This window comes from Phyllobates terribilis, unplaced genomic scaffold (assembly GCF_046119375.1).
Source record: "Phyllobates terribilis strain yellow unplaced genomic scaffold, ASM4611937v1 Scaffold_9__5_contigs__length_417890890, whole genome shotgun sequence".
Classification (NCBI taxonomy): domain Eukaryota; kingdom Metazoa; phylum Chordata; class Amphibia; order Anura; family Dendrobatidae; genus Phyllobates; species Phyllobates terribilis.
Window position 1 is genome coordinate 391,453,813 of NW_027362769.1, and position 72,089 is coordinate 391,525,901.

General features: G+C 48.2%; 1 protein-coding gene and 1 pseudogene across 1 annotated transcript; both read left to right on the top strand.

The window, feature by feature from the left end:
- The first annotated feature begins 1,961 nt into the window (after positions 1–1,961).
- On the top strand, positions 1,962–41,540 carry LOC141161425 (uncharacterized; annotated as a pseudogene).
- Positions 41,541–65,759: 24,219 nt separating this feature from the next.
- LOC141161237 (E3 ubiquitin/ISG15 ligase TRIM25-like) lies at positions 65,760–67,495 on the top strand. The gene has a single exon (XM_073646016.1). The coding sequence runs from the start codon at positions 65,799–65,801 to the stop codon at positions 67,365–67,367; it is 1,569 nt and encodes a 522-aa protein (XP_073502117.1). The 5' UTR covers positions 65,760–65,798; the 3' UTR covers positions 67,368–67,495.
- Positions 67,496–72,089: the final 4,594 nt, after the last annotated feature.

The following is a 72,089-nucleotide window of genomic DNA, read 5'->3' on the forward strand; positions in this document are numbered from 1 at the left end:
GTGGGGGTGTTCATGACGCGCCCCTGGGCCTGTGTCGCGCTGCGTTGCGCACGCGGGAGCTTACCCGGAGCCGGATCTCTTGAGGGTTGTAGTCTCGTGGCGGTGATCCGGTCCTTGCCCAGGGAGTCAGACTAAGTGGCGCTGTATTAGCGGTAGATGTTGGACGACTACGCCACCCGTTGAGTACAGCTAAGGAGCTGCTGCTGCAGGGCAGACCGCTGAGGCCGGTGGTAGGATTGTGCAGCGTGATAGTATAACCCCCAACGGGAGGGGTATGGCCTCAGGGCAGCCGACGTGGATGATGGGGGTAGCAGGAACCACTCGGAGACGGTACGGTGTAGTTCAGGGTCTTTACTGGTGACAACGATAGACCCTCCCGGAGTACTGGCTAGCGATTGGGGCCTGGTCAGTCCTTGAGCAGATGGGATCTCCCCTGGCCAGGCGGAGTTGTAGGCCTCCCAAACTAACGATACTCTTCTGGCTACCTTGCTAGAGGCGGGTATAAGTAGCCCACGTCCCTGAGTGTACCGTGTGGTGCTCACCCGTATGGCCGGTGACTTGGGGCCTTCTAGTAGCTTCCGCTCCACGACGGCGGTGCTGGTCCCACGCGTGTGACCGTGCCTTCGGGTTTCTGGGCCAGAGGACCTGCAATCCCCTGCCGGTCGGTATCTGCTGCTGGATAGGAGTTAGTCCCCACAGCCTCGGACTCCGGGTCCGGTGATAACTTCTCAGTCAGGGCGAGCTCTGCAGCTGCCAGCCCCTGACTCCTTGTAGCACTGCTCCCACAGAGCTCCTGATGTTCTTTTCCTATATCTGCTTCTCTGTCTCTACTTCTTCTCTACTCCTGGCATGGCCCAGGAGCTGGGCCCAGCCGGAGCCACAGCTCCCTGTCAGCCCTCCTGGCTGAACTCTCCCTCTCAACTCTCTAACCCTGCCTCAGCCCTAGGTTTATATAGGGGAAGTCCTTCCCCTCCCAGGACTGGGCAGGAGGTGTGGCATGCATAGGATTCCTGACCAAGAGACCTCCCACCTGCTCTCAGACATAACATTGCATTACTGTGGAAACCAGACCCCTGGGGTGCCACATTCACATGTCGGTATTTTTTGTGGACCGTTATGATTTTGATCCAAATCACAGATCACAATTACCCATGCAAGTTTTTGGGTCTGTAAAAATCTCGGACCACACACGAATGGCACTAGTATAATTAACCTTGTAAAGCCAGGTTCGTACGTTCAGTATTTGGTCAGTATTTTACATCAGTATCTGTAAGCCAAAACCAGGAGTGGGTGAGAAATGCAGAAGTGGTGACGTGTTTCTATTCTGCCTTTTCTCTGATTGTTTATCTCCTGATTTTGTCTTAGAAATACTGATGTACTATACTGAAGGTGTGAACGTGGGTTAATAGATAGTAGAAGCTTTGCAATTTAATTACGAAATTTATTTTTTCATATATGAAAATCACTTCTGAAACCTGATGGTAAAACTGACACTGACCGAACACTGATGAAAATTGGATAGAAAATACTATGAACAACGGTCCATGTTTTCACGTCCGATAAATATCAGTGACGTATGAATGACGCTTAAGAATGAGTCCATCATCAACCAAATACAGCGCTCGTCTGCCGGGCTCTGATTGTTTATATCAGCCTGATAGGAAGAGGTGGAGATGAATTTTGCTTTGCCCCACTCAATATTTGAAAGTGTCTCCTGTTTCTATGCGCTAAACTTTCATGGGTTCTCTGCTTACGTCTCCTATCAGGTCCTGGTTGAGGGTCCTCTTTATAATATGACCAGGTGGAGTCACTACAACTCCTAATCCTACACCAGATCCTCATGGCTGATCAGTAAGTGCTTTCTCCCAAAGTGTTAGTCAGAAGTGAGCACAACCATGGAGGCGTGGGGGTTAATTATTTTCCAAAAAGCTCCGCCCTTCTTATAAGGGAACTTTTCACTTTCGGTTCCTGCTCTTTCCCGCTACAATGGCGTCTGCTGAGCTGAGGGACGAGCTGAACTGCTCCATCTGCCTGAGCCTCTATACAGATCCCGTATCCCTGAGATGTGGACACAACTTCTGCCGCTCGTGTATTGTGAGTGTGCTGGATGCCCAGGAGGCGGCTGGAGGGTATTCCTGTCCTGACTGCAGAGCAGAATATCCGGAGCGTCCGGCCCTGGAGAAGAACCGGAAGCTGAGGAACATAGTGGAGTGTTTCTCATCTACTCAGCCTGATATGGAGAAGACCAGAATCTTCTGTACTTACTGTACAAAGGCTCCTGTACCGGCTGTGAAATCCTGTCTACATTGTGAGACCTCTCTATGTGATGACCACCTGACAGCCCACAATAAGACATTAGATCATATATTAACAGAACCCACCACTTTATTTGGGAACAAAAAATGTTCCCTCCACAAGAAGGTTCTGGAGTATTACTGCCCGCAGGACGCGGCTTGTCTGTGTGCGTCTTGTTGTCTGGTTGGTGAACACCGAGGACACCAGGTGGAGCTTCTAGATGAGGCTTCTGAGAAGAAGAAAAAGAAACTGATGGACTATTGACGCGCCCCCTGGGCCATATTCTTTAGGGGGAATATCCGGAGCCGGATCAGATGGGAGTTGTAGTCTTCCGAGTGGCTGTGACCCGGTCCGTGCCCAGGGTGTCAAACTCAGTTGTATGTGGCAGTCCTACAGATGTTAATAAGTTCTTAATGTCGACTACGCCACCCGTTGTATTGCGGTCACTATGGCCGCCGCTGCAGCAGGGTCCGCTGAGGCTGATGGTGTAGGTGCAGCTTGTGATGGTATAACCCCCAACGGGTGGGGTATAGCCTCAGGGGGTCAGGTGCAGAGGATGGGGGTTGTGGTGGTGCAGCATAGATGTTAAAGGAAGACTGAGTCGGGTTATGCAGTTTAGGGTATTTACTCACTGCTGATGTTCCGGTCACTCCAGCTTCAAGTGACCTCCCGAGCCGTGCTGCATCCACCAGGTCCTGGATCCAGCCAACCCCCAAGCAAGTCCGGAGCGTGACCCTGAGCTCTCCTTCTGTCCTTTCTCTGGCCGTCCCCACTATTGATCCACCCAGGTCCAGCTCCCTCGGGCCTTCTGTTGGGAGACCCTTGGCCTTGGGTTCCCTGACCCTCCACGTGGTATGCCTTCGTGGTGGATGTGGTGGGTGGCCGTGGCAGACGCTGCCCACGGCCTCCGGTCTCTGGCTGGGGTGTGTTTTTGCCCCCACCAGCTTGGGTTCCGGTACCCTGATGCCGGCTCTTCACCCGTGGATTAGATTTGGGGTCTTAGAGTCCTCTTCTGTTTCCCCCTCTGGGTCTCTCTTTCTTTCTCCTCTCTCTCTCTCTGGGGCTGCTCTGCTCCTCTGCTTCTTACTCCTCTGCAAAGGCTGACAGACTGACCTGCCTGCAAAGACTGACTGACTCTGTTCTTTGATGGTGCCCACCTTATATACACCCTCTATGTGTGAGCTCAGGTGACCAGCACCCAATGAGCTCCTATCTTTACCCAGGCTGCTCCCCCTATCTGCCCCTACACTACTTGGGATGTACCACCCCCCTCCCACTCCAGCCAGGAACAGACTCGGTCGTACCTGCACATTTCTAAGTGGGAGTACCGTCGGCCTGCTCCTCGGAAATGGGATGTATGTAGTGCATGCAGCCTACCGAGCTCAGTTCCACACTCCATCCTTACCCGGGAGTGGAATATCACACCTCTGGGTTGAGGTGCAATACCCCTGTAGCAGCCGAATCCTCAGGGTGCTACATTCCCCCCTGGTAAATCACAGCACGTCCTCGGGCTGTAAGACATAAATAACACCAAAACATACAAATTTTTGCATAAACATATAAAACATATAAAAACATTATATATATATAAAACATTCTCGTCGCCTCTGGCTCCTCCTCCGGTCACTGTGCAACGTGTGACCGGGTAAAGTGCGACAGTCTCTCTGGAAAACTGGTTTTCCTATAAAACCGGTAGGGGGCGCTTTAGGACGCGCAACTATATACAGGGATTATGGCCGCTCTCAGTCCTCGGCCAGGTATTGGGGAGGAATGACCGCTCTCAGTCCTCGGTCAGTGGGATTATGGGAAAAACGGGTAAACAGTTCACACATGCTGGTCCCAACGGGGACTATATTAGCAACAACAGTTTCAGTTTCAGTTTCAGTTTACTGTGCCCCGACGGGCAACTATATACAGCTTCTGCTTCGCTGTCCTTAGCGACGGCGTCCTCCTGCTCTTGCTTTATGGTTACCTTTGGCTCTAGTTTCAGACCCGTCCGGGTCCTCTTGCTCTTCCTCCTCACACCGCAGCTCTTCCTCCGTCAGGCGATGCACATGGAGGGCGTAGGGACCTTTGGCACACTTGTGCCGGGTGAAGGTGACCTCGTCCCCGATGTAAAGGTCACGACCTCTGTGTCCCTCCGGTAGGTGGGACTCAACGTCTCTTCTGGTTACGAAGACGTCGCCTAGGGTGTGGTGGTCTCGGATGAAGCCCCACCCATGCTGCAGGTTAAACTTTATCACAGTCCCGGTGGTGCGGGGACTATGCGCTGCACGGGGGTCTCTCCTGGCCCTGCTCTTCTGCTCCGCGCTCTTTACTTGAGCTAGCTGTTCCCGGACCCGCCTCTCTCTCCGCTCCCTCTCGAAGTCCTCGAGCTGTTGGCGGCAGCACTCAGCACGCTCCGCTGCAGCTGCCCGAGTCTCTTGAGTGAATCCCATAAGATCTTCTCCGGTGGGGTCCCACTCAAACTGTGCTTCCGCTAGCGGGGGCGAGATCCTCTTTACGGGCTTTGGAGCCGGGATCAGGGGTTCATCCAGGGGTCTCTCTCTCCGGAGTCGGGGATGGTGGAACTCCGGTGGCCATATAAATGGCTGCCCATCCGGGCACGTATGCTGGGCGTACAGGTCCTCTCCCAGATGCGGCACTCTTGGTCTTATGGGCGCGGTGGTGTTAGCGCCCGGGTTGCCCGGGCCTTGCGGCCAGGCCTGGGGTATCTGGAAGGTGAAGGGCACCGTAAGGACGGCGGCGCCCTGGGCTACTTGGCCCTGCGACCATGCCGGGGGCTCCGCGGAGGTAGGGGGCGCTGTTGGTATTGCGGCGCCCGGGGGTACTAGGCCTTGCGACCAGGCTGGTGGTACTTCCTGCTTGGTCACGCTCGGGGTCGAGGCGTGTGACGTCACAGGGGTCGCGGCTCCCGTTTGCGGCCTAGTCTGCGGCGGTGACGTTGCAGCGACGGGCACGGCAGGATAGACTTCGGGCTCTGCGACGGGGAGCTGGGGCAGGTACGCGGTTTCCCGGTCTAGGGTATAGACGTCCCCTTTACCTGCCTCCACTCGTTCGGCTCCCTTCTCGGCGCCGTCTCCGGCCTTCAGTCCTCCCGCGCCATCCTCAGAGGCGGTCTGTCTCCTCGTCTCGGGTGGCGTGCTCCGCTGACAGGTCTCGGTCTGCTGGGCCATCTCACGGCTCCACTCCGCCAACGTCTCTCGCTGCACCCGGGCCATCCTCCTTGCGAGGCCCTCCAGAGCGGTCTGTGCACACTCCCGGTCTCGGGGGAGCTGTGCTAGGACCTCCACTAGTCCTAGTGGGGTCGTTGTTTCCAGCAGGCTCCTGACCAACGGGTCGGTGCTGCTCTGCTCTCCTACAGTCGTCTCCAGCAGGCTCCTGGCCAGCGGGCCGGTGCTGCTCTGCTCTCCCTCCTCTGTTTCTAGCAGGCTCCTGGCCAACGGGCCGGTGCTGCTCTGCTTTCTCGCCATCTCCGGGTAAGCTCCTCCGATATTCTTCTCCAGGCTTCTTGCCTCCGGGTGCGCTCGCTCCAGACTGCTCCAGGCGGCACCCATCTTTGTTCTCTCCTTTCGTCTCCTCCCCTCTCGAGGGCGGTCCCGGGGCCACTTGGTGACTGTCAGCTCCAGGGGCTGTTCTTTCACGCTGACAGACACCTCTAGCATCACAGTCTCTGTTGGTGGGGGCGGTTTCCACTTTTGGCGCCATTTTCGGTCCTGGCCGACGATGGGAGGTGGCCTCTCACCACCCTCTGGCACGCCCATAATGGCGTCCGCTCTTCCAAGGCGGGAAACCTTTGGAAATGGCGGGAATCGCTTCCCAGTGGCGGGAAACTCTGCAGATGGCGGGAAAACGCTGTTAATGGCGGACAACCGGCGGGAATCGATCTGTGACGGAGTCCGATGGCGGGGACCCTCCGGAACCGGCGGGAGACTTCTTTTTGAGGTAAACTCATTCTTTTCTTCAGGCACGCAGTACCCGGTTGTTGTGGGCACGTAATCCTGCCGACTACGCCAAAGTTGACGCGCCCCCTGGGCCATATTCTTTAGGGGGAATATCCGGAGCCGGATCAGATGGGAGTTGTAGTCTTCCGAGTGGCTGTGACCCGGTCCGTGCCCAGGGTGTCAAACTCAGTTGTATGTGGCAGTCCTACAGATGTTAATAAGTTTTTAATGTCGACTACGCCACCCGTTGTATTGCGGTCACTATGGCCGCCGCTGCAGCAGGGTCCGCTGAGGCTGATGGTGTAGGTGCAGCTTGTGATGGTATAACCCCCAACGGGTGGGGTATAGCCTCAGGGGGTCAGGTGCAGAGGATGGGGGTTGTGGTGGTGCAGCATAGATGTTAAAGGAAGACTGAGTCGGGTTATGCAGTTTAGGGTATTTACTCACTGCTGATGTTCCGGTCACTCCAGCTTCAAGTGACCTCCCGAGCCGTGCTGCATCCACCAGGTCCTGGATCCAGCCAACCCCCAAGCAAGTCCGGAGCGTGACCCTGAGCTCTCCTTCTGTCCTTTCTCTGGCCGTCCCCACTATTGATCCACCCAGGTCCAGCTCCCTCGGGCCTTCTGTTGGGAGACCCTTGGCCTTGGGTTCCCTGACCCTCCACGTGGTATGCCTTCGTGGTGGATGTGGTGGGTGGCCGTGGCAGACGCTGCCCACGGCCTCCGGTCTCTGGCTGGGGTGTGTTTTTGCCCCCACCAGCTTGGGTTCCGGTACCCTGATGCCGGCTCTTCACCCGTGGATTAGATTTGGGGTCTTAGAGTCCTCTTCTGTTTCCCCCTCTGGGTCTCTCTTTCTTTCTCCTCTCTCTCTCTCTGGGGCTGCTCTGCTCCTCTGCTTCTTACTCCTCTGCAAAGGCTGACAGACTGACCTGCCTGCAAAGACTGACTGACTCTGTTCTTTGATGGTGCCCACCTTATATACACCCTCTATGTGTGAGCTCAGGTGACCAGCACCCAATGAGCTCCTATCTTTACCCAGGCTGCTCCCCCTATCTGCCCCTACACTACTTGGGATGTATCACCCCCCTCCCACTCCAGCCAGGAACAGACTCGGTCGTACCTGCACATTTCTAAGTGGGAGTACCGTCGGCCTGCTCCTCGGAAATGGGATGTATGTAGTGCATGCAGCCTACCGAGCTCAGTTCCACACTCCATCCTTACCCGGGAGTGGAATATCACACCTCTGGGTTGAGGTGCAATACCCCTGTAGCAGCCGAATCCTCAGGGTGCTACACTATCACAATGAACTATATCCCCAAAAAGCAGAAATTCAGACAAGAGTCCAGAATCTACAGGATCATAAGAGGAAGATCCAGGAGAAAGCCTCAGAAAAGAAGAAGAATATCGGTAAGAGATTTATGGACATTAAGAAGCAACTGGAAATTGCAGAAAATAAAGCGCTGAGCGAGGTCTCCAGGCAGGAGGAGAAGATTGTGTCCCAGATATCTCATCTAATTCAGAAGCTGGAAATACAGGAGGACGAGCTGTCCAGGAAAATACGTCACATGGAGGAGATGTCTGGTGTCACCGACCCAATAAGACTCTTACAAGAAAGTGACATTACAGTGTGTAGTCATGGAGGTGATGAGGACACAGGGGGAGATGGTGGAGAGGTCAGTTCTGAGGAGGATCTGGATGAGGTTCTCATCTCACTGACCTTACACCGATCTATGAGGGATATTGTCACCAATGTAACATCAGGGGTCCATGTTTCTGACATATTGCTGGATGTGGACACTGCTCATAGATGGGTGAAGATATCAGAAGATCTGAAAACAGCAAAAAGATCAGAAAAGGAACACAATAGATGAAAATCACCAAGCAGATTTCAGACTTACTCCGAGGTGTTAAGCAGATGTGGCCTCTCTTGTGGACAACATTATTGGGAGGTAGAGTGGGACCAAATAGGTATGTGTGCCATTGGAATGTCCTATCCCAGTATAGAAAAGAAAGGACTACAGTCTGATATTGGACTTAATGCTAAATCTTGGTGTCTGTCCATGTACGAAGGTGTATATGAATTATTTCACAACTCATTCATTTCAACCCTCAGTGCAAAGCCAACATGTCCGACACTTGGAGTCTTCTTAGACTATGAGGCCGGGCGTCTGTCCTTCTATGAGCTGTGTGACCCCATCAGACACTTACACACCTTCACCGCCTCCTTCACTGAACCCCTACATGTTATCCTCTATGTGGATGATGGAGCCTCTGTTACAATAAGAAGCTGAGGCCGATGTCGTCCACATCACATTATAATTACATTATTTCTTGTCTCATGGACACATCTGTATATAGTGAGTTATCAGCAGGACCCTCTAATAATACAATGTATATGGTGATTTTTATGAGGGATGTTTTTCTTCTGGGTCTTTTTGTGTTCTTTGTAGATCAGAAGAAGACTCAATAATTGAGATGAAATATTAATGGGTGAATTGTCCTGAAACTCATAATTGTTGTTTAGTAAAGGGTTAATCCTATGTGATAAAGTGCTGGTATATAGCTGGGATATGTCATCATTCTCTGACTCCCCCGATGCAGGAGCTGCAGTACGGCCGCAGTGGATGGGGGGCACATCAGGGGGTCCGGAGCGCCGCTGTGCGGGGTAACAGGGAGGGGACGCAGCAATAAATCAGCTCTGTGTCCCCTTCATTCTCAGGGGCTGTGGGGTCCGCACCAATCAGAAAGTGGTGACATATATTAGCGACAGTATATGTAATCTCCCTGATGTCTACAGCATCTATAGAGGACTCAGGTGATGTGTGATCAGTTTCTCTATGTTAATATTGATCAGAAAGAACGCCAGGACTGTGTAGGATAATGGGAGTTGTAGCCTCCATTGTGTATTTTCAATCAGATCTCAGTAATGGTACATTAAATGATATAAAGATCTACTTTTCTGTAATTGATTTCTCTCCATCATGACTATGTGATATTTTCACATTTTACATTGCTTCCAGCCCATGGGTAGCACTGAATATTCATTCTCCTTAACAGCCGACACACAGTGTAGCCGCGCTGCGGCTCCTGCTGCTGTCGGGCGATCGCGTGTGCCCGCTATTAAAGGGCATAAATATTCACCCCTCTCCACGCCCATGGCAGTGACGCTATGCTCGGCTCACATGGCGAGATCAGTGCGAGCAGACAGGATGCAGCGCTGAAGGAGAGAGAAGGAAGGTGAGTAGGAGTGTTTATTTTTTTTTATGGGCAGCGTGATGGGGATTAGGGGGGTCATGCATACCAGGATAAGGATGAGGGGGCCATGCATACCAGGATAAGGATGAGGATGCCATGCATACCAGGATAAGGATGAGAGGGCCATGCATACCAGGATAAGGATGAGAGGGCCATGCATACCAGGATAAGGATTAGAGGGCCATGCATACCAGGATAAGGATGAGGGATGCCATGCATACCAGGATAGAGATGAGGGGTGCCATGCATACCAGGATGGGGATTGCTGTGCTATGCATACCAGGATAGGGATGAGGGGGGCCATGCATACCAGGATGGGGTTTGCTGTGCCATGCATACCAGGATAGGGATGAGGGGTGCCATGCATACCAGGATTGGGGATGAGGGGTGCCATGCATACGAGGATAAGGATGAGGGGTGCCATGCATACCAGGATAAGGATGAGGGGTGCCATGCTTACCAGGATAAGGATGAGGGGTGCCATGCTTACCAGGATAAGGATGAGGGGTGCCTTGCATACCAGGATAAGGATTAGATGTGCCATGCTTACCAGGATGGAGATTGCTGTGCCATGCATACTAGGATAACGATGAGGGGTGCCATGCATACCAGAATGGAGGGGTGCCATGCATATCATGATGGAGGAGTGCCATGCATACCAGGATGGGGATTGGGGCCACGTATAATAGGAAGGGGGTATATATACCAAAATGGGGGATATTAACAGAATTGGGGGACATTACCCCTATACCAGTGTCAGCTGCAGACCCCCTCCCCCTTAACAGTGCATCGTGACCACATTTGTTGCTTACATTTTTTTTCTATTTTCCTCCTCTAAAACCTAGGTGCGTCTTATGGTCCGATGCGCTTTATAGTCCAAAAAATACGGTAATTTGAATCAACACTTTAATCAATAGATCTTGTAATAATAATAATTTCCACAATTGAATGTGTTTAAATAAAATGTTCCTGTGCTGAGATAATCTTATAAATGTGCCCCTGCCGTGTACTGTGTAATGGCCGTGTTTGACCGTACAGGGACATGGTCTCATCATACCACATCTCCTGGGCAGGGGAGGAAGAAAAAGAGTATGCAGACAGGACAGCAGGGGATCACAGCTGATTCTTTCTTTGAAGTAAAACATTGCTTAAAAACAGGCAGTGAAATGTTTTACTCACAAAAAGAATCAGCTCTGCTCCCATCCTGTAATGTCTGTATACTCTTTTCCTTTCCCCCCTGCCCAGGAGATGTGGTATGATCAGACCATGTTCCTGTACGGTCAGACACATTACACAGTACACAGTAGGGGCACATTTATGAGATTATCTCAGCACAGGAAAAAAATTTTAACACATCCAATTATGGAAATTATTATTATTCCAAGATCTATTAATTAAAATGTACTTTGTTCGTGGGAAAACCCCCTTTAATGTGAACACATTGATGACAAAAATCAAAGGAGGGACACTCTGATGGAACAATCATGGGGCATATGACCAAGAAATAATAGCAATGGAGAAAGAATAGAAAGAAGTGTCATAAAATAAAATTTATCTAATTTTATTTCAAATAGATAATTTATTATTCCGTCACCAAAAGTTAATGTGACCGTTGAGCCCCACAGTATTGAAGTTATGCAGCGTTAAACTATGTTCACATGTTATTATTATTATAGCGCCATTTATTTCATGGCGCTTTACATGTGATAGGGATATACATAACAAAAGCATTTACATAATCTTAACAAAACGAGTCAGCGACTGGTACAGGAGGAGAGAGGACCCTGCCCGCGAGGGCTCACAGTCTACAGGGGATGGGTGAGGATACAGTAGGTGAGGGTAGAGCTGGTCGTGCAGCAATGTCGTTGAGCAGTGGTTACTGCAGGTTATAGGCTTGTCGGAAGAGGTAAGTCTTCAGGTTTCTTTTGAAGGTTTCCGTGGTAGGCGAGAGTCTGATATGTTGGGGTAGAGAGTTCCAGAGTAGGGGTGATATATTGGAGAAATCTTGTATGCGATTGTGGGAAGAGGAGATAAGAGGGGAGTAGAGAAGGAGATCTTGATAGGATCTCGTTGCGTGCAGGTAAGTACCGGAAAACTAGGTCACATTTGTATGGAGGAGACAGGTTGTGGATTGCTTTGCATGCCAGGGTTAGAGTTTTGAACTGGAGTCTCTGGGCAATGGGGAGCCAGTGAAGGGATTGACAGAGGGGAGAGGCTGGGGAATAGCGGGGGGAGACAGGTGGATTAGTCGGGCAGCAGAGTTTACGATAGATTGGAGGGGCACGAGAATGTTGGAAGAGAGGCCACAGAGCAGGAGGTTGCAGTAGTCGAGGCGGGAGATGATGAGGGCATGCACTAGTGTATTTGCAGAGTCTATGCTGAGGAATGCGTGGATGCGGGAGATGCTTTTGAGTTGGAGTCAGCAGGAAGTGGAAAGGGCTTGGATATGTCGAAAGAGGACATCGGTAAACCAGGGGAGGAGTCCTGAGGAGATAATTTGCATATTCCCACTGCATTTTGGGGTAAGTGAAGAGTCTCCGCGAGCTCAAAGAACACTGGATTTTGGCTGTTGGAGCTGAAAAGAGGACATCGGTAAACCGCGCGCCTTCCGGCGCGCGCATTTTGAAGCTTTTTTTTAAGCTTTTTTCACTGTTTTCAGAACATTAACAATAAGAACATGGAAGAGTCCAGGAGCCATTTGGTGAGCTGCATATCCTGCTACATGTTCACAGACTTGCCAGTGGAAAAGCCAAACTTCACATGCCAGAAATGCAAGTTTGTGTCCCTGTTGGAGGAAAAGTTGCGAAATCTAGAAGAGAGGTTAACTACCTTGAAAATCATTAAGGAAGGTGAAGAGTTCTTAGACAGAGCAGAATTATCTCTTCATGATTCAGAAAGAGAAGAAATTCGAACTGCACCTGACGAAACAGAGGAATGGAAGCATGTGACCCACAGAAGCAGGAGGATCGAGCGGCAGTCAGCACCCATACTGCTCAGGAACCAGTACCAGGCTCTCACGCAGGAGAACCAGGAAGAAATACAGCAAAATAAGACTTTGCCAGCAATGAATAACCTTGTAAGCCCTCAGAATCCTCCTGGATGGAGAAAGAAGAATGTTGTGAAGAAAAAACGGAGAGTGGTGGTCATGGGGGATTCCCTGTTAAGAGGAACAGAGGCCGCTATCTGCAGACCAGACATAACCTCAAGAGAAATGTGCTGTCTTCCAGGAGCAAAAATTAAAGATGTGTCTGACAGGATATCAAGACTCTTCAGACCTACAGATCACTACCCATTCCTGCTAATACATGTGGGGACAAATGACACCGCAAGAAAGGACCTGGAAACCATCTGCAGTGACTTTGAAGACTTAGGCAAGAAAGTGAAAGAATTGGGAGCGCAGGTGGTCTTCTCATCCATCCTCCCAGTGGATGGCCATGGAACAATGAGGTGGAATAAGATTCTACAGGTGAACAACTGGCTACGTCGATGGTGCCGTCAACAAGGATTTGGATTTCTGGATCACGGAATGAATTACCTATACGATGGACTACTTGCTAGAGATGGGGTGCACCTTACGAAGACTGAAAAACATGTATTTGGAAGTCGCCTTGCTACACTCATCAGGAGAGCTTTAAACTAGAACAATGTGGGAAGGGAAACAAAAGGCCAGAAAAAGCCATACAGCTGACAAATACTATTGAGATCTCTGCTACTGGAAGTGGAAAGGAAGAACAAAGACAAAACAATTTAAATAATAAAAATATGGGAGGAAGAGAAACCAATCACAAACTAAAATGTTTTTATACAAATGCACAAAGCATGGGCAACAAACAAGGAGAATTGGAACTACTAATGCAGGAAAAGGAATATGATGTCATTGGAATCACTGAAACTTGGTGGGACGATACACATGAAAAGGCTAAAAGGATACAACTTATTTGCAAGAAACAGACTTGATAAACGAGGAGGAGGTGTTGCATTGTATGTTAGAAAAGCGTATATCTGCACAGAGATTGAAGCTTCAGAGACTGGGAGTTCTGTGGAAACTGTTTGGGTAAGAATACAAGGAGAGAACAACGGAAAGGACACCATTGTAGGCATTTACTACAGGCCACCTGGGCAAGCTGAAGATATGGATGAACTCTTTATGTATCAAATGACCAAGTTCTCCAAAAAATATGACGTAGTGGTCATGGGAGATTTAAACTATCCAGACATTTGTTGGGAATCTCTCTCAAGTAAAACTAACAGGTCAAGCAAATTCTTATCCTCTCTTGCTGACAACTTTATCTTCCAAAAGGTAGGGGAGAAAACAAGGGGATCTGCTACTTTGGATCTAATCCTTATAAACAGGGAGGAAATGGTTGAGGAGTAGTGTTGAGCGATACCTTCCGATATCGGGAAATATCGGATCGGATTGGATCGGACCGATACCGAAAAAGTATCGGATATCGCCGATTCCGATACCGGAAACCAATGCAAGTCAATGGGACATAAATATCGGAATTAAAATAAACCCTTTCTTTCCTTGTAGGTTATTTCTACATGAAGGAAAACAACTAAGAATAATGTAGAATGTATTGGGGGAGGTGGGGGAGACAATAAAGGCATAGAGGTTTAGCCCAGTCAAATGGAATAGCAGGAATTAATATTTTTTTATTATGTTCTGAGTTACGGAAATATTAACTATGTTAAGTATTTTTATATTTTGTCAGATATTTATGTTTCACTACTTCCATGCTCTTCACCTTCTTTTTTACTTCTCCCACACTTTCTCCTTCATCATCCTCAGCATCTTTTTCATCCACTTCTTCTTCACCTTCTTCTTCTTCACCTTCTTCGTATTATTCTTTTTTTTACATTCTTCATATTCTACTTCTTCATCTTCTTCATATTCTTCTTCTTCATCATATTCTTATTTGTGACAGGCATTCCTGTAGTTGTTATCTATAAAAGGTTGGACATTACACCTTTCGTTCTGCCCGTCACAAAAGATTTACAACAGGATTTGTCCGCGTTCAGTTTGGCCTGCAGCAGCAGGTCTTTTCCAGGGGCACCACGAGGAGGAACGGACTCACCCCCATACACTGCTTAGTCATCTTCTGCTTATAATTTAGATATTATCTTTTGCTCTGATTTTTAGTCTTATGCTTAATGTTCTTCCGCTTTTTGTTCTGCAGCTTCTTGTATTTCTGCTTCTTGGTTTTCTGTCTCTTGTTTTTCTGTATCTTGGTGCTTGTCTTCTCTTCTTTGTCTTCTTGGTCAACTTCTTCAGGGTCATCTTCTTGGTCTTCTTCGGGGTGGTCTTCAGGGTCGTCGTCTTCGGGGGTCCTCGTCTTCGGGGTCCTCGTCTTCTTCGGGTTGGTCTTCTGGGTCCTCGTCTTCGGGGTCCTCGTCTTCTTCGGGGTGGTCTTCAGGGTCCTCGTCTTCTTCGGGGTGGTCTTCAGGGTCCTCGTCTTCTTCGGGGTGGTCTTCAGGGTCCTCGTCTTCAGGGTCATTGTCTTCGGGGTCCTCGTCTTCTTAGGGTTGGTCTTCAGGGTCCTCGTCTTCAGGGTCCTCGTCAGGGAGATCCAGAGTGATTACCAAGAACCATTTCAAAAAGCTTGAACTTGGAAATGTAGCAGAAGGTACAAGAAAGCTGAGGAACTACCGAGGACCAGCTGACGGTACTGGAACCCGGATGGATAGCAGAAGGTACAAGAGCCAATGGAACTACCGAGGACCAGCTGATGTTACTGGAACTCGGTTACTAAGCAGGAGGTACCTGTGCCAGAAAGCACTACCAAGGACCAGCAGACGTTGGTGGAACTTGGATACCGAGAAGGAGGCACCTAATCCAAAGGCACTGCCGAGAACCAGCTGACGGTACTGGAACCCGGATGGGTAGCAGAAGGTACAAGAGCCAATGGAACTACCGAGGACCAGCTGATGTTACTGGAACCCGGATGGGTAGCAGAAGGTACAAGAGCCAATGGAACTACCGAGGACCAGCTGATGTTACTGGAACTCGGTTACTAAGCAGGAGGTACCTGTGCCAGAAAGCACTACCAAGGACCAGCAGACGTTGGTGGAACTTGGATACCGAGAAGGAGGCACCTAATCCAAAGGCACTGCCGAGAACCAGCTGACGGTACTGGAACCCGGATGGGTAGCAGAAGGTACCCATGTAAAAAAAAAGTTCAAGGCCGCGAGCCGGCCGCAGTTACCAAAACCCACAGTCCTACAGAGGGTGCTTGTCCTATTGGCACTATGGAACCAGCCTTCATTGCCAGATCCCGCAGCCCACATAGGAGTCACCTAAACTGCAGGCACCATAGAGTCGGCTAACCCGACCGCAACACGACAGGACAACGCATTGGAGGCAAAGTGACGTTGACACTACCCGGAAACAGCTGGCGTGCTGGAACCAGGCTGGGCAGGAGGGAGTACCCGTGCCAAAGACACTGCCGAGAACCAGCTGACGGTACTGGAACCCGGATGGGTAGCAGAAGATACAAGAGCAAATGGAACTACCGAGGACCAGCTGACGGTACTGGAACCCGGATGGGTAGCAGAAGGTACAAGAGCCAATGGAACTACCGAGGACCAGCTGATGTTACTGGAACTCGGTTACTAAGCAGGAGGTACCTGTGCCAGAAAGCACTGCCAAGGACCAGCAGACGTTGGTGGAACTTGGATACCGAGAAGGAGGCACCTAATCCAAAGGCACTGCCGAGAACCAGCTGACGGTACTGGAACCCGGATGGGTAGCAGAAGATACAAGAGCAAATGGAACTACCGAGGACCAGCTGACGGTACTGGAACCCGGATGGGTAGCAGAAGGTACAAGAGCCAATGGAACTACCGAGGACCAGCTGATGTTACTGGAACTCGGTTACTAAGCAGGAGGTACCTGTGCCAGAAAGCACTACCAAGGACCAGCAGACGTTGGTGGAACTTGGATACCGAGAAGGAGGCACCTAATCCAAAGGCACTGCCGAGAACCAGCTGACGGTACTGGAACCCGGATGGGTAGCAGAAGGTACCCATGTAAAAAAAAAGTTCAAGGCCGCGAGCCGGCCGCAGTTACCAAAACCCACAGTCCTACAGAGGGTGCTTGTCCTATTGGCACTATGGAACCAGCCTTCATTGCCAGATCCCGCAGCCCACATAGGAGTCACCTAAACTGCAGGCACCATAGAGTCGGCTAACCCGACCGCAACACGACAGGACAACGCATTGGAGGCAAAGTGACGTTGACACTACCCGGAAACAGCTGGCGTGCTGGAACCAGGCTGGGCAGGAGGGAGTACCCGTGCCAAAGACACTGCCGAGAACCAGCTGACGGTACTGGAACCCGGATGGGTAGCAGAAGATACAAGAGCAAATGGAACTACCGAGGACCAGCTGACGGTACTGGAACCCGGATGGGTAGCAGAAGGTACAAGAGCCAATGGAACTACCGAGGACCAGCTGATGTTACTGGAACTCGGTTACTAAGCAGGAGGTACCTGTGCCAGAAAGCACTGCCAAGGACCAGCAGACGTTGGTGGAACTTGGATACCGAGAAGGAGGCACCTAATCCAAAGGCACTGCCGAGAACCAGCTGACGGTACTGGAACCCGGATGGGTAGCAGAAGATACAAGAGCAAATGGAACTACCGAGGACCAGCTGACGGTACTGGAACCCGGATGGGTAGCAGAAGGTACAAGAGCCAATGGAACTACCGAGGACCAGCTGATGTTACTGGAACTCGGTTACTAAGCAGGAGGTACCTGTGCCAGAAAGCACTACCAAGGACCAGCAGACGTTGGTGGAACTTGGATACCGAGAAGGAGGCACCTAATCCAAAGGCACTGCCGAGAACCAGCTGACGGTACTGGAACCCGGATGGGTAGCAGAAGGTACCCATGTAAAAAAAAAGTTCAAGGCCGCGAGCCGGCCGCAGTTACCAAAACCCACAGTCCTACAGAGGGTGCTTGTCCTATTGGCACTATGGAACCAGCCTTCATTGCCAGATCCCGCAGCCCACATAGGAGTCACCTAAACTGCAGGCACCATAGAGTCGGCTAACCCGACCGCAACACGACAGGACAACGCATTGGAGGCAAAGTGACGTTGACACTACCCGGAAACAGCTGGCGTGCTGGAACCAGGCTGGGCAGGAGGGAGTACCCGTGCCAAAGACACTGCCGAGAACCAGCTGACGGTACTGGAACCCGGATGGGTAGCAGAAGGTACAAGAGCCAATGGAACTGCCGAGAACCAGCTGGCGGTGCTGGAGCCCAGGGTAAATACTAAAAACAGAAGAGCCAGAGGTGTATTTGGAGGAGGTTTTAAATCCGTACTACAGTGGATGTGGACAAAGCAGGAGAATTTGCCGGACACACAGCTGGGGATCAGCTGACGTTACTGAATCCCAATAACACTGGAGCAAGCGTTGACTGTGCAGACGGCACTTCTGAGCAGCAACTAGCGGTATTGGAGCCCAGGGTAAATACTAAAAACGGAGGAGCCAGAGGTGTAATTGGAGCAAGTTTTAAATAAGTAGCACAGTGAATATGGACAGAGCAGGAGAAATTGCCGTGAACACAGCAGGGGAACAGCTGACGTTACCGAACCCCAATAACACCGCAGCAAGTGTTGACTGTGCAGACGGCACTTCCGAGCGCCAACTGGCGGTGCTGGAGCCCAGGGATAAGAATGAAAACAGAGGAGCCAGAGGTGTAATTGGAGCAACTTTAAAATCTGTAGTAGTGAGAATGTGGACAGAGCAGGAGAAATTGCCGTCCGCACAGCAGGGGAACAGCTGACGTTACTGAACCCCAATAACATGGTAGCAAGTGTTGACTGTGCAGACAGCACTTCCGAGCGCCAACTGGCGGTGCTGGAGCCCAGGGATAAGAATGAAAACAGAGGAGCCAGAGGTGTAATTCGAGCAACTTTAAAATGTGTAGTACAGTGGATGTGGACAAAGCAGGAGAAATTGCCGTCCGCACAGCAGGAGAACAGCTGACGTTACTGAACCCCAATAACACGGCAGCAAGTGTTGACTGTGCAGACGGCACTTCCGAGCGCCAACTGGCGGTGCTGGAGCCCAGGGATAAGAATGAAAACAGAGGAGCCAGAGGAGTAATTGGAGCAACTTTAAAATGTGTAGTACAGTGGATGTGGACAAATCAGGAGAAATTGCCGTCCGCACAGCAGGAGAACAGCTGACGTTACTGAACCCCAATAACACGGCAGCAAGTGTTGACTGTGCAGACGGCACTTCCGAGCGCCAACTGGCGGTGTTGGAGCTCAGGGATTACAGTTCAGGTGGTAGAAACATGAACAGAACAGGAGACCTGGATACTGTTGCCAACCAATTATTTATTCTGGAAGAGGACTGGCAAATTCATGAGAGATCCAGGCCTTGTTCATTTTGAGAAAAGTAAGCCGGTCAACGTTATCGGAGGATAGTCGCATGCGACGGTCTGTTAGTACACCACCTGCGGCACTAAAGACGCGTTCCGATAATACACTAGCAGCAGGGCAAGCTAGCACCTCCAGTGCATACTGACTAAGCTCTGGCCATGTATCCAGCTTACAGACCCAAAACTTGAAGGGAGAAGAGCCGTCTGGGAGTACACTAAGAGGGCAAGACATGTAGTCTGTCACCATCTGACGGAAACGTTGCCTCCTGCTGACTGGAGCTGTCTGTGATGGTGTAGACATTTGTGGCGGCGGGGACACAAAACTTTGCCACATTTCGGCCATACTGGTCTTGCCTTGTGCTGAGGCGCTGCTTCTGCTCCCTCTTTGTGCAGAGCTTCCTCCACTGCCTCGACGCACTGAGCTGCTTTGTAAAGCACTAGCAGCACTGCTCTCGGTTGGAATGGAGAACATGATGGAATGCACCAGTGCGTCTTGGTACTCCCGCATTTTACGCTCCCGGTTCAATGGTGTTATGAGGCTTTGTAAGTTGTCCCGGTAGCGAGGATCTAGGAGGGTGGACACCCAATAATCAGCCGTGTTGAGAATGTGGGCGATGCGGCGGTCGTTTCTGAGGCACTGCAGCATGAAATCAACCATGTGCTGCAGACTGCCAACTGGCCAAGAAACGCTGTCCCCTGCTTGAGGCGTGATCTCTGCCTGCTCTGCATCACCCCACCCTCGCTCTAGATACTGACTACTAGAGCATTGTGTACCTCCCTCCTCTGGACAGATGTCTTCCTCATCCATTGACTCCTCCTCATCCTCCTCACAAAGTGTCCCCTGCCTAGGCCTTTGTGAGGAACCACGTTGCGCAGACTGTAGAGAAGCAGATGGCATTTGTGACTCCTCATCCTCCACCTCTTCCAAAACCTCGTCCCTTAGTGCTTGCAGTGTTTTTTCAAGCAGGCAGATAAGGGGGATAGTCATGCTGACTAGTGCATCATCTGCACTCGCCATCCGCGTGGAATAATCGAAGGCACGCAAAACGTGGCAAATGTCCTTCATAGAGGCCCACTCAGTGGTGGTGAAGTGTGAACGGCGCGCACTGCGACTTGTTTGCGCCTGCTGCAGCTGGTACTCCATTACTGCTGCCTGCTGCTCACACAACCTCTCCAACATATGTAACGTTGAATTCCACCTGGTGGGTAGGTCACATATGATGCGATGTTCCGGAAGACATAATCGGCGCTGCAGAGCTGCAATGCGTGATCTTGCATTGCTGGAACGCCGCAAGTGAGCGCACTCTATGCGGACCTTGTGAAGCAGTGCATCAAGATCCGGATAGTCCCTCAAAAAACTCTGCACGACCAAGTTGAGCACATGTGCCAGACATGGGATGTGAGTGAGGTTGCCTAGGCCCAGAGCTGCCACCAGATTTCGGCCATTGTCACACACTACCATGCCTGGCTGGAGATTCGCTGGCACAAACCACACGTCACTCTGCTGCTTGATGGCATTCCAGAGCTCCTGCGCTGTGTGGCTTCGATTCCCCAAAGAAATTAATTTTAATACGGCCTGTTGACGTTTGGCCACGGCTGTGCTCATATCGGTCATCATAACAGGTAACCGTTCACGGGTCGATGTGGAGGTAGACCGTGACGGCTCCTGCAGCGCTGATTCAGAGGAACTGGAGTATGAGGAGGAGTCAATGTGTACAGACTGGATTCCTGCAATCCTTGGAGTTGGCAGAACACGTACAGCGCCACTCTCAAGATCTGTACCCGGCTCCACAACATTTACCCAATGGGCAGTGAGGGAAAGGTATCGTCCCTGTCCATGCTTACTGGTCCACGCATCAGTGGTCAGGTGGACCTTGCTACTGACGGCGTTTTGTAGCGCATGTTTAATTTTTCCCTCCACATGATGTTGCAGGGCAGGGACAGCTTGCCTGCTGAAATAAAAGCGGCTGGGCACGTTGTATTTTGGGACTGCCAATGCCATAAAGTTACGGAATGTGTCAGTCTCCACCAGCCTGAATGATAGCATTTCAAGGGCCAGTAGTTTAGCAATGCCAGCATTCAGAGCCTGTGCTCGGGGGTGGTTTGCCGAGTATGGGCGCCTTTTCTCCCATGCCTGTGCTAACGATGGCTGTAGACTGGCCTGGGAGTGTGAGGATGACTGGGAAAGTGGTGCTGTGGGTGGAATTACACTGTGTCTCTGTACAACAGTGCCAGAGATTCTTCCATGGCGATCCTGTGAGGAAGCCGAACCAGCTGTGTGTGAGCTGGAGGAAGAGGCTACAACACGAGCTGAAGAGGTGGTAGGTGGCGCTGTAGGTTGGCCTAGGTCTTCAGTGTGTTTGTGTAACTCCACCACGTGCTTGGTCCGCACATGTTTCCACATATTTGTGGTATTGAGGTTGCTGACACTTTTCCCTCTTTTCACCTTCTGATTACACAGCTTGCATTTGACAAAGCAAATGTCATCTGCAACTGTGTCAAAAAAGGACCAGGCACTGCAAGTCTTGGGAGCGCCCGCTTTGGATTTTGGAAGAGCCATGCTCCTAATGGGTGCCGAAGTGGAGGCTACAGGCAACCAAGTCTGCCCCCTCCCTCTCCCTCCTTTTTGGGCCGTTCGGGGAATCTCTTCCTCAGAGCTGCTCCCACCACCTTCCTGTCCCTCACGCCATGATGGGTCAAGGACCTCATCATCTACACCACCCTCTTCAAACAACTGCTTCTCCTGGGTAGTCTCGACAGCACAGTACGCACCAGAAAGTGGCACCTGAGTCTCACCATCAGATGCGTACTGAGGTGTGCTGCTGACCATAGGCACTGGCCCACCCGCCTCTTCAGATTCAGAGAGACAAAACGGTTGCGCATCACTGCATACTACCTCTTCTTCAAATTCTCGAATTCTGCTTGGCTGGCCCCCTCTTTCCAAGCCAAGAGATTCAGAGAACAGAAGTAGAGATGGCTCCTGTCCAGGGCTCTCTGACTGCCTGGGCAATTTGGCAGGTGGTGAAGAGACAGATGGGTGCTCTTCAGTGCTCAGGACCTGAGAGGATCTGGAACTAATTGAAGTCGATGCGTTAGCTGCCATCCATCCGACAACGGCTTCAATTTGGTCCTCGCGCAGCAGTGGGGTACGGCTAGCTCCTACAAAGCTGCGCATAAAGGACTGTTCCCTGGTAAAACTGGGGGATGCTGAGTCACTGGTGCCCGCAGCAGGCACAGAATCCCCACGTCCTCTCCCTGCAGGCACAGAATCCTCACGTCCTCTCCCTGCAGAAACTCCACGCCCACGCCCACGACCACGACCACATGCCTTACTCCCTGCCTTCTTCATCTTGGTAGACTGATAAAGATAGGCAGAAAAGTACTAAGGGCTTAGTGTGCTTATTCCTGAACAGCTGCTAACAGGTATAAGAAACACTAATTTTATAAAGTGTGGACTAGACTTTAATATGAGCTAATGTGGCCTACACAACTGTAAAGTGGAGTGTTTGGTGAACTTTATTTAGGTTTTTTTTGTCACAAAAAGACACTGGATGTGCCTAAAGATGTAATAACGATAGTATCACAAACTTTTTGTAGCTATTACAATGTAGGAAGGTAACCTACAATGCAATAGATGAGGCTGCAAAAAATAGGCTAATACTAATCTGGCTGGGGCTGCAGGGCCCAATGCTGCAGAAAGGCTCCTCTATCTACTCCTATATAGTGTGTTTGGAATCAATTTAGCTGAATATGGATGGAACCACCACACTAATAGGAGATATCAGGAAAAATTATGAATTGGCAATAAAGGACAATGTATGAGGCAGTGACACACACTGAGTGCACTACAACCAGACGGGGTTGAAGCACACACTACAGGGTGAGCTGCACTCACACACCAGACCTTGCAGACAGCGGTGAACAGTACAGATGCAGAGCACTGTGCACTAGTGCTGCAAGACGGAAAAAAAATTCTCTATCTACTCCTATATAGTGTGTTTGGAACCAATTTAGCTGAATACAGATGGAACCACCACACTAATAGGAGATATCAGGAAAAATTATGAATTGGCAATAAAGGACAATGTATGAGGCAGTGACACACACTGAGTGCACTACAACCAGACGGGGTTGAAGCACACACTACAGGGTGAGCTGCACTCACACACCAGACCTTGCAGACAGCGGTGAACAGTACAGATGCAGAGCACTGTGCACTAGTGCTGCAAGACGGAAAAAAATTTCTCTATCTACTCCTATATAGTGTGTTTGGAACCAATTTAGCTGAATACAGATGGAACCACCACACTAATAGGAGATATCAGGAAAAATTATGAATTGGCAATAAAGGACAATGTATGAGGCAGTGACACACACTGAGTGCACTACAACCAGACGGGGTTGAAGCACACACTACAGGGTGAGCTGCACTCACACACCAGACCTTGCAGACAGCGGTGAACAGTACAGATGCAGAGCACTGTGCACTAGTGCTGCAAGACGGAAAAAAATGTCTCTATCTACTCCTATATAGTGTGTTTGGAACCAATTTAGCTGAATACAGATGGAACCACCACACTAATAGGAGATATCAGGAAAAATTATGAATTGGCAAAAAAGGACAATGTATGAGGCAGTGACACACACTGAGTGCACTACAACCAGACTTGGCTGAAGCACACACTACAGGGTGAGCTGCACTCACACACACAGACCTTGCAGATAGCGGTGAACAGCACAGGGAACTGTGCACTAGCACTGCAAGGCACAGTGATTTAGAAAGTAGCTTGGGTAAAGCAGTATAGAGCAAATAGGTAGCTAAAACTGTCCCTCAGAACAACAGCGTCCTATCCCTAACTGAATTCACAGCAGAGTGAGCTCAAAATGGCGGCGGTGGCTTTTATAGTGCATCATGACATCATTTCAGCAGCCAATCACAGCCATGCCATTAGTTAAGATGCCTACATGCCTAACAGGATGTGCCCACACTTCTTAGGATCCTCATTGGCTGAATAAAATGAAAATGTCTCATTGCATTATGGGAACTTCCGATTCCGGTATACGATATTGCAATAGTATCGGAATTAAGTATCGGAATTCCGATACCGCGAATATCGGCCGATACCCGATATTTCAGTATCGGAATGCTCAACACTATTGAGGAGGTAAAAGTGGCTGGGACCCTAGGAGGCAGCGACCATGCTATTATAGAATTTTGGATAACTAGAGGAGGAAGACATGTGAAGACTCAAACTTCAAGGTTAGATTTTAGAAAGGCAGATTTTAAGAGACTCAGAAAGAGAATAGGAGGGATCCAATGGCTGGATGTCCTTAAGGACAAAAATGTCCAGGAAGGATGGGAAATTTTTAAAAATTAGATTCTCAAAGCACAATCATTAACAATCCCGAAAAGTAGAAAGAATGGGAAGCATTTAAGGAAACCAGGATGGATGAACACAGAACTTAAACACATGCTAAAAAGAAAGAAAGAAATGTTTATTAAATGGAAAGAGGGAGGCATATCTAAAAAAGATTATAATGCAGTCTGCAGATCCTGCAGGGCACGTATCAGGTTAGCTAAAGCTGACAATGAATTAAGGCTTGCAAGAGATGTCAAAAGCAATAGAAAAGGATTTTGGGGGTATGTCAAAAGTAAAAGAAAAGTCAAAGATGCTATAGGATTTTTACAGGATGAAAATGGAGAAATGGTAAGAGAGGATGTTGAGAAGGCCGAACTTTTTAATTCCTATTTTGCATCTGTTTTCTCTCAGAAAGGAAATGTAACATCAACTGATCTTCACTGTCCTTTTAAAGGAATAGAGGAATCCAAGTTATCTGTAAACAGAAAGATTGTGAGGGAATATTTAGCTAACATAAATGAGTTCAAGTCTCCAGGTCCAGATGAATTACACCCCAGAGTACTGAAGGAGATCGTAGAAGAAATTTTAGAACCACTCTCCATAATCTTTGAAAATTCTTGGAGAACAGGAGAAGTCCCAGAAGACTGGAGAAGAGCAAATGTTGTTCCTATCTTCAAAAAGGGGAAGAAGGTGGACCCAGGGAACTATAGGCCGGTGAGTCTGACTTCTATACCAGGAAAGATCTTTGAACAAATTATTAAACAACATGTATGTAAGTACATGGATAAGAATGAAGTGATTAACCAGAGTCAGCATGGGTTTGTAACTAACAAGTCATGTCAGACTAACTTAATTTCCTTCTATGACAGAATCACTGACTGGGTGGATCAGGGAAATGCTGTAGATATAGTATATCTTGACTTCAGCAAAGCATTTGACAAAGTATCTCACACCATCCTTATTGAAAAAATGACCAAGTATGCAATGGACCAGGCAACTGTTAGATGGATTCATAACTGGCTTAGTGATCGAACTCAAAGGGTGGTTGTAAATGGCTTCACATCCAGCTGGATGAATGTCTCAAGTGGGGTACCACAGGGCTCCGTCCTGGGACCTGTATTGTTCAACATCTTTATCAATGATTTAGATGAAGGAATTGAGGGTAAACTGATTAAATTTGCTGATGACACAAAGCTAGGAGGGATAGCTAATACTAGAGAAGAGAGAGAGAGGATTCAAAAAGACCTAAATAAACTGGAGCAGTGGGCAGCAACCAACAGAATGGTTTTTAACAGGGAAAAATGCAAAGTACTACATCTGGGCAATAAAAATGAAAAAAACATATACAGAATGGGAGGAATAGAGCTAAGCAACAGTACATGTGAAAAAGACTTAGGTATACTAATAGATCATAGACTGAACATGAGTCAACAGTGTGATGCAGCAGCAAAAAAGGCAAATACAATTCTGGGATGTATTAACAGAAGCATACAGTCTAGATCACGTGAAGTCATTATCGGTCTTTACTCCTCTTTGGTCAGACCTCATCTGGAATACTGTGTACAGTTTTGGGCACCACATTTTAAAAAAGACATAGACAAACTGGAGCAAGTTCAGAGAAGAGCGACCAGAATGGTGACTGGTCTGCAAACCATGTCCTATGAGGAACGGTTGCAGGATTTGGGAATGTTTAGCTTGCAAAAAAGAAGACTGAGAGGAGACTTAATAGCTGTCTACAAATATGTCAAGGGCTGTCACATTGTAGAAGGATCATCTTTATTCTCATTTGCACAAGGAAACACTAGAAGCAATGGGATGAAACTAAATGGGAGGAGACACAGATTAGATATTAGAAAAAACTTTTTGACAGTTAGGGTGATTAATGAGTGGAACAGGCTGCCACGAGAGGTGGTGAGTTCCCCTTCAATGGACGTCTTCAAACAGAGGCTGGACAGACATCTGTCTGAGATGATCTAGTGAATCCTGCTTTGAGCAGGGGGTTGGACCAGATGACCCAGGAGGTCCCTTCCAACTCTACCATTCTATGATTCTATGATTCTATGATTCTATGTGGTTTGAAGGAGAGATCAGAGTCCAGGGTTACCCTGAGGCAATGAGCTTGCATAACTGGGGAGAGTGGGCAGCCATTGACATTGATGGATAGGTCAGATGAGGAGGATGAATGAGAAGGTGGAAAGATGATGAATTCTGTTTTACCCATGTTAAGTTTTAGAAATCTGGCAGAGAAGAAGGATGAGATAGCGGACAGACATTGTGGGATTTCGGTTAATAGGAAGGAGATATCAGGTCCAGAGAAGTAGATCTGTGTGTCATCAGCATAGAGGTGATACTGAAAGCCATGAGACTCTATGAGCTGTCCCAGGCCAAAGGTGTAGATGGAGAAGAGCAGAGGTCCTAGAACTGAACCTTGGGGGACACCGACAGATAGGGGGCGAGATGAGGAGGTGGTGTGTGAGTGGGAGACGCTGAATGTCCTGTCTGTTAGGTATGAGGAGATCCAAGATAGGGCCAAGTTCATGATACCAAGAGATGAGAGAGTCTGTAGTAAGAGGGAATGGTCGACTGTGTCGAAGGCAGATGACAAGTCCAGGAGGAGGAGGACGGAGTAGTGTCGCTTGGATTTGGCTGTTAGTAGGTCATTGGTGACTTGAGTCAGGGCAGTTTCAGTCGAGTGATGCAGTCAGAAGCCAGATTGTAAGCGGTCGAGGAGGAAACATGAGGAGAGGTGGGAGGACAGTTCAAGGTGGACATGTTGTTCCAGTAGTTTTGAGGCATAGGTGAGAAGTTAATATGGGGCGGTAGCTAGTCAGAGAGGGTGGGTCAAGGGAGGGCTTTTTGAGGATGGGTGTGATTGAGGCGTGTTTGAAATATGAGGGGAAGACACTGGTTGTTAGTGACAGGTTGAAGAGGTGGGTTAGAGTTGGGATGAAGACTGTGGTAAGGTTAGGGATGAGGTGGGAAGGGATTAGGTCAAGTTCGCAGGTGGTGAGGTGTGACTTGGAGAGTAAAGAGGAGACTTGATCTTCTGTAATGGTGGAGAAGTGGGGTTTGGAGGAGAAAGGTTGAGTAGATATGAGGAGGGCCTGTGGGGACTTTAGGGAAAAGCTTTGTCTGATGGTGTCAATCTTCTGCTTGAAGAATGAGGCAAAGTCTTCAGCTGAGAGGAGAGGAAGGAGGCGCTGGGGGACGGAGGAGAGAATTGAAAGTGTTAAATAGCTGTTTAGGGTTGTGAGACAAGGAGGATATGAGAGATGAGAAGTAGGTTTGTTTTGCTGCAGTGAGTGTGGACTTGAAAATAGTGAGGGATTGTTTGAATTCAATGAAGTGCTCGATGTAGTGGGACCTTTTCCATCTCCGCTCAGCAACCCTGGAGGCCCATCACAGTTCTTTAGTAAGGTTGGTGTGCCAGGGTTGCCTGTTGATTGTGCGAGCTTTGGTATATGTGAGAGGGGCGACTGAGTCGAGAGCTGCAGCTGTTGTGGTGTTATATAAAGCAGCAGCAACATCTGCATCGTGTAAGGAATTTATGTGTCTAAGAGGGAGGAAGGATTCAGAGAGTGAGTGTAGGTCAAGGTGTTTGAGGTTTCTGCGAGGGTGTGCAATTTTTTGGAGTGGGGATTGTGGAAATGGAGAGGAGAGGGCAGAGAATGTCAGTAGGTTGTGGTCGGAGAGAGGGAGAGGAGCTGTAATAATTATAATGGATACCACAGGAGTCTTTTTGCGTGGAACAAAGATACAACAGAACACAACTTATAGATGTCAAAGTGTATATTATAAACACATGGTGTTTCAAACAAGTGCAGACAAAAACACAAAGTACCTAAACACTCAGGGGAAAATGCAATTAGCAGAGCAGTTTGTAAAGCACTGTTCACACTAGAGGATGATAGAAAACAAGGAAGTCTTTATCAAGTCCAAACAATATATATTATATAATCCAGGGAGGCCTGGGTAGGAAGTCCCAGATAATGCAGCACAGTCCCGTGCTCTAAATGTAATCAGCAAAGCAATCTGTAAAGCACAATTCACACTAGAGGATGCTAGAAAACTAGGAAGTCCTTATCAAGTCCATGCAAGGAAGTCCATACAATATTTAGATAATCCAGGGAGGCCTGGGTAGGAAGTCCCTGATAGTGCAGCACAGTCCCGTGCTCTGCAGCTATCTAAAGCAGGTGAGTCAGAGCAGAAACCAGCTTACTTGTTAGCAGAATGCAGGTGAAGACTGAGGCTCAGAGGTAGCAGCAGGAGCAGCCAGGAGAAGGAGAAAACAACTGAATGCAGCAGAGTCTCTGAGAGCAGGTAACAGAAGATCTAAATAAGTCTGCAGGGCAGAGCAGGAAACTAGGAAACCACCTGGAGCAGATCACAGGCAGAATACTCTAGCACTGATTAGAGGCTGGGGTGGAGTTATAAAGCAGAAAGACAAGGGGCACGAGGCAAAAGACACCATCTTGAAAGAGGGCAAAAAGGGCCAAAATGTAATTAAAAATATTTGCAGCCCTGACATTGCTCCCTCCTTAGAAGTGGCCTCAGGACGATCCTGGACCCGGTTTCTCAGGAAATCTCTGATGGAAACAAGAAATCTTCTGTTGGGCATTAATGTTTTCCATAGGTTCCCAAGAGTCTTCTTCAGGGGGATACCCTTGCCATCTTATCAGATATTAGAGTCGATTCCTGTGAAACCTAGAATCAATAATTTCTTCCACCACAAATTGTTCCTGCCCATCAATCACCACAGGCTGCGGAGGTGGCACAACAAGTCCCTGGAAGGTATTAGGAGATACAGACTTTAGTAAAGAAATATGGAAAACTGGGTGTACCTTCATAGTCCTAGGCAACTTCAGATGGCAGCAACAGAGCTCACAATACCGTTGATCTTGAAAGGGCTGATGAATTTCTGTCCAAGTTTCTGTGAAGGAACGTTCAACTTCAGATTTTTAGTGGATAACCACACGAAATCTCTTACCTTGAACATGGGTGCCGGTTTACGAAATCTATCAGCCGATTTCTTGTAACGTTCCTGAGCTGAGGTCAAAGATTCCTTCAGAACCTCCAGATTTTGCCTCATCGCAGTCAGCCTCTCCTCTACAGCTGGAACCGGAGCATTAATCGGAGACCTAGGTAAGATACTCGGATGGTAAACCAGATTGGCAAAGAAAGGTGTGAACTTAGTGGAGGCTCTCTGAGAATTGTTATATGAGAATTCAGCTAATGGAAGTAACTCCAACCAATAATCCTGAAGATGGCTGACATAGCATCGTAGATATTGTTCCAAGGTCTGGTTGGTACGCTCGGTTGACCGTTCGTCTGGGGGTGATAAGCGGAAGAAAGACAGACATTAATATTGAGTGCAGAGCAAAACTCCTTCCAGAATCTTGAGGTAAACTGCACTCCACAGTCAGAGATGATTTCATCCGGGACCCCATGCAGCCAAAAAACATTCTGTATAACCAAGTTCACTGTATCCTTAGCTGAGGGATGACCGGGGCAAGGAACAGAATGAGCAGCTTTAGTCAGGCGATCCACTACCACCAGGATCGTATTCATGCCACCTGATGTAGGCAGCTCCACAATGAAGTCCATTGAGATAGACCCCCATGGGCGGGACGGAACAGGTAATGGTTGAAGAAGACCCGTAGGTGACATACGAGGAGTCTTATAATGAGCACATGCCTCGCAAGAGAGAACATAGTCCTTAGTATCCTTCAGGCAAGTCGGCCACCAGAAAAATCGGCTTAGGAACTCTTGTGTCTTCTGTACCCCCCTGTGACCAGCCACCTTGGAGTCATGGACAAACTTGAGGATCTGCAGACGAACGGCCTCAGGGACGTAGATACGTCGATCCCTGAACCACATGCCACTCTTAAGGACAAGATTAATATCAACAGGTGGATTGGCCAGAAATACATCACCATCATAGGCCTCCTTGAACTCCTTCCACAAGTCCTGATCGTGGATAACTCCGATGAAGTTGGCATCGGATAGAATGGTCTTGGACGGGGCTCCAGGTACGGAATCCGCAGCATGGATTTGGGATAAAGCATCAGCCTTCCCATTACGAGAACCTGGACGGTACGAAATAACAAAATTAATTTGATTTAAAAATAGGCTCCAACGAGCCTGACGAGGAGAAAGACATCTAGCGGATCTCAGAAACTCCAAATTGCGATGGTCAGTCAGCACTACGATCTGTTGTGTGGCTCCTTGCAGATGATGCCTCCATTCTTTGAAAGCTACAATAATAGCTAGCAGTTCCTTGTCTCCCACATCGTAGTTTTTCTCAGCTGAAGTAAGTCTACGGGAAAAGAAAGCACAAGGGTGTAGCAGAGTCTTCTCTCCAGTTCTTTGGGAGAGAATGGCCCCTAAAGCATTATCAGAAGCATCCACCTCCACAATGAAAGGAAGTGCTGGGTCTGGGTGGATCCACAGCGGTGCTGAGGTGAAACAAACCATAAGTCGATCAAAAGCCTCTTGAGCCTGTGATGACCACTTAAAGGGCTTTTCCTTCTTTGTCAAGGAAGTAATGGGACGGACAATGTCAGAAAAATTTCTAATAAAACGTCTATAGAAATTTGCAAAACCAATAAAACATTGGACCTCTTTAACGTTCCTAGGTACTGGCCAGTCAAGAATTGCCTGAATCTTACCAGATTCCATGTTCAGCCCCTGAGGAGAGATGACATAACCTAAAAACTGTATCTCAGAACGATGGAACTCACACTTCTCTGGCTTAATATACAGATGGTTCTCTTTCAGACGTTTCAAAACAGTTTTGACATGTTCTTCATGTTCCTGTAGAGAGTCAGAAAAAATTTAAATATCGTCCAAATAAATCACCACAAACTGATCCAATAAATCTCTAAAAATGTCATTAGCCAGATGTTGAAAAGTCGCAGGGGCGTTACAAAGCCCGAAGGGCATCACCAGATATTCAAAGTGTCCATACCGGCATCTGAATGCTGTCTTCCATTCATCACCGGAACGAATACGCACCAAATTATAAGCCCCATGAAGATCTAGTTTAGAGAACACCTTGGCATGGCGGACTCTTTCCAATAATTCTGGAATCAAAGGCAAAGAATAATGATTCCGTATGGTTACCTTATTGAGTTCCCGATAGTCAATACAGGGTCTTAGGGTCCCATCCTTCTTTTTAACAAAAAATATAGGCGCCCCTGCTGGTGAGGAAGAAGGACGTATAAAGTCTTTGGCCAGATTTTCATCAATATACTCCTTCAAGGCTTGAAGTTCAGGTGCTGCTAAAGGATATACGTTGCTAAAAGGAATAGCCGCCCCAGGAAGCAGCTCAATGGGACAGTCATAATGCCTATGTGGAGGAAGCTGATCTGCTTTCTTCTTGTCACAGATGTCAGAGAATGCTTTATACGCTGAAGGTAAAGTGAATACCTGTACAGTAGATTTTGTATCCATGGACTCAGGGACAGCTTCAGTTATCGCTGGGTTGCTCCTAGTCGGAAAAATAATCTCCTTGGTCTCCCAGTTGATAGTCGGGTTCTGAGAACGCAACCAAGGGATGCCTAAAATCACAGGGAAATGAGGAGAAGAAATTAACAAGAAAGAAAGTTGCTCCTGATGATTAGGCTCCAACAAAATCTTAAGAGGTACAGTCTCCTGATCCACAGGCCCGGAGATTAAAGGTGACCCATCCACTGTTTCCATGGTAATTGGAGAGGCTCTTCGCTGTATCTCAATACCATGTTTTTGAGCAAATGTAATGTCCATAAAGTTGCCCCCAGCACCAGAGTCAATCATAACTGCACTGGAAATCCACTGCCCTGAACACAGGATCTTAATAGGGAGTGAACAGTGAGAGTTCTTTTCCTTCAACTCCTTGGGAGGTGTAGTCATAGAGAGAAAATGGAATGCAGCATTTAATGGCAGGCTACATTCAGAGATGTCAGATTCATCATCAGTGTTATCGTACTCTCCTACCGCTGCTAACACCTTGTTAGGCCGCTTGGGACAGTTGATTAGAAAGTGGTCAGATTGGCCGCAGTAGAAACATAGCCTCTCTCGCAGGCGGTGCTCCCGGCGCTCATTACTCTCACGCCTCTGCACAGAATCTATTTGCATGGGCGCTTCTTCTACCTCCCGAGATGTTTTACCTGCAGGCTCTTTGGGAGGAAGGGAAAAGTTAGACATACGATTGAATACAGCCAATTTCTCCTGCCTACGTTCAGTAAGGCGTATGTCTATGCGTACACAATGCTGTATAAACATTTCTAGCTCTTGTGGTGACTCAGAGCGGGCCAATTCATCTTTTACAATGCTAGACAGACCTCTCTTAAAAATAGGTAATTGTGCATAACTGTCCCAGTTGGTATCTACCGCTAATCTCCTAAATTCAGTAGCATATTCAATAACAGAAAGTTTACCCTGGCGTAAAGATAGTAAAGCAGACTCAGCGGTAGCACGACCGTTAGGGTCAAACATTAATGCCATAGCGGCTAAGAAATCATCCAAATTATTTAGCTGTGGGTCACGAGACTCGATCATCGGATTCGCCCAGGCGAGTGCTCGTGAGGTCAGCAGCATAATTACACACAATACCTTAGATCTATCAGTAAGGAAGCGGTCAGCATGTACAGTACAGACCAAAAGTTTGGACACACTTTCTCATTTAAAGATTTTTCTGTATTTTCATGATTATGAAAATTGTACATTCACACTGAAGGCATCAAAACTATGAATTACCACATGTGGAATTATATACTTAACAAAAAAGTGTGAAACAACTGAAATATGTCTTATATTCTAGGTTCTTCAAAGTAGCCACCTTTTGCTTTGATGACTGCTTTGCACACTCTTGGCATTCTCTTGATGAGCTTCAAGAGGTAGTCACCGGAAATGGTCTTCCAACAATCTTGAAGGAGTTCCCAGAAATGCTTAGCACTTGTTGGCCCTTTTGCCTTAAATCTGCGGTCCAGCTCACCCCAAACCATCTCGATTGGGTTCAGGTCTGGTGACTGTGGAAGCCAGGTCATCAGGCGTAGCACCCCATCACTCTCCCTCTTGGTCAAATAGCCCTTACACAGCCTGGAGGTGTGTTTGGGGTCATTGTCCTGTTGAAAAATAAGTGATGGTCCAACTAAACGCAAACCGGATGGAATAGCATGCCGCTACAAGATGCTGTGGTAGCCATGCTGGTTCAGTATGCCTTCAATTTTGAATAAATCCCCAACAGTGTCACCAGCAAAGCACCCCCACACCATCACACCTCCTCCTCCATGCTTCACGGTGGGAACCAGGCATGTAGAGTCCATCCGTTCACCTTTTCTGCGTCGCACAAAGACACGGTGCTTGGAACCAAAGATCTCAAATTTGGACTCATCAGACCAAAGCACAGATTTCCACTGGTCTAATGTCCATTCCTTGTGTTCTTTAGCCCAAACAAGTCTCTTCTGCTTGTTGCCTGTCCTTAGCAGTGGTTTCCTAGCAGCTATTTTACCATGAAGGCCTGCTGCACAAAGTCTCCTATTAACAGTTGCTGAAGAGATGTGTCTGCTGCTAGAACTCTGTGTGGCATTGACCTGGTCTCTAATCTGAGCTGCTGTTAACCTGCGATTTCTGAGGCTGGTGACTCAGATAAACTTATCCTCAGAAGCAGAGGTGACTCTTGGTCTTCCTTTCCTGGTGCGGTCTCTTTTGTGGGCCAGTTTCTTTGTAGAGCTTGATGGTTTTTGCAACTGCACTTGGGGACACTTTCAAAGCTTTCCCAATTTTTCGCACTGACTGACCTTCATTTCTTAAAGTAATGATGGCCACTCGTTTTTTTTTTATTTAGCTGCTTTTTTCTTGCCATAATACAAATTCTAACAGTCTATTCAGTAGGACTATCAGCTGTGTATCCACCAGACTTCGGCACATCACAACTGATGGTCCCAACCCCATTTATAAGGCAAGAAATCCCACTTATTAAACCTGACAGGGCACACCTGTGAAGTGAAGACCATTTCTGATGACTACCTCTTGAAGCTCATTAAGAGAATGCCAAGAGTGTGCAAAGCAGTCATCAAAGCAAAAGGTGGCTACTTTGAAGAACCTAGAATATAAGACATATTTTCACTTGTTTTACACTTTTTTGTTAAGTATATAATTCCACATGTGTTAATTCATAGTTTTAATGCCTTCAGTGTGAATGTACAATTTTCATAGTCATGTAAATACAGAAAAATCTTTAAATGTGAAGGTGTTTCCAAACTTTTGGTCTGTGCTGTACATCAAAATATAGCATACACTGATTCACAAAGCCACGAAATTTGTCACGTTCACCATTAAATCTGAATGGAGGCAACTTAGGTGGGCTAGCTGGTGGCGGTATCCCAGAAGGTAAAGTCACTTGTGCCACCATTTGAGTACTAATGTCCTGGAAAGCCTGTCCGTACTGGGAGTCCAAGCCCGCAAGTTTGTTTTCCTGGGCCGCAATTCGGGTATTTAAGTCCTGTAAAGTTTGTCCAAATGCTTGTTCATTACGCTCAATGCCTCCAAGTTTCTTTTGCAGACCTTCCACCTCCTTCTGAAGAGATCTAATTACGGAATACACCTGCTCTAATTTGCTTTCTGCAGACATTGTTCCAGCAGACTCCTTATTTTTTGGCTAGAGTATCCTGTAATAATTGTAATGGATACCACAGGAGTCTTTTTGCGTGGAACAAAGATACAACAGAACACAACTTATAGGTGTCAAAGTGTATATTATAAACACACGGTGTTTCAAACAAGTGCAGACGAAAACACAAAGTCCCTAAACACTCAGGGGAAAATGCAATTAGCAGAGCAGTTTGTAAAGCACTGTTCACACTAGAGGATGATAGAAAACAAGGAAGTCTTTATCAAGTCCAAACAATATATATTATATAATCCAGGGAGGCCTGGGTAGGAAGTCCCAGATAATGCAGCACAGTCCCATGCTCTAAATGTAATCAGCAAAGCAATCTGTAAAGCACAATTCACACTAGAGGATGCTAGAAAACAAGGAAGTTCTTATCAAGTCCATGCAAGGAAGTCCATACAATATTTAGATAATCCAGGGAGGCCTGGGTAGGAAGTCCCTGATAGTGCAGCACAGTCCCGTGCTCTGCAGCTATCTAAAGCAGGTGAGTCAGAGCAGAAACCAGCTTACTTGTTAGCAGAATGCAGGTGAAGACTGAGGCTCAGAGGTAGCAGCAGGAGCAGCCAGGAGAAGGAGGAATACTAGTAACAACTGAATGCAGCAGAGTCTCTGAGAGCAGGTAACAGAAGATCCAAACAAGTCTGCAGGGCAGAGCAGGAAACTAGGAAACCACCTGGAGCAGATCACAGGCAGAATACTCTAGCACTGATTAGAGGCTGGGGTGGAGTTATAAAGCAGGAAGACAAGGGGCACATGAGACAAAAGACACCATCTTGAAAGAGGGCAAAAAGGGCCAAAATGTAATTAAAAATATTTGCAGTCCTGACAGGAGAGTTATAGAGGTTAGATAGGGAACAGAGGCGGATGAAGATTAGGTCCAGCGTGGGGCCATCTTTGAGTGGCTGCGGAAGATCATTGAGCAAGGCCGAAGGAGGAAGTGAGGGATAGGAGCTTAGAGACAGATGAGTGTGAAGTGTCGATGGGGATGTTGAAGTCACCCATTATGATAGTGGGGATGTCAGCTGAAAGGAAGTGAAGCAGCCAGGTGGTGAAGTGGTCTAGGAAGGTGGTGGCTTGCCCTGAGGGTCGGTAAATGACGGCCAGTTGGAGGTTGGACGGGGAGTAGAAGCGCACACAGTGCACCTCAAAAGATGGGAGTGTAACGGAGGGCGGCAGTGGGATTTCGGTGAAGGCGCAGGATCTGACAGGAGAAAACCTACGCCTTCACCATGTTTGTCGTTGGGGCTGGGGTGGGTGTGTGGGAAAGGTGGAATCCACCATACGAAAGTGCGGCTGGGGAGGCTGTGTCAGAGGGGGTGAGCCAGGTTTCGGTGATGGCGAGGAAAGAAGGTTTGCTAGTAATGAAAAGGTCGTGGATGTAGGAAAGTTTGTTGTAGACGGAGTGAGCGTTCCATAGAGCTCCTGTTAGTGCAACTGGGGAAGCGGGGACTAGGTGGATGGGTATGAAGTTAGAAAGGCAGCAAGAGTTTGTAGTAGGTTGTGGATAGAAGGTAGAGGTGACTGTGGGGATGTTATTAGGAGGGCTAGGATTTGGAGAGATGTCGCCGTCAGTGAGGAGGAGCAGAGAAACTGTTAGCAGGTGGGAGTAGGAGAGAGCATGGGGTGGCTGTCTGTGTTTGGAGATACAGAATTGAATGTTGAAGAATAGTTCTGAGGAGGAGGTGAGGTGAGTGGGGAGGATGGAGGGAGAGATAAAGAGTTCCTTACTAGGTGTAGGGGTTATGGGGGTTAGTAGAAAGTGAAGGACTATGGGGAAAGGGTGAAAGCTAACAAAAACATAGTTAAAAGAGAGTATGTGGTCAAAGTGTTGGTTACCTCACTCCTGCCCTCACTAACTGCCTCTGAAATAACTGCCACTTATCTCTGAAGCCACTTTGCACAAGAAGACGAATGAACAACCCCACACGCTTGTACCCCTTAGGCAGCTTCTATTTTATAGGGCAGACTATAGCATTAGGTGAGGGTTATTGTAGGAGATCCTTGTGGCTAGATTAGCAGCTGCTCAGATCACCAGGAAATGGCTGAGTGATCAAAGACAGAGCTAGGACTCTATTACATATGCAATGTGTTTTTTTTACTGCAGCTTTTGAAAATTATGGCCAGAGTGTTTTTGCCGCATCAAAAAAATGCAACACAGCTGCAGTGTGATTTACATCCTTAGCGCCTACCTATCTATGTTGATTGATAGCTGACGTCAGGCAGGAAATCTCGCTCATATCACCGCGGTCCTTGTGCGTGTACTGGTAGCTGCCCTACAGAGGGCACTGGCTTCGGTTTGCTACTGCACATGCGCCGCCTGTTGACGCTGTACACCCGCAGGTGCAAAGTGATGACCTAGGAAGGCAGACTTTCTTTAAGTGCTTCTTCCCACCTAGAGCACCTAATGCTTCATTTGCATGTTGGTAAAATCGATTTTTCTGGAATAACACAACAGACAGCAAATAGAAAAATATCAATGAATTTATCTCTCAATATCATGTTAAGGAAAGTGGCCATTGGTTAATCCACAGTAGTTGCATGCCTGCCTGTGCAATCAGCTGTGCTTCTATCCTGCACTGCAGGGACCACAAGTAGCAGCAGCGAAGGCCACATACGGTCCACAGGTTGCACACTCCTGCTTTTCACTGTTTATAACAGATTTGTGTATTATCATTTAAAGTTACGTTAAAATAAATTACCTCCCCCCCATATCTTATACATCAATGGTCAATTAAGGTTTACTGAATGTTTTTTCTATATAAAGCTGTGAATTTTTGTCACAGTTGAAAAAACTTCAGTCCTATGTGTCGTGATTGCCTGATATCCTCCATACTGGTAAATGTTTTCAGTCTCTGGTCGTCGCCTTTACAGTTTTCTCTCATATCTAATGTTATAAATGATCGCAGTTTGTGAATCTGCTTTTTCACAAAAAAACAAATGCCGGTTCCTGTCCTTTTTGATTCATGAATACAAAATACACTGATGAATCTGTAGAGTCAGAGCAGCAGGGGAGTGGGAGAAGGTGTCAAAACTGCATTTAATAAGGTAAATTTACATGTTATTCAGGGTCAGTGAAAAGCAGGGTGATTGGCATTTATTAAGATTATCCAGCTTACTCTTACCTGGTTATTCCCTCACCCTTATCTGGTAATTATGCTCATACCTACCCAGTTATCCTGCTCACATTTACCTGGTTATCTTCCTCATACTTACCCAGTTATCTTCTCACTCTTACCTGGTTATCCTCCTCATACTTACCCAGTTATCCCGCTCACCCTTACCTAGTTATCTTCATACTTACCCAGTTATCCCGCTCACCCTTACCTGGTTATACTCCTCATACTTACCCAGTTATCCCACTCACCCTTACCTGGTTATCCTCCTTATACTTACCCAGTTATCCCGCTCATGATTACAGTGGCAAGTAAAAGTTTGGGAGCCCCTAGCAGGTTGAAGGTGAAATTATCTCTAAAAGGCCTCAAGTTAAATGACACATTTCCTTTGTTTTTTAGGCAAAAAATATATAAAAAAATTATCTTTTGAATATTAAAAATTACAAAAAGGAAAATGGGCTAATGTAAAAGTTTGAGCACTCTGCATGGTCAATACCTAGTAGCGCCCCCTTTTGAAAATATGACAACTTGTAAATGCTTTTTTTAGCCAGACAAGAGTCTTTCAATTCTTGTTTGAGGGATTTTCATCCATTCTTCTTTGGGAAATTCTTCCAGTTCAATGATATTCCTGTTCAGATCAGGGGACTGTGAGGGCCATTGTAAAACCTCCAGCTTGCGCCTTTTGAGGTTGTCTATTGTGGATTTTGACGTGTGTGTGTAGGATCATTATCCATATGTAGAAGCCATCTTCTTTTCAAATTCAGTTTTTTTTTTTACAGAGGGTAAACTTTCCTGAAATGCACCTTATTCAGTATCTTCCTCTCTTTTTTTTCTTTTCCAATCCACTCTTGTACAGACAATTGGCCTTATCAAGTCATGTTTCTAGTGGTCACTCCAGAACTCTGGGGAATCGTTAACGTCGCTGACATTCAATGAACTTCAACAAGAACCTATCTAGAATGAGCCCCCTCAAGTATAACTCCTCACTTCTGGCTCTCTGGTGCTGATACAGCATTGCACCATTATGTAACACAGCCCTTTCATCTTTAGTATCAATATCATTGTCTGCTTTTTTCCTCTGTAGTACAGGGCACAGTCTACAGTCCCATTCTGAGACTTTTGCCAACAACATATCCCAGAACGTAACTTCTCATTGTCTATTTTAGTTTTTTATGTGCGCTACCAAGGAACCCAGCAGGGAACCCCTCTACTTACCATAGAGTATCAATCTTCATTGAAGATTAAATAAGTCTAAACTTATCCATACCAAACGTATAAAACTTATAAGTGTAAAGAGCAGACAACTGTTCAAAAGTATAACTAGGGGGATCACACAATCCAAGTTGTGGTTGCAGTGGTCACAGACATTCCAGGAACGCTTGAAACCACTTGCCTAAACATAGTGTAGGGACACATAAACTGCCTGTCCGTGGCAGCCACAGTGTGCGAGGATTGTCCCAACCACACACACTCTGGTACTTCACTTGGTGCAACCACATACAGTGACGAGCAAAACGGTAACAATGTTTTTGACCTCCAGGCCCAATATCTCACCATCCACTACTGCTTCCAATGTGAGACTACCATCATTTTATAGACTATCATCTTGGCTATCTCATACATAAATTTGACTTGCAACTATTTAGCCTACGATTAGTCATGCAGCTTCTTGTCATGTCACTGTATTGTTCTTTTTTTGCTCCTGGGGGTGGAAAAATCTTTTACATTCTGTATACTACAAATTACAACTTGTTCTCACATTCCCAAATAGCTCAGTGTGTAATTAGGTTAATTCCCAAGAGAAAGGTCACTGGTTGAAATCAAGGAGCAACCATGAAGAAGATTTCTCAAGAAAAGAGAAGCAACTGCTCCATCTGCCTGAGCCTCTATACAGATCCCGTATCCCTGAGATGTGGACACAACTTCTGCCGCTCGTGTATTGTGAGTGTGCTGGATGCCCAGGAGGCGGCTGGAGGGTATTTCTGTCCTGACTGCAGAGCAGAATATCCGGAGCGTCCGGCCCTGGAGAAGAACCGGAAGCTGAGGAACATAGTGGAGCGTTTCTCATCTACTCAGCCTGATATGGAGGAGACCAGAGTCCTCTGCACTTACTGTACAAAGTCTCCTGTACCGGCTGTGAAATCCTGTCTGCAGTGTGAGACCTCTCTATGTGACGACCACCTGGCGGCCCACAATAAGTCAGTGGATCATATATTAACAGAACCCACCGATTCCTTTGGCAACAAAAAATGTTCCCTCCACAAGAAGGTTCTGGAGTATTACTGCCCGCAGGACGGGGCTTGTCTGTGTGCGTCTTGCTGTTTGGTTGGTGAACACCGAGGACACCAGGTGGAACTTCTAGATGAGGCTTCTGAGAAGAATAAAAAGGATCTGACAAAATATCTGGAAGAACTAAACCCCCAAAAAGCAGATATTCAAGCAAAAGTTCAGAATCTGCAGACTTATAAGAAGATGATCCAGGAGAAAGCCTCCGATAAGAGGAAAAACTTCAGTAACAAATTTAAAAACATTGAGGGGCAACTGGAAATGGCAGAAAAGAAAGTGATAAGCGACGTCTCCAGGCAGGAGGAGAAGATTGTGTCCCAGATATCTCATCTGATCAAAAAGCTGGAAATAAAGAAGGACGAGCTGTCCAGAAAAATTTGTCACTTGCAGATGTGTCGTGTCACCGACCCAATAAGACTCTTACAAGAAAGTGACATTACAGTGTGTAGTCATGGAGGTGATGAGGACACAGGGGGAGATGGTGGAGAGGTCAGTTCTGAGGAGGATCTGGACAAGGTTCTGATATCACTGACCTTGCCCCGATTTATGAGGAATATTGTCCCAAATGTAACATCAGAGCTCGGGATCCATGTCCCAGACATATTGCTGGATGTGGACACTGCTCATAGATGGGTGAAGATATCGGAAGATCTGAAAACAGCAACAGATTCAGATATTGAACAGAACAGACCAGAATCGTCAAAAAGATTTCTGTACTTCCCCCAAGTGTTAAACAGATGTGGCCTCTCCTCAGGACGACATTACTGGGAGGTAGAGTGGAACAAGGTCGGAGGATGTGGCATCGGATTGTCCTATCCCAGTATAGAAAGGGAAGGACGACAGTCTTGTATTATATATATTGATAGATCTTGGTGTTTGGGTATGTATGGTGATGTGTATAAAGTATTTTACAATTCATTCAGATTAACTCTCAGTGTAAAGCCAACATGTCCAACACTTGGAGTCTTCTTAGACTATCAGGCCGGGCGTCTGTCCTTCTATGAGCTGTGTGACCCCATCAGACACTTACACATCTTCACCGTCTCCTTCACTGAACCCCTACATGTTGTCTTCTCTGTGGAGGTTGGAGCCTCTGTTACAATAAGAAGCTGAGGCCGATGTCGTCCTCGTCACATTATAATTACATTATTTCTTGTCACATGGACACATCTGTATATAGTGAGTTATCAGCTGGACCCTCTAATAATACAATGTGTATGGTAGTTTTCATGGGGTGAGGAATTTCCTATTGAATTTTTTCCCTCGGAGATCAGATGAAGAATCAATGATTGAGCCATATGGAAATATTCATGGGTGAATTGTCCTGACACTGATAATGGTTAATTTTTAAAGGGTTACTTCTACCATATGAAATAGAGATATATAGCCGTGATAGGTCATAATTTTATGACCCCTAGAGGAATCAAACAGAAGAGCAGGGAGGTAGAGGCGGATGTCTTGTAATAAGCAAAGAACACAGGACTTTGTAGGATGATATGAGTTTGTGTCTGTGTTGTATGTTTCTTTCTTGCCAATGGTAAAAAAAGGTAATACGATTAGAATATAACTTGTTGTTATTGATTTCTCTACTTATTTCCTTCGGCCTAATTCTTCCACCAGCAACATTTAGACATTTACGTGAGCATGTGTGGTAAATTTTTGGGGAGACAATTGCTGGGTCCCAACTGACACCAAGAACACGGTCCTTTGTATAATCAGATTCTTCTGTATGTCTCATAGATGAGAACGGGAAGTGTTGTCACCTCTACTGGTAGCAGGACACCTGTATGTAAGGGAGGTCCCTGACCAAGGGTAACTTCGTTATTCCTAAATACCGTAGAAAAGGGTACCTGGATGGGTGTGTGTGTGTTGGTGATTCACGTACATTCACCTGCAGACCACATGCTGTCGATTTTTGTGGCAAGCCATGACCCAACGACTTAAGGATGACTGAGAGAGTATGAACTGGATGAACTTGTAAAACATATATACAACTGGTAGCAGGTATGGCACTTTGGTAACAGTTCTGCACAAAACAGAGGTATAATCTTGATGGTTATAAGTAGCGGTACATAGCTTGTGAAGGACGTTATGTAGCACCCCGAGGGCTCGGCTGCTACAGGGGTATTGCACCTCGAACCAGAGGTGTGATATTCCACTCCCGGGTAAGGATGGGGTGTGGACCAGGACTCGGTAGGCTGCATGCACCACACACACCCCATTTCCGAGGGACAGGTCAACGGTGCTCCCACGAGACAAGAGTGCAGGCACGACATCATCTGTCCCTGTCTGGAGTGGGGAGGGGAAAGTACACCCAGTGGTGTAGGAGCAGATAGGGGTGGGTCTCTGGGCATAGGTAGGAGCCCATTGGTTGCTAGTCACCTGGGCTCACACATAGAGGGAGGTATATAAGGTGGGCACCATCTTAGGACAGTAGTCAGTTCAGTTCCGTGGTCAGTTCAGAGAGGAGTGGTGACAGGGAGCAGAGCTGCTGCATGGGCTCTGCTCCACGGGCAGGCCTTGTCAGGAGGCCGGGGCCCGAGAGAGAGAGAGAGGAGAAGGAACAGAAAGGAAAGTAAGAAAGGAACTGGAACAGAGGAGAAAGGAGGCAAGGAACGAAACATCAAGAGAGGCCCAGAGACACAAGTAAAGAAGGAACCCCATATGCCCAGGAGATACAGGGTGAAGGGTTGGCAGAACAGGGTACCGGAACCCAAATTGGTGGAGGCAACAGATTCCTCAGCCAAAGACCGGAGGTCGTTACCACATCTTGGTGCGACCCCTCACTATATCCACCAGGAAAGCATACCGCATAGGGTCAGGGAAACTGGAGATAGGTTTCGCCAAGAGAAGGCCCGAGGAAGCTGGACAAAGGTGGGTCACTGGTGGGGACGGCCAGAGAAAGGAAGAGAAGGGAGCCCTGTGCCACACTCTGGAATTGCCTGGGAGTTGACCGAGTCCCTCACCTGGTGGACGCAGCATGGCTTGGGCAGTCATCGCCTGCAGGATTGACACGAGTAACAACTGTGAGTAAAGCATTGGAAACTGCAACCACACGTCTCCATGTTTCATCGCCGCACCAGCACCATCAGTACTGGGACGCTCACATCATCACTCCCATCTTCCACACTAGCTGCCCTGAGGCAATACTTCTCCCGTGGGGAGTTATCCCATACTCAGCTGCGCAAACAACATCAGCCTTAGCGGTCTGCAGCGCAGCGGCGGTCCCCACTGACCGCAATCCACGGGTGGCGTAGTCGGACACTTATTATAACACCACTAAAACTGCCACTGGTTTGACCGCCCTGGGCACGGACCGGGTCACCGCCACATGGAGACTACAACCCCCAGCGATCCGGCTCTGGGTATTCCCCTCACAACGCAGGCCCAGGGGGCGCATCAACTTTTGGCGTAGTCTGCAGGATTCAAACCAACCCGCCACCAACGCGTATTGCGTGCCTGAAGAAGATAGTACATGTACCTTGAAAAGAAGTCTCCCGCCGTCCGGAGTCGTTTCCCGCCATCCGAAGCCGATTCCCGCCATCAGACGCCATCTTGGACCGTTTCCCGCCATCTTCATCCGTTTTTCCCACCCTGGCAGAGCGGACACCATTATGTGCGCACCAAAAGACAGCAGGAAGCCGCCTCCCATCGTGGGCCAGGTCCCAGAGTGGCGCCAAAGAAGGGGCCCGCCCCCAGCAACTATGGATGCAGCAGTGGAGATGTCCATCAGCGTGGGGGGGCTGCCCCTAAAGGTGATTGTCAGCAGATGCCCCCTGGACCAACCCCCATGGGGGCGGATAGGAAAGAAAACTGAGGGGCTGGGTGCGGCCAGGATCAGTCTGGACCTGCTGCACCCGGAGTTGGAGGGAGCAGCGAACTCCACCAGCACCCTGGTCCGCAGCCTGCTGCAAGCTGAGCCACCCTGCAGCCTGACAGAGTTGCTAGCCCAGCTGCCCAGGGACCCGGACTGTGCGCGCGCAGCGCTAGAAGATTTGAACAGGAGGATGGTTTGGGCGCAGCAAGAAGTGTTTGCCGGGTGGAGAGAGGAGTTGGCCCGGCAGCACGAAGATGACCAGCAGAGGACCCCGAGGGGACCGAGCAGCGCGCCTGCCGTCGGGCGCGGAGAAGAGGGGTCAGCAGCTGCAGACGACGCCACGGAGGAGGCCGCGGAGGCCGAGGCAGGTAACGGGGACGCCACTACCCCAAGCCCTGAGACCACCAGCCTGCCCCCACCCTCCGTTGCGGGACCCGAAGCCCGGGGACCGTACCTGACACCACGCCTCCACTGCCGCCAGCTAGGCCTCAGGCAGCAAGAACCGTCATCACGCCCCGCCCCGCGCTGTGCCCTCTGAACCTGGGTGCCGCTGCCTCACCAGCGCCCCCTACCTTGGCGGTGCCACCCCCGGGCGCGACTAACCAGCGACCACCGGCCTGGTTGCAAGGCCGAGTGCCCCCGGGCGCTGCCACCCGCCCGAAGCCCGCGGTACCACCCCTGGGTGCGGACCTGTACGCCCAACATACCAGCCCGGCGGGCTGCCCTTTGAGTGGCCACCGGAGTTTGTCAACCCCCGTCTCCGGAGAGAACGACCCCTGAGCAAGCCTCTGATCCCGGCCCCGGAGCCCGCCAACATCGCTCCACCCCCGCCGGAGGATGCCCAGTTTGCATGGGACCCCACCGGCGAGAATCTAATGGGGTTCCCGCAGGAAACACAAGCGGACGCAGCTCGTGACCTGGATTGCTGCCGTCAGCAGCTGGCCACCTTTGAAAGGGAGCGGCGGCAGAGACGCATCAGGGAGGAGCGACTCCAAGCCCGGAGCGCGGAGCAGAAGAGAAGGGCCCGGCAAAACCCCCACGCCATCTGCGGTCCCCGAGCCACCGGGACCGTAGTCAAGTTCCAGCTGGAGCATAGCTGGGGCTTCATCCGAGACCCGGAGGCTGCAACCGACGTCCTTGTCACCAGGAGAGACGTGGAAAGCCACCTGCCAGAGGGACATCACGGCCGTGACCTGTACCCCGGTGACGTGGTCACCTACACCCGGCACAAGGGCGCAAAGGGACTGTATGCCCTCCATGTCCACCGCCTAACCGAGGAGGAGCTGCGGTATTGCCCAGATATGGACTACCCTGAGGGCCCGGACGGGTCTGAAGAGTACATGGAGGAAGTATCAGGAGGACACCGTTACCAGTGAACGGTAAAATGGAACTGTATATAGTTACCCGTCAGGGTACAAGAACTGTTGTGAAACTGTTGATTGTGTGAACGTTACCTGTGTGCCCCTAATCCCTAACCAGGCTGAGGACTGTGAGCAGCCACTCACTTATCCCCACTGGCCGAGGACTGAGAGCGGCCATCCTGTACATAGTTGCGCTTCTTAAAGCGCCCCCTACTGGTTTTATACAAAAACTGCAACGTCTACCTCAAGATTAACTGGACTGTTGCACCTTTAAGAAGAGAGAACACCTGGTCGCAAGTTGCACAGCGGCCAGAACTCCAGAATATGTTTTGAAAATGTTTTACTTGAAAATGCCTTAATGTGAAAAGTTTATGTGCTGCTAAAATAGTAATGCCAAAGTTTTATATAGTGTTTTATAAAAGAGTTCCGGTGGCATTAGCAAAATGTTTTATAATGTTTAAACCAGCAACGTTAAAAAGAAAAGATTACCTCCCATAAAGGGATGAGTTTTCGGTTAATGTCTTATATGCGAGTGCACTTTAAAAATTTCTATGTTTTTAAATTGTTTTGCTCTTTTCCAGCCCGAGGACGTGCTCTGATTTACCAGGGGGGAATGTAGCACCCCGAGGGCTCGGCTGCTACAGGGGTATTGCACCTCGAACCAGAGGTGTGATATTCCACTCCCGAATAAGGAGGAGGTGTGGACCAGGACTCGGTAGGCTGCATGCACCACACACACCCCATTTCCGAGGGACCGGTCAACGGTGCTCCCACGAGACAAGAGTGCAGGCACGACAGCATCTGTCCCTGTCTGGAGTGGGGAGGGGAAAGTACACCCAGTGGTGTAGGAGCAGATAGGGGTGGGTCTCTGGGCATAGGTAGGAGCCCATTGGTTGCTAGTCACCTGGGCTCACACATAGAAGGAGGTATATAAGGTGGGCACCATCTTAGGACAGTAGTCAGTTCAGTCCCGTGGTCAGTTCAGAGAGGAGTGGTGACAGGGAGCAGAGCTGCTGCATGGGCTCTGCTCCACGGGCAGGCCTTGTCAGGAGGCCGGGGCCCGAGAGAGAGGAGAAGGAACAGAAAGGAAAGTAAGAAAGGAACTGGAACAGAGGAGAAAGGAGGCAAGGAACGAAACATCAAGAGAGGCCCAGAGACACGAGTAAAGAAGGAACCCCATATGCCCAGGAGATACAGGGTGAAGGGTTGGCAGAACAGGGTACCGGAACCCAAATTGGTGGAGGCAACAGATTCCTCAGCCAAAGACTGGAGGTCGTTACCACATCTTGGTGCGACCCCTCACTATATCCACCAGGAAAGCATACCGCATAGGGTCAGGGAAACCGGAGATAGGTTTCGCCAAGAGAAGGCCCGAGGAAGCTGGACAAAGGTGGGTCACTGGTGGGGACGGCCAGAGAAAGGAAGAGAAGGGAGCCCTGTGCCACACTCTGGAATTGCCTGGGAGTTGACCGAGTCCCTCACCTGGTGGATGCAGCACGGCTTGGGCAGTCATCGCCTGCAGGATTGACACGAGTAACAACTGTGAGTAAAGCATTGGAAACTGCAACCACACGTCTCTGTGTTTCATCGCCGCACCAGCACCATTAGTACTGGGACGCTCACATCATCACTCCCATCTTCCACACTAGCTGCCCTGAGGCAATACTTCTCCCGTGGGGAGTTATCCCATACTCAGCTGCGCAAACAACATCAGCCTCAGCGGTCTGCAGCGCAGCGGCGGTCCCCACTGACCGCAATCCACGGGTGGCGTAATCGGACACTTATTATAACACCACTAAAACTGCCACTGGTTTGACCGCCCTGGGCACGGACCGGGTCACCGCCACATGGAGACTACAACCCTCAGCGATCCGGCTCCGGGTATTCCCCTCACAACGCAGGCCCAGGGGGTGCGTCACGTTACAACTGTACAGCAAGTTTCTCTGGGTACTTCCATCCCGTCAGTATAAGAGTCACATGGGTCAATGTGTGTCGCTGTGACTTCCCACACACAGTCTTACGTTCCGCTTATATATGGGCTGATATTCCTTTTATGAATGTGTCCCAGCCTGGCCGGCCCCGTATTCCTTCACTAAGACCTCCAGGTCTGGCAAACACTAAGAATTCCTTTAAGTATTCCCTTTTTCTAGGTGTCCATGTGCCTGCTGTAGGTAGGAACTTCTGCCACTTCTTAGTTGGATGCTTCAGGACTTGCTACCTGAGTACTCCACAATGATCTATCTCTCTTTCTTCTATACACAACCCAGAACTGTATCGAGCATGCAAATTGTCTATAACGGCCTTGATGAAGTCGGTGGTGGTGGAGTAGCCTCCCATGTCTCGCGTTCGGACCTTTCCCTGCTTTATCACCTTCTTCACGGAGTCGTGCTGTTCTGCAATATAGAGGTTACTTCTCCTTAGAACTTTAACAACTGTCTAGAAACAGGAACTCAGTTCCTAAAGTGCCCACATATCTCCTCCTCAAATGTGCCTTGACTAACAGTTAACCCTGTCATCCCCAAACAGCCATGAAAACTGCAGTTCACATAAAATCAGGCACATGAACGCAGCAGGTCAGACAACAATACATGAGAAGTCTTCAGGGAGGGCATCCGGACGACTTTTCCATCTTAACATGGACACACCAGAGCCAAATATACAGAGTGCTGCACAACCTCCGGGAGCTGCTGTACAGGCTTAGTCATGTGTCAAATGTACGGATATAATTTTATGTAAATTGTAAAAGATTGCAAAAAGTAAGTACCCCCCTTATTTGACACATCAATGGTCAATTAAGATTAAGCACAGAATTTTTGACAATTTTTGTCACAGTTGTTTAGAATTATCGGTGGTTTTCACAGGTTACCTATTATAATCTATGGAGGTGTTCACATGTCTTTGTTTTTTAAAGACCATATGTCCGTAAAAAAAATCATGGAACCATGTTGTTTTTTTATTCAAAGTCACAGATCAAATTACCAATAAAAAATCACGGAAAGCACAGGAATGGCATGAATGTACTGTCCGTCCATGTGCTGTCCGTGATTAACAATCCAATAGATAGAAGCTTTGCACTTTACTTATTTACTCTTTCATCAATAAAACTCACTGATGAAACTGATGGTGTTAAAACTGACCAAACACTGATGAAGATCAGATGAAAAACACTGATGACACTTGGACCGACACTTTTATGCATACGTGAAAAATCACTGTTGTCTGAATGAGGCCTAATATAGACTTACTAGATGGTGGCCTGATTCTAATGCATCGGGTATTCTAGAATATGTATGCGGCCGACCGGGCGCAATCAGCAGAACGTTGTTTAAATTTGGCGCCAAAATCGCTGATTGGTCGCGGCCGGCAACCGCGACCAATCAGCACAGCGGCGTTTAAATTTGCCGCCCATCTCGCTGATTGATCGCGGTGGCCGGCCGCGATTAATCAGCAGAGCGGCGTTTAAATTTGCCGCCCATCTCGCTCATTGGTCGCGGCCGGCCACCGCGACCAATCAGCAGAGTGGCGTTTAAATTTGCCGGCCATCTCGCTGATCAGCCGGCCACCGCGACCAATCAGCAGAGCGGCATTTAAATTTGCCGCCCATCTCGCTGATTGGTCGCGGTAGCCGGCCACAACCAATTAGCAGAGCGGCGTTTAAATTTGCCGGCCATCTCGCTGATTGGTCGCGGCTGGCCACCGCGACCAATCAATCAGCAGAGCGGCGTTTAAATTTGCCGACCATCTCGCTGATTGGTCGCGGTAGCCAGCCGCGACCAATCAGCAGAGCGGCGTTTAAATTTGCCGCCCATCTCGCTGTTTGGTCGCGGCCGGCCACCGCGACCAATCAGCAGAGCGGCGTTTAAATTTGCCGCCCATCTTGCTGATTGGTCGCAGTCGGCCACCGCGACCAATCAGCAGAGCGGTGTTTAAATTTGCCGCACATCTCGCTCATTGGTCGCGGCCGGCCACCGCGACCAATCAGCGTCGTATTACTGTGGGCCCGGGAGCGGCGCTGCTTGTGCGGTTCCGTATTAGCGAGGACCGGGGAGCGGCGCTGCCTGTGCGGCTCCTTCTGCTGCGAGAAGCCGGGAGATGAGCGGCTGCTCGCAGCAGAAGCATCCCGACCGGCGGCGCCGCTCCCCGGTCCTCCGTTCACACTTGCTGTCGGGAGATCAGCGGGCCAAGCGCTGATCTTCCGACGTTAGCCGCATGGAGGTCAGCGGCGCCGGTCGGGGTAGTTGTGCTGCTAGCGCCGCTCATCTCCCGGCTGCATCGCCGCTGACCTCAGTCCGCCAGATGAGCCGCTAACGGCCGCCATCTTTTTTCAGAAATCCCGCGGCGCTAATTGGCCGCTGCCGGACCAATGAGCGACACGGGATTTCCAGGACAGACAGACAGACAGACATACAGACAGAAAGACAGATGGAATAAGACAATTATATAGTAGATACAGTATGTCATTCAGGGTCTGTGGAAAACTATGTAAATGGATTTCCTAAAGGTAAAAGCTGGTCATCCTCCCCACACTTATCTGATTATCCTATTCACTCTTACCTGGTCATTCCACTCGCACTTACCTCGTTATCCCGCTCACACTTACCTCATTATCCTGCTCGCACTTACCTCCTTATCCCACTCACACTTACCTCATTATCCTGCTCGCACTTACCTCCTTATCTCGCTCACACTTACCTCGTTATCCCGCTCACACTTACCTCCTTATCCCGCTCACACTTACCTCGATATCCCGCTCACACTTACCTCATTATCCCACTCACACTTACCTCGTTATCCCGCTCACACTTACCTCGTTATCCCGCTCACACTTACCTCATTATCCTGCTCGCACTTGCCTCGTTATCCCGCTCACACTTACCTCCTTATCCCGCTCACACTTACCTCGTTATCCCGCTCACACTTACCTCGTTATCCCACTCACACTTACCTCCTTATCCCGCTCACACTTACCTCCTTATCCCGCTCACACTTACCTCCTTATCCCGCTCACACTTACCTCGTTATCCCGCTCACACTTACCTCGTTATCCCGCTCACACTTACCTTGTTATCCCGCTCACACTTACCTTGTTATCCCGATCACACTTACCTTGTTATCCTGCTCACACTTACCTCCTTATCTCGCTCACACTTACCTCACTATTCCTCTCACACTTACCTCATTATCCCGCTCACACTTACCTTGTTATCCCGCTCACACTTACCTCGTTATCCCGCTCACACTTACCTTGTTATCCCGCTCACACTTACCTTGTTATCCCACTCACACTTACCTTGTTATCCCGCTCACACTTACCTCCTTATCCCGCTCACACTTACCTTGTTATCCCGCTCACACTTACCTCGTTATCCCGCTCACACCTTGTTATCCCGCTCACACTTACCTTGTTATCCCACTCACACTTACCTTGTTATCCCGCTCACACTTACCTCCTTATCCCGCTCACACTTACCTCGTTATCCCGCTCACACTTACCTCATTATCCCGCTCACACTTACCTTGTTATCCCGCTCACACTTACCTTGTTATCCCGCTCACACTTACCTCCTTATACCGCTCACACTTGCCTTGTTATCCCGCTCACACTTACCTCCTTATCCCGCTCACACTTACCTCGTTATCCCGCTCACACTTACCTCGTTATCCCACTCACACTTACCTCCTTATCCCGCTCACACTTACCTCCTTATTCCGCTCACACTTACCTCCTTATCCCGCTCACACTTACCTCGTTATCCCGCTCACACTTACCTCGTTATCCCGCTCACACTTACCTTGTTATCCCGCTCACACTTACCTTGTTATCCCGATCACACTTACCTTGTTATCCTGCTCACACTTACCTCCTTATCTCGCTCACACTTACCTCACTATTCCTCTCACACTTACCTCATTATCCCGCTCACACTTACCTTGTTATCCCGCTCACACTTACCTCGTTATCCCGCTCACACTTACCTTGTTATCCCGCTCACACTTACCTTGTTATCCCACTCACACTTACCTTGTTATCCCGCTCACACTTACCTCCTTATCCCGCTCACACTTACCTTGTTATCCCGCTCACACTTACCTCGTTATCCCGCTCACACTTACCTTGTTATCCCGCTCACACTTACCTTGTTATCCCACTCACACTTACCTTGTTATCCTGCTCACACTTACCTCCTTATCCCGCTCACACTTACCTCGTTATCCCGCTCACACTTACCTCATTATCCCGCTCACACTTACCTTGTTATCCCGCTCACACTTACCTTGTTATCCCGCTCACACTTACCTCCTTATACCGCTCACACTTGCCTTGTTATCCCGCTCACACTTACCTCCTTATCTCGCTCACACTTACCTCACTATTCCTCTCACACTTACCTGACAGAAATTCTGAGGTAACAGAAATACTGGTCACAGAGGAAGAAACCAAATGTTACATATTTGTAGGGGAGGAGAATCCAACACTGCTAGAAGGACTAAACCAAAATAAAGGGGAGAAATACACACTAATCGCTGAGGCTGCACACTGCCTGCCTGGTGTCTGTAGATATCGCTATAGAAGAATTATATAGTACATGATATAACAATAACAAATATAGTTCATCTTCTGAAGAATCTTCTTTGCCGCATCCTATAAAGCAAGAAAAAGATAACCAGGAAAAAGAGCAGGAACCAAACTAAATATACAGACTTGGGCCACGTTCACACGTTCAGTATTTGGTCAATATTTTACATGAGTATTTGAGAGCCAAAAAATGCAGAAGTGGTGATGAGTTTCTATTATACTTTTCCTATGATTATTCCTCTTCTGGTTTTGGCTTACAAATACTGATGTAAAATACTGACCAAATACTGAACGTGTGAACGTGACCTAAAGGTAAAAAAAAGTCTTGTGGATTCTCAGCCTATAAAGCCTGAGGAATCAGTCAAGATCTTCTGTCCCTTTGCTTCTTCTGTAGGATTTCCATCTTTGCTTTGTCAGCTTTTTCTTGAAGTAGGCAGCTTTTATCTTTGTAGACTTTGGTCTGCACAGGCCATAATAAACACCACCCCACCAACTCAGCGATAAATAAACCACTTGGAAAAAGTGAACAGAAATGTCCAGAAAATATGTTATATATCTTCAACAGAAAATAATCCATTGAAAATAAAAAGATATAAAAAGGTTTCTCAACAGAGGGAACATTTGTGATGATCATATTGCAGAAAACATACAATACATAGAGTTTGTATGTTCTCCCCGTGTTTGCGTGGGTTTCCTCTGGGTTCTCTGGTTTCCTCCCGCACTCCAAAGACAGATAGGGAATTTAGATTGTGAGCCCCAATAGGGTCATTGTCGATAATGTCTGTAAAGCGCTGTGGAATTAATGGTGCTATACAAGTGAGTAAAATAAATGAATAAATATCAATAAATAAGTAGTTATTAAACCTCCCTAGTAATCCAAAGCTACACATAATGGTGGGGCCAAGTGAAACAAGAATTTAGGTATTACTTATTAACATAGATTTAGCTGCAGCCAAAAGGAAAAGATCATAACCATGTCCATCCACCCCGACGCGCGTTTCTCTCCAGCTTCTTCTGGGGGCTTGTCCGTTTATATTATATATTTGCTAACATGCCAGCTATCCCTCATTATAAATAGAGAAGTTTTCATGTACATGTGTAATCCCGTCGTCGTCTTTTTCTCTGACCTTTAGAAATACAATGAGGCAGATTTATATAGTTTACACAGTTCTTAATTATAAAACTCACTGATACATAATGCACCTGATTTCTAATAGACAATGGACACCTCTAAAGGGAATCTGTCAGCAGGTTTTTAATACCTCATCTTAGAGCAACATGATGTATGGGCAGAGACCCTGATTCCAGCAATGTATCACTTAGTTTATTGGGCGCAGCCATTCTGACGCAGTCAGAGTTTTTAGACTTCGCAATGTAGCAGAGCTGAGGAAGCTAATCCCGCCCACACCACAGCTGACCCCATCTACACCAGACTCTCAGTCTAGACAATGAGCTGCTTATCACAGGAGGGGGCGGAGCAATGATAATCAGCAATGATAATCACAAAGTGATTAAAGCTTCAGTCTAAGTAAACTACACCACACAGAGCCGGACATGTGATACATCATTGAGTTCCCTGTTTTAATCCCTACCTCATGATGCTCTCAGATTACATAACAAAACCTGCTGACAGATTCCCTTTTATAGATCTGGCCCCTTACTTGCTGTGCATATCTCTAAAAATCAAATGTATACCAGCAATAGGCTGGCACCATATACTCTGCCACTCTATAAATGATAGTAAATATGTTGGGCCGCATGTTGCCTATTTTCTTCCACAAAGCTCTGCCCGCCTTTGTAAAAGTGAATTGAACAGGGGTGAGTTTAAAAAGTTGCAAATTACGGCAATACATATGAAATGCACTATAATTTGTGACTATTTTTATGTTAGAAAGTGGCGCAAATGCAATAATAAATGTCGCCCTGATATGTCTTAGCTGGTTTAGGACATAAAAACTTGAACCTGAATAACTCCAGCGGTGATTATTCTACTGTATATTATGTTTATTAAAGCACCACTCCAGTGTTTTTGTTTTATTGCAGCGCTGGAGTGGTGCTTCTAATCGAAGCTCCCTGCCCCTGCCACTGTCTTCACCTTCTAAAGTGTATTGCTGCCGCTCCCGTCGGTCTCCAGCAGTTTGTGACCTGCCCGATCACTCCGGTGTTTGGTGCAGTGAGCCAGAGTTCACTTTTCAAAGTAAGTCTATGAGAGACTTGTTCTGGTTCTCATAGACTTGTGTTAAGAGATTATGACCGCTATTTCTTGCTTCCACCCAGTCAGAAGTCATGGTCACAAGATGGCGCCTCGGGACAGGTAGAAGGTGAAGAAAAGATGGCGGCTGGTAAGCATAACACTACAATCAGGGAACTTAGATTAGTAGCACCATTGAGTGCCTCTCGTAACCGCCACAGGGCAACATCGAACTGAAAATCAGATAATAATCCAGCATCCAGGGAGCTCTTCATAACAAAAACATTATTAAAATCAATTTATTTAAAGCGCTCTCTGGGTCCTGGATTATAATTATCTCTCTGGCAGAAATCTTTGATAATATTCATAAGATTTATCAAATGGTCACTGTCGTTTCAACAAACTGAAGAATAAGAGAAACGTTCTTCTTTCTCTACTTATGAACCACTCCCTAAAAGTCTTCTGAATTCCTTTTCTGTGAATTACATGAGAAAGGACACATCTAGGGGAATGTGGCCAGAAATATGCAAATCGCATACTTGTGGTCACATGACCGCCCGCTCCCCATGCCGGCAGTGGAAAATCCTGACAACGTGAGTTGTGCACCCTGCAAGGATTCACAAGTCTGCAGTCACATAGAGTGTCTGCAGACTTGCACCTCAAGCCTTGACAACCCTTTTGAAACAAGATGGACTGAGAGATCAGCTGCCTATTAACGTTCATGTAGAGAGGAGGGAGAAAAAAAATGAGAAAGACCGATAGATCCAGCTAAAGCTTAATGGTCACATAGTCTCTTAAAGAGCAAAGTTCTTGGTAGTTACAAACATTTTCACAAGAGGCAACTACTTGGTCAGAAGTGGAAAATTGGCGTGAACATAAATAGTGTCTAACAGCTGTTGACCTTTAACAGAACTTGTTGACAGTTTCCTCAAATCCCAAAACCATTACTCCGTTTGCCAACGCACCAGGGCAAGTGGGAAGAGCTGAGGATGGATGCACCATTTCTGGGGCGGCTGAGGGCTGAAGTTATTAGTCTGGGTGAAGGCCAATATCCATGGCCCCTTCTCAGCCTATTAATATCAGCCCGCAGCTGTCTGTTTAGCCTTTGTTGGTTATTAAACATAGGGGGACCACATATCATTTTTGTTGGGTCCCCCCATTTTAATAACCAGTAAGGCCTACACAGACAACTGTGAGCTGATATTAATAGGCTGGGAACCTTTATGCATACTGGCCACTTTCACAGAATAATAACACCAGCCCCCAGCTATCTGCTTTCCCTCAGCTGAATATTAAAAATAAAGAGAACCCCACTCCATTTTTTATTTATTTAATTATTAGATAAATCCAAGTACAGAAAAGTACACACGCAAAGCACAGATTATATATATCTCACTGACATATTCCTATCATCTATCTATCATCTTTCTCTATCTTTGCGCATCTAACACCTAAACATCTGTCATTTCTATTCTTCACTCTATTCCAGTACTTGGCACACGGATACAAACCACGGACCTCAACGTTATTTTTTTTTCCAGTACCGGAAATATCAGGACGTGTGAATGGGGCCTTACACTGAGTGTCAGTGTAGGCTCTGGGTGCACGGTTCAGCCAGCACAGGAGAAGCAGAAGTAATTTCCTTGGTTATATGTCCTGGCTTCAGTTGAAGGGATTTTTTTCTTGCTAAAAAGTGTATCTTAAAGTCCTGCAGTACCAACTACATTTGAATCAGCCAGAGGCCTCATTCACACTGCGATATTGACGCGCCCCCTGGGCTGTCTTTTATAGGGTTTTTATGATTTAATGTCTGGCTACGCCACCCGTGGATTGCGGTCAGGGTGTACCGCCACTGCGAGGCAGACCGCTGAGGCTGGTGTGGTGTGCGCAGCAAAGGATGGGATAACGCCCCACGGGAGGAGTATAGCCTCAGGGCAGTGAGTGTGGATGATGGGAGTGATGGTGCACGGGTAAAGCAGGAATGACTCAGAGTCTTTGCAGTGCAGTTCAGGGTCTTTACTGATGATGATAAGGCAGACCCTCCCGGGAGTACTGGCTAGCATAAGGGGCCTGGTCAGTCTGTGAACAAACAGGAGTTCCCCTGGCCAGGTGGAGTTGTAGGCCTCCCCGTCTATCTGCACTGTTCCTGGCTACCTTGCTGTAAGCAAGTGGAAGTAGCCCACGTCCCTGAGTATACCGTGTGGTGCTCACCCGTATGGCTGGTGACTTGGACCCTCTGGTAGCTTCCGCTCCTCGATGGCAGTACCGGTCCCTTGTGTGTGACTGAGCCTCTGGGCTTCCTATGGCCAGAGGAACTGAAATCTCCTGTCGGCTGGTTTCTGCTGTGACCGGTCGTAGTGTCTTCAGCCAGGATGAGAAATATCTGCTTCCAGTCCCTGGCACTCAGCTCCTGCTCCTACAGAGCTCCTAGCTGTTGCTTTCCCTGTGTCTGGAACTTCACTCCAGGCTCTAACTCAACTAATCCCGCCCCAGATCCAGTTTATATAGGGCAGGTTCCTCCCCTATCTGGTCTGGGACAGGAGGTGTTGCCTGTTCAAGGGCTCCTGACCAGGGAACCTCCCACTTGCTCTCAGATGTGATATTTCTATCAGTGTGGCAACCAGACCCCTGGGGTGCCACATTCCCCCCTAGTGAATTTTAGTACTCCAGGACTAAACACATTTTTGAAACATAATATAACAGGGTATAAACAATAACAGGAAAAAGTACATTTTGTCTTGATGGTCACGGCATTTCCGTAACCGGGTGTCCATATCACCCAAGGTGAAGTCTCAGAACAGAGTAGGGGACCTGTGCAAATCAAACCCCAAACGATGGCCCTGGGCGTGGCTGCAAGGCGAAGCGAACTACTTTGGACCACACGGGACCACGCCAGACAGGTTTTTCTTCCGTGGCCGTCTTCGCAAGAGGCACCAAGTGCAACTATTTACAATGTAGTTCCAGTTATTCAGCGTCCATAACCTGTCAGTCCAAATAAACCTGCAGGGTAACTAGAGAAACATAATCAATGAACAGGCAACAAAAACATAAACCATTTTCAGCATTGGCAATTTACAAGCAAATTCACATTACATTTTAGATTCTCCAGCGAGCGGGCATCTGTCCTCTAGTGCTCCTGGTGGACCTACGTAACCCACTATCTGGCTCTGCACTACAGGGTGTAGGAGGTGTTGCGGGTAGACCTGGCAGCTTCCTGCGTACTCTTTGGCTTACTAGGGGCACGACAGGCTCACTACTAGCAGAGGGTTGATTCTCCTGGGCTGCTTGTATGGATCCTTCTGCCTCCTGGGCTGGCTGCTCTCCCAACACTCCATGTTCTTCTGTAGGCCCTTGAGGGGCTGGCTGGAGAAAGGTGATGACGGGTACCACGACTGCGTTGTTGATTTGAGTCCAGGACCGGGGAAAGTCTCCGAGTACGGTACTGATCATTTCTTCCTTTTCCTCTGTGGGTTGAAGGATATCCTGGTCTTCTTCAGCACCTTGTAGCTGCTCGGGACACTTCTTCAGGTGGTCTCTGGATACAGTGGCCGTGGTCTCTCCTCCATACTTACTGATGATACATACTTTTGGGTTCTCATGGCTTGAGGGCAGTACGTTGTACGGGTCCTTCTCCCACTGGTCATCCAACTTGTGGAGCCGTCTCTTCCTCTTCAAGACCTGCTCTCCAGGTGCCAGGGGAACAGCGGGAGCATGTTGGTTATAAGTCCTCTCTTGCCTTCCTCTTGCTTGAGACAGACTTCGCTCCACGGTCTCCTATACTTTCCGGTACTGCTGCTGCCGTTCCGTGTCCCAGTTTGCTTCTGATGAGGTGTCCTCGGGTGTCAGGACTCCCATCTTCAGGTCAATTGTCAGCTTACCAGGCCTTGCTCTCATTAGGTAAGCCGGGGTGCAGTTGGTGGAATTTACTGGGATATGGTTATACAAGTCAATGAGGTCTGGCAGCTTCTCCAGCCACAGGCTGCGTTCTTCCAGGGGCAACGTCTTGAGGAGATCAATGACGATATTGTTCATTTTCTCACACAGCCCGTTGGTTTGGGGGTGGTAAGGCGTTGTCCTTATCTTCTTGCAGCCATACAAGTTGCAGAACTCCTGAAAGACCTCCGCTTCGAAGGCTGGACCTTGGTCAGTCAACGCTTGCTCTGGATACCCGTGTGGACGGCAGAAGTGCTGCTGGAAGGCTCTAGCTGCTGTTTGAGCCGTTAAGTCCTTGACAGGGACCACCACCAGGAACCGGGAGTAGTGGTCTACGATGGTGAGGGCGTAGACGTACCCGGACCTACTCGGAGCCAGCTTCACATGGTCCAGGGCTACCAGTTCTAGTGGTTGCTTCATGATGATGGGCTGCAGGGGGGTCTTCTAGCTGACACGGTCCTTCCTCCTCAGGTTGCACGGGCCACAGTCTCTGCACCATCTCTCATGTTTACCCAGAAGAATCGGTCACGCAACAGGAACTCCAGCTTCTTCCATCCGAAGTGCCCTGCTCTGTCGTGGTATGCCTCCAGGACCATAGCCGCGGCTCGTCTCGGGACCACTACCTGCCAGGTCAGCTCATGTGTCCGGGAGTTGACAGTTCTCCGGCACAGCTTCCCCTTGTAGAGAAACAGTTTACTCTTCTCCTTCCACAGCTGTTTGGTCTCCTCTGGGACGTCTGGGTCAAGGCGGGCATCAGCCTGTGTCAGCATTTCCTTCACCAGACAGACTGCGGGGTCACTGTCTTGAGTCTCTGCCCAGCTGTAGTGGGGTAAGGGATTGAACATAGCAGAGTGCCTGTCCCTTACACGGTGGGCATACTGGGTAATCCCATGACGGTGGAACGCAGGGAGTTCGATCTCTTCCAGTTCCTCTGGATCTTCCCCTCTGTCCGGTAAGTTCGGCATCCTGGACAGGGCGTCTGCGTTGGCATTTGAGCGTCCCGCCCGGTATTTGATGGTGAATTCATAGTTTGACAGGCGGGCCATCCATCTCTGCTTCAGGGCACCAAGTTTTGCAGTGTCCAGATGTGTCAACGGGTTGTTGTCCGTGTACACGGTGAACTTGGAGGAGGCAAGGTAATGCTTGAAACGTTCCCGTCACTGCCCACACCACTGCCAGGAACTCTAGCTTGAATGAGCTATAATTCTCAGGGTTTCTCTCTGTGGGCCGTAGTTTTCGGCTGGCGTAAGCGATTACCTGTTCTCTCCCCTGCTGGATCTGGGACAGTACGGCTCCTAGCCCGATGTTGCTCGCGTCCGTGTGGCGGATAAAGGGCTGGCTGTAGTCAGGGTACCCCAGGATTTCATCCCCCGTGAGGGCCATCTTCAGCTGGCGGAAGGACTCCTCTTCCAGCTTTTTCCCACCTGAAGGGTGGCTTCTGGTTTTTGGCCTTCCTGGATTGACCTATCAGGAGGTCCTGCATAGGAACTGCCATTTTGGTGAAACCGGGAATGAATCTTCGGTAGTAGCCTAACAACCGGAGGAACTGCCGCACTTCCTTTATGTTGGAGGGTCTTGGCCAGTCCTTAATCACGGTGATCTTATCGGGGTCAGGAGCCACTCCGTCGGCACTCAACACGTGTCCCAGGTACTGTACCTTTGGTTTCAGCAGATGACACTTGGAGGGTTTCACCTTTAGGCCGTAGCTTGCCAGGGCGTCAAACACCTCTGCCAGGTGTTTCAGATGGTCCTCGTAGGTTTTGGAATAAACGATGACATCGTCCAGGTATAACAGGACCGTCTCGAAATTCCGGTGTCCCAGACAGCATTCCATCAACCGCTGGAAAGTTCCTGGTGCGTTGCAGAGCCCAAACGGCATACAGTTGAATTCGCTGAGACCCATCGGGGTTGTGAACGCATTCTTCTCCTTGTCCGCCTCTGCTACAGGAACCTGCCAGTACCCGCTAGTAAGATCCAAAGTGGAGAAGAAGTTAGCAGATTTTAATGCAGCTAAAGATTCTTCTATCCTAGGTAACGGGTACGCATCTTTGTGTGTGATACGGTTGACCTTTCTGTAGTCTACACACATTCTCATTGTGTTGTCCTTCTTTTTCACTAGAACCAGTGGAGCCGCCCAGGGGCTACAGCTGTCCCTGATTACCCCAGCCTCCTTCATGTCTCGCAACATCCACTTTACATGCTGATAGTGTGCAGGGGGTACAGGTCGGTATCTTTCCTTTATGGGTGGATGGTCTCCTGTGGGGATGTGATGCTCTACCCCCTATACTCGCCCGAAGTCTAGCGGGTGTTTACTAAAGACACTTTCGTACTCCTGAACCACCCGGTAGACTCCCTGTTTTTGGTGTGAGGGAGTGGAGTCAGTACCCAAATGCAGCTGCTGACACCAGCCCTCCATTTGTTTCTTAGAGCCGTTACCTTCCTCTGGTTGAGATGGAGGCAAGGGTTCTACGGCCTTTACAGAATTTGGGTTTATGGTGAACAATTTGGCTAGCGTGGCATACCGGGGCAAGTATACTTCTCTTTCCCCAATGTTTAGGATGCAGACCGGTACCCTCCTATGGCGGACATCAACCACCCCCCGTGCCGTCAAAATGGTGGGCCTACTGTCTGAGTAAACGGGTTCTACCATAGCTTGGTAGTCTCTACCCCTCAGACCAATAGCTGCCTGACACCAGATCATCATCTCACTCTTTGGGGGCATGGCGATAGGGAACGGGTCACTCATCCTAACGCCACCAATCTCACCACCCGACAGTTCTACCTGTTGCCCTTTCATCAGTGCCCGGATCTCCTTTTGTAGGACCCGCTGCTGGCCGGAGCTGGCGTTCATGGCAACCTGCTGTAAAATGGCAATTACTTTTGAAAGGCAATTCTCAATAACGTTAGTACCCAAGGTTATTTTAGGGTGACTTTCACGACGATCAATGTCCACAATAATCAGTCCTTGTGCCGCCAGTTCGACCTTACCGATTTTAATGGTCACCTCTTTGAATCCCACCTGCGGCACGGGCTGACCATTGCTGGCGATGATACTCAGGTTGTCATCTGGGTAGCGGGTTATGTCCGAGTCATTCCAGTACCGCTTAAAGAGCACATAAGGGATGGTAGTTACCTGTGACCCGGTGTCTAGTAGGGCACTCATAGGAATGCCATCCAGTACCACAGGCAAGACTGGACGTCCCCCTACATATTTATCACGCCAGTTCGATGGGCCTGATGATCTTATGCCTGGGGATTGGCCCTCTGCCCCAGGTTGTGCCCGTTTAAATGACAGTACCTTGCCATATGTCCGGGTTGATTGCAGCAGCGGCAGATGGGTTGTCCGTCCTCATTGTATCTGTCGCTGGGTCTTCCTCTGGACGATGGGATCCTCCTCTGTCGGCGCCACGGGACGTCCTCCGGACCTGTGGCCAGCTTGATCCTTCCTGGAGAGGATACCTATAACGACTGCACAGTCCTGGTTAATGCGGCAACACTTTTGGTCAGTTCTTGTACCTGATGGTGCAGGTCTGCAGCCGGGTCTTTATTTAAAGCCTGCGCACCGGCTCCCACAGGCTCTGCAGGCAAGGGCGCCGCCTCCTGGTGATAGGTAATAGCAGGGCACCGGTGGGTTACAGCGCTACCCGGTGCCGGTTCTCGGAGCACCCGGATGGCCCTGTCTTTGAACTTTGCAAAGTCTAACCCAGGGTTCTGCAAGGCCATTCCACGTAACTGGGTTCGGTGGGCGTTGGACAGCAGACCCTCAATGAATTGCTCAGTCAACAGTTCATCTGCATTCCGCACACTGTCAGGGTCTGCCTGTTTAATGGCTCCCAGGGCCTCCTGCAAATTCAAAGCATAGTCTCTTATACTGTCTTGGGCCCGCTGCTTGCACCCATAAAATCTCATTTTGATCTCTGCTGAGGTGCGGGTATCAAAAGTGTCCTTCAGATGGGCTAAGGTCTCCTTCACAGTCTCCTTGTCCCTGACTGACCAGGACTTTACTTCATGTTGGGCTGCGCCGGTTAGCTGGCCTACCAATATGCTCACTTTTTGCCTCTTCGTCAGGGGGTACACTTTAAATAGGCTGTACAGTCTCTCTTTAAAGTCGCTCAGGGTTTGCGACTCCCCTGAGTATTGGGGCAGCCAGGCCGCTCCAGGGATGTAAGGCATTGTAAATGACATTACTGCGACAGCGGCTGCACTGGCGGTGGGAGCTCCCTCCATTCCTGGTATCTTCCGCCCCCCTAGTTAACCGTGGCCTACCTTTTGTTGCTCTTCCTCCGTAGGCCACGGCTCCGCTGATGCTGCTCCGGGCGAGGACCTTGCGTCGCGTCCTGGTGACGTCAGCGTCACTCTCTCTCCTTCCAGGACTTTGCGCAGCGTCGGTGCGTAGGGCGGGGCTTCAGGTCTCGCGCGGTTTGGACATCCACGTCCCTCTTCTTCCCGCGCGGCGTCCTGAAGATGGCGTCTGATGGCGGGAAAACGGCTGAAGACGGCGGGAGACGGCTCCGGATGGTGGGAAACTTCACTCAGGTAAGTGCAAAGTCTTTTTCAGTTACGCAATACCCGTTTGTGGCGGGTTAGTCACAATCCTGTCGACTACGCCAAAAAGTTGACGCGCCCCCTGGGCCGTGTATGCACGTGTGTGGGTTACCCAGAGCCGGGTCTCTGGGGGTTGTAGTCTCCGTGGCGGTGACCCAGTCCCGTGGCTCGGGGTGGTCAGACTAGTGGTCGTCTTTTATAGGGTTTTTATGATTTAATGTCCGACTACGCCACCCGTGGATTGCGGTCAGGGTGTACCGCCGCTGCGAGGCAGACCGCTGAGGCTGGTGTGGTGTGCGCAGCAAAGGATGGGATAACTCCCCACGGGAGGAGTATAGCCTCAGGGCAGTGAGTGTGGATGATGGGAGTGATGGTGCACGGGTGAAGCAGGAACGACTCAGAGTCTTTGCAGTGCAGTTTAGGGTCTTTACTGATGATGATAAGGCAGACCCTCCCGGGAGTACTGGCTAGCATAAGGGGCCTGGTCAGTCTGTGAACAAACAGGAGTTCCCCTGGCCAGGTGGAGTTGTAGGCCTCCCCGTCTATCTGCACTCTTCCTGGCTACCTTGCTGTAAGCGAGTGGAAGTAGCCCACGTCCTTGAGTATACCGTGTGGTGCTCACCCGTATGGCTGGTGACTTGGACCCTCTGGTAGCTTCCGCTCCTCGATGGCGATACCGGTCCCTTGTGTGTGACTGAGCCTCCGGGCTTCCTATGGCAAGAGGACCTGAAATCCCCTGCCGGCTGGTTTCTGCTGCTGGATATATAAGTCCTCACAGCCTCGGACTCCTGTGTCCGGTCGTAGTGTCTTCAGCCAGGACGAGCAATATCTGCTTCCAGTCCCTGGCACTCAGCTCCTGCTCCTACAGAGCTCCTAGCTGTTGCTTTCCCTGTGTCTGGAACTTCACTCCAGGCTCTAACTCAACTAACCCCGCCCCAGATCCAGTTTATATAGGGCAGATTCCTCCCCTATCTGGTCTGGGACATGAAGTGTTGCATGTTCAAGGGCTCCTGACCAGTGAACCTCCCACTTGCTCTCAGACGTGATATTTCTATCACTGTGGCAACCAGACCCCTGGTGTGCCACAATATTATCACTCAATATAATGTCCATGTCTGCAATGTAGCACACCATGAAAGCACACTGTCCATTGCTAGTTATGGGGAAAGTGAACACTAGCAATTTTCTATACAGAATAATGGTCTGTGTGGCGCCCCTAAGGGTTCGGTCGCCACAGAGGTACTGCACCTCACCCAGAGGTGTGGTATCTCGTTCTCAGGTAAGGAAGGAGTACAGCCCGGGACCCTAACACCTGCATCCAACAATACACTACTCCAGACCAGCTGGAGGGGCAAGATGCGTCGCGCTTCCTGCTGAGCCCTGTCCCTGGTTGGAGTGGGGGGAGCCAAAGTAGGGGGAACCATGTAGTGGGTGTGGGTGGAGGAAGTAAATCAGGGGAGCATTGAAAGGAGTGATATAAAAAGATGGTGGAACATTCTAGAGGGAGTTCAGCCAGTCAGTCAGAGGAGGACAGTGAGAGGAGCAGGAGCTCTGTAGGAGCTCTGCTCAGGAGGAGGGCCTAGAGAGAGGCCCAGGACAGACTGAGGAGGAGAGGAGCAGGAGAAAGGCTCCAGGAATGAGGAAGGGACCCCAGGGGTACGGGTAGTGCTGGAGGCCGCTCGTACGCCCGAATCTGCCAGGAGGTGGAGGGGACTGGTCCTTTATCTAGCAGAGTTCTTTAAGCCTCAACTAGGAAACTGGAGGCTGTAGTATTTCAGGTACTGCAGCCACAATCCACATCAATCTCACCAAGAAGGTAACCATAGTGGACCCAGGGGACAGAGAAGACATCGCCCGGCATGGTCCGCAGTCACTGGATTGGGACACTAGGTGTGAGGTGCAGGGAGACGGCCAGAAGGAACACACAGAAGGGGGTTCCTCTATGTACTCCGGAGGTACCTGAGGGTTGGCTGAACCCCTCCCTGAGTAAGCACAGGACGATGTGGGAAGTTTCCCTGGCCCTGGTAACTGGGAGTCTGAAAATCGCAAGTAAAATCCTGAAGACTGCGCCCCACCATCTGTCAGTTATTGCTGCTGCGCCATCAATCCCTGCACTGCACTGCACTCCGAGTGCTACTTCATAACAGCAACATCTACACTGCCCTGGAGCTAAGCTGTGGAGAGCTAAACCAACTTTGCTGCATTTACACCAGCTCCAGAGGACCTGCTCCGCAGCGGCGGCTCCCTTTAGCCGCATACCACAGGTGGCGTCACAAACTGTATATAAGAACTATAAATCCCCTGTAAATATTCAACTTTGGATTGACCGCCCTGGGTCATGGACCGGTTCACCGCCACTGTGACATCTCCCCTAGCAACGACCGGCCTGGCACCGAGTACCCCACGGCCCAGGGGTCTCGTCATCTGCGTTGCCTCATCTGAACTGGGGAAGTAAAAGAAAACCAGGCACACAGCTCGCAATTATAACCTTGTCTGCTGTATGTATACGTCTGTATATTGACCACATAGTGTATTTGTGCACCTGTACATTCATTTAATACTAAATGTTTGCAGGCCCTATTTTTTGTTTTTTAGTATGTATTGGGGGGTGGCCCCTTCCACATCTCATCACCCTTATCTACACATCCGTCCCAGACAAGGGTTTAATTGTGAGCTACGCCTGATTTTCTTTCAGTCCCCCATCACATAAGGCCTGGTTGTCACATGGAGCGGTGATTAGTGGTTAGGCAACATCAGTATTTAGGTCACCTTGACGTGATTGATGGCTTTAGCACTTTTCGATCAAAAAACACTAAGTACCTTACGTTATTAATGTTTACAGCAATACCGGTGTTAATGTATTTATTAATCGCAGTGTGCTGACGCATCTTGTATGTACTTGTTAGTATATTAACTAAAACTACTTAAACTTGAATCCTGCTATTGATTCCACTCACCGCAAAAATCAACAGTAAACACAGTCTCTGAACTGTAAGAGTTAAATCTTCAGGAACTCTCTATACTTGTGTATGGAAAGTTTTTCACTTTCGGTTCCTGCTCTTTCCCACTACGATGGCGTCTGCTGAGCTGAGGGACGAGCTGAACTGCTCCATCTGCCTGAGCCTCTATACAGATCCCGTATCCCTGAGATGTGGACACAACTTCTGCCGCTCGTGTATTGTGAGTGTGCTGGATGCCCAGGAGGCGGCTGGAGGGTATTCCTGTCCTGACTGCAGAGCAGAATATCCGGAGCGTCCGGCCCTGGAGAAGAACCGGAAGCTGAGGAACATAGTGGAGTTTTTCTCATCTACTCAGCCTGATATGGAGGAGACCAGAATCTTCTGCACTTACTGTACAAAGTCTCCTGTATCGGCTGTGAAATCCTGTCTGCAGTGTGAGGCGTCTTTTTGTGAAGAGCATCTAAGTAGACACAGTAAGTCATCAGAACATACATTAGTTGACCCCACTGTTACCCTGGAGAAAAGAAAATGCTCCACACACAAGGAGATGCTGAAATACTACTGTCCTATAGACGCCGCCTGTATCTGTGTGTCCTGCTGGGTGGCCGGAGGCCACAAGGGATATGACGTGGAGCTACTGGACGTGGCCTCTGAGAAGAAGAAGGAGAAGCTGAGAGAATATCTGGATGGACTATATCCACAAAAAGAAAAAATTTATACAAGAGTCCATAATCTGCAGGATCGTAAGAGGAAGATCCAGGAGAAAGCCTCCGATAAGAGGAAGAACATCAGTAAGAGATTTATGGACACTAGGAAGCAACTGGAAATGGCAGAAAAGAAAGCGCTGAGCGAGGTCTCCAGGCAGGAGGAGAAGATTGTGTCCCAGATATCTCATCTGATCAAGAAGCTGGAAATACAGGAGGACGAGCTGTCCAGGAAGATGCGTCACGTGGAGGAGATGTGTCGTGTCACCGACCCAATAAGACTCTTACAAGAAAGTGACATTACAGTATGTAGTCATGGAGGTGATGAGGACACAGGAGGAGATGGTGGAGAGGTCAGTTCTGAGGAGGATCTGGATGAGGTTCTGATCTCACTGACCTTACACCGATCTATGAGGGATATTGTCACCAATGTAACATCAGAGCTCGGGGTCCATGTCCCAGACATATTGCTGGATGTGGACACTGCTCATAGTAGGGTGAAGATATCAGAAAATCTGAAAACAGCAACAAGATCAGAAGAAAAACAGGAGAGACCAAAATCACCAGGAAGATTTGTGACTTACTCCCAGGTGTTAAGCGGATGTGGCCTCTCCTCAGGACGACATTACTGGGAGGTAGAGTGGAACCAGATAGGAAGATGTATCATCGGATTGTCCTATCCCAGTATCGAAAAGAAAGGACGACAGTCTTGTATTGTATATAATGATAAATCTTGGTGTTTGTGTATGAATGATGGAGAATATAATGTATGTCACAACTCCGGTAATTTAACCCTCAGTGTAAAGCCAACATGTCCAACACTTGGGGTCTTCTTAGACTATGAGGCCGGGCGTCTGTCCTTCTATGAGCTGTGTGACCCCATCAGACACTTACACACCTTCACCGCCTCCTTCACTGAACCCCTACATGTTGTCTTCTATGTGAATGATGGAGCCTCTGTTACAATAAGAAGCTGAGGCCGATGTCGTCCACGTCACATTATAATTACATTATTTCTTGTCACATGGACACATCTGTATATAGTGAGTTATCAGGAGGACCATCTAATAATACAATGTATATGGCTGTTTTTAGAGGTTTTTTTTCTGCTGTTTATTTTCTCTTCCTTGTAGATTTGTCGCAGAATGCATTGAGTTGAATGGAAATATAAATGGGTGAATTGTCCTTTGACTGATAATTGCTAATCATTAGTGTTGAGCGAGTATGTTCTGTTAACCCTTTCGCCGAGTATGCTCAAGCCGAGCTCCAAGCATTTACAGCTGCTCGGTGATAAGGTTGAATCGCTCCCGTGTGAATGATTTGTGACTGTTTGACAGTTTCATTACATGTGAGGAATGTCTATTTCTTCTTACACATTCCTCACATGTAATAAAGCTGTCAAACAGTTGCAAATCATTCACACGGGAGCGATTCAACCATATCACCGAGCAGCTGTAACTACTCGGAGCTCGGCCCGAGCATACTCGGACAGAATATACTCGCTCAACACTACTAATCATTAAACAATTAGTTCTGTCTGATAAAGTGCTGGTATATAGCTGGGATATGTTTTCACTAGAGATGAGCAGATCGATCTACAGAGGATCAACTTTGATTCGAATTTCCTGATATTCACAGGCCCCCGCACTGTTGAACATCTTGCATTTCAATTAGTGAGGATCAGCAAAGATAAAAAATACGTGGTGTCATTTCACACATTGCTGAAGAGTCACGGAGCGGGCTAATGACATCATGCGTGGCCACTTGGACTTCCCCATAATGTCCTGCAACTTTCACCTCACCTGGTCTAGCACAGCCAATCAGGGAGGGCTATCACAGCCTGTTGAAAAGATGAGGGACAGCCAAGTAGCCCCTTTTTAGAATTTTACAGCTCATTCCACGTAGGGACAGAAAACGGCCTAAATTGGATTGTGATGTACTACTGCACTAGTGCTGAAAATGGAAATGGTAGTCTATGAATAATAATGTAAAGATTCAAGTGTGAGGTGCTGGACCTGCAGAGTCAGTGTAGCTGTGAATTTATTGATCTGTGATAACTGCAGTAACAGCACCTTAATAACAGCATTTTTTTTATCTTCATACACTGCAATTGCAAACCAGGAGTGCAGTTTAATATGTTGTCTCCTTGTGCTAGTAAAGAAACATCCTGAAACTTAGGCTTGTGTGCTTGTGCTTGTTTCTATTATACCTTTTCTCTGATTGTTCCTCACCTGGTTTTAGCTCCCACTCCTGAGAAAAATACTGACCAAATACTGACCAAATACTGATAGTGGGGCCGTGGCCTTTGTCACGTGCCGACAAGCTGCTCTTCCTAATTCTCTCTGAGAGAAGCAGGAAGAAAAGCTCGTTGTCACGTGACCGTAAGCATGAAAATCGCATATGAGTGAAGTGGCCGTGTGATGATTGATGGAACCTGCAAGCAAAGCTGAATCCGGACAGTGAGGATATTACACACTGTCAGGATTGGCTACAGGGCTTCATTTTATAATTAATGGGCTTGTCCAGGTTTGAGATGAAAGTCTGCAGTCACTGTGTGTGTGACTGCAGGTTTCTGAATTCTCACAGCGCATGCACTGCACACATTTAGGATTCTCCCTTGCCGTGGCAACTGTGGACGGTCATGTCACCACAAGTATGCGATTTGTATACTTCTGGCCACATTCCGACTGGACGTGTCCGGCCTCCCTCAATTCATTTTCATTGAGTGAGGCTACGCATGCCTAGTCAGCACCTTGACCACATGACCTGATCACATGACCTGATCACATGACTTGATCACATGACCTGATCATGCTGCTGACGTCGCTCTGTGCCTACGGTCAGAGCTTCAATTGTACTTGCGTCTAAAATCACTGGGAGTCAGCACTCCGCAGCTTCTCTGAGCGGCTGTCAGCTTTCCGCCCATTCAGAGATCGGCTGAATCCTGGTCTGGGGGGCGGGGCGGCAGAATGCAGCCGCCGGGGATGGGGGGACACCTTGGACCGCCGCATTAGGCGGCCCGACTGCGCCCCCCTGCCGGCTGCGCCTGGGGCCTATGTCCCGCCTGCCGCCCCCTAGATACGCCCCTGCTTGTGTGTCACAGGCAGGGAGGCCATATTTTTTTTCTTTAAATATAAATCACAAATTTACAGTATTCCGTTCTTTTTATGTAAAGTACTATGGGTGCGATTTTTTTTTAATCTTTCATATAATGGACACTTTATTTTTTTGAATACCTATTGTAATACTCCAAGTTATCAACCGTACAACCCACAACCGTACTGCTTTCCATTGCCGTATTTTTATTTCCAGATGTGAACCTTTGTTCACCTACTTTGCAATATTTTGGCATTTTAGTTAACGTTACATCTTGTAAAAAAATCATAAAACGTTTAGCTTTTACAACTGTTTTAATAGTCGGATTTAACAACTGTGTACGCCAGAACGATTCTGCTGGCTGCTGCCGCAAATTACTTTCTTAGTTGGTTTACTTAGTTTTGTATGTGGTATTTTTGAGGGTGAGGGATAAATTTAATAAAAACATTAAAACAAAAAAAAGGTTAAGGTTATACACCAGTTGCCTCAATTTACTTACATCGTGCATGTACCAAACCAGCAATGTAGAATTCTAGGTGAGGTTTTTGGTCAGAGGGAATAATATTATATATATATATATATATATATATATATATATATATAAAAAAAATAAAAATAGATATTTGAAAACATTATATACACCTTTTACTTGTTGCATACCTGTTTGAATATGGTAATCGTACAGACAAGAACTATACTATGGGCTGTTGCTGTATTTTTAGGCGGCGTTCTTACCAATTTGTTGTTCCATTTTGGCCAAGGGGAATTAATCTGCTTTACAAAACTTTTAAGTACTTTAAGTAATTATTGGGGTAAGTTGAGACATTTACAGATCTGTTTTTGCACCTGTTTAGATTGTCAAATTGGACACACCGTAGAAAAATCTAAATGTAGAAAAAGTGATAAATAACGTGGCAGCTCCTGGATTTAATTCGCTTGGATCCTAAGCCGCTGACCACCGGAAGGATCACAGGAAGAGAAAAAGGAAGAAAATGGATCCACGCAATCCAAATTGTTAAAAAATTCTTGTCTTTATTCCATCATGTTTAAAAAAGTAGGGCTATCCATACATTAAGAAACAGAGTAGGTCCATTCCGACGCGTTTCTGGCCGAAGCCCTTAGTCGTAGAATGCGTTACTACATGTTACAACGCCATTATATATACCCACAAAGGTACCACCCAAATGAAGATCACAGCAAAATGAGTGTATAAGTAACAACAGGTGATTCAGAAAAAGGAGCTCTAGTAAAAGCGCATTCGCTCTCATGCATCCCAATAATATAGAATTTACGAAAAAATACATTGAATAAATGAGGATTGAATAAACTTCTATCATATAATGTTATAGCATCATTGCACAGAAACATATGTATATATTATGACTGTTGTTGAAAAACAGTATATAGCGAAGAAAAATCTTTTATATCTGCAAAACAAAGAATTAATTAAAGTAAAAAAATAATAAATGCAGAGAATAAATTCAAAAAGGATAAAAAAGGCACGCATAATTGTCTGATTAAATACCGTAAGTAAATTGCTTGTTAGGACATAAGAATATGTTAGGTAAAGGTGTTACATATAAATTCAGATTACAGATGAATGACCTCCCAACAATCACATATTAAATAATATAACATAGAGCAATATGTCGATAATTGTTATGGACAGATTACTGATACAGTCATAAAACCAAGCAATGTGAACTGAGGTCTAAGATGGTAGACATGCAAGAAATAGGAGCATGTTCACACTAGCAAAAAGAAGCAAAACCTACAAAAGACAAAAATATATCTCATAACCTACCATCATTATATATAAATGTAAAGCAAAGTTGCATATGAAATATAGGGTACTGTCACGCTGTCTCTGTGTACTGGAGGTAGGGGGCCTAAGCTGACCCTGAGCTGGGGCCCTGACTAATCCCTCTACCTGGAGGTACTGTTAAAGGTACAGAGGTCCAGGCCGCCAGCGTATCCCCTACCTCCTGAGGATCCCTGCACCTAAGTAATCTAGTCCTGAGAAGGACCCCGATCACAACAAAAGGGGACAGGTAATAATATGCCAACACTCAGTACTTAGACGAACGAGACAGTACAAGGGTAAAACCAAAACCACCTTGCATACAAAAACTACACAACTACAACAGAGGGAACACCAACGGGAAAGGAGATAAATGATAAAGCGAGGAAGGGAAAAAACACTCCAAATACACTTATCTCTGAAACTCCAAATACCACGATCCGCTCTGTTAGTCTGCATGAAATGCTTTCACCGACACTTCCCTAACAGAGCAGCAGACATATGAAGGAATCTCACTACAGCAGAATTGATTGCAGCTGGGCGAGGCTGGACCTTGTCTAGCACAGAGAGAGAGAGAGTTAACTCCCTCACTGCCGAAAAGCACAAAGCACCAAAAACTCAGCTGCGAGAAGTCAGGCTGTGCAATCGTGACGATCTTCGTGGCGACACAACCATGACAGGTACTTAGTGAACTATTTTTGATCAAAAAAAGTATACAAGCCGTCCCACCAGCGGCAAGGTGACCCTAAATTGGGACGGTACCTATACTGCCTATATTAAAAACCTTACTGTATATCAAAGT

Excerpts from the sequence above, each read along its gene's own strand:
- LOC141161237 (XM_073646016.1), top strand. The coding sequence starts at position 65,799 with ATGGCGTCTGCTGAGCTGAGGGACGAGCTGAACTGCTCCATCTGCCTG.